General features: G+C 42.5%; 1 long non-coding RNA gene across 1 annotated transcript; it reads left to right on the top strand.

The window, feature by feature from the left end:
* Positions 1-24,061: 24,061 nt before the first annotated feature.
* Positions 24,062-45,789, top strand: LOC132244607 (uncharacterized). Its single transcript, XR_009456213.1, has 2 exons — positions 24,062-24,266; positions 41,291-45,789. It is a non-coding gene; the product is annotated as an uncharacterized LOC132244607 (long non-coding RNA).
* Positions 45,790-59,401: the final 13,612 nt, after the last annotated feature.

The raw sequence follows: 59,401 nt of genomic DNA, 5'->3' as shown, positions 1-59,401 counted from the left end.
AATTTGCATGTGCTCCTGGAACATCAATTTTGTTGTAGCCCCAATTTAAACGCTAGAAATGAAAATCTTACTTAAAAGCACTTGCACTTTAGAAATCCAAAGTTGGCTTACAATGCCAAAAGCATGCCACGGCCAGAAGCTGCACGATCTAGTATGTCAGTCACTTCCCTTAGACCTGGGTTCAATTCAAAGTTCAAACATTGACCTGCTGTGTGCATCCGACCGTAGGTAATTCACTTCCTTCTTATGTACTCGCTCTTCTCAATGCAGACAATAAGACTGAAAAATCTCTTCTGCAAGAAGATCGAAGAGAAACATATAGGCAAGTACTGAGGCCTATGCAAATGTGATACTGAAACCTTTATATGGGGAATAGTAACTGAAGGCAGAAAGCTGTAATGGTTATGAGTAGATTTACCCTCTAAGCTCTGTTCAAAAGTTGTTAGTAATATTCCAAACTGACAGTCTTTGATATTACTTGCAATGTTTTCTGAATTAATGTTTTATTACTAATAAACTGAAAGTTGACTGAGGGCTACTAGCAGCCCGTTTTCAGCACATTACAGCGGTAGTCCTGGGATTGAACTTGAGATAATGCTTTGTGAAAAGTCCTGAAAAGACAAAAAGTTAGGCAATGCTAGGCTGAGGTTTAAGGGAGGAGGGGAATGAAATAGAGTTATGCATTATAGTACCTGAGCACACCGAGATCCTTATGTTTAAAAAGTCAGCTTAATTGTTGAAGTTTCAGGTGTTTTTCTTGTATTTTTAATCCTTTCCCCAAACACTCCCAGAGATGATTAATTAAACCAAAGAAAATTAATAGGACTTGCACATCAAAATCCTTAGGCAGTTTTGAGAATCCCAGTAGTCCCTTAAAAAAGTTTCTTGCACCTCGATAAGTATTTGCACCTTTTTGGCCTGGGAAGCAAAAGGATGATGCTTACAGTTTAGACAGCTTTTCAAACAGCATTTTTTAAAGGGACCGCCTTTGTTTTCCAGTTCAAACTTTCAAACTTGAAGACTATTTCGTTTCTGACCTTTCACTGATACGTTAGCATCATGGAAAGTTCTGTGACTAACAAGTTCAGAGAAGGCAACTCGTGCTCTCTGAGCTGTATTGGTTGAAATACAAGCTACTCAGATCACCCAGCTCAATTTATAACTCTTTGGCATTTTGCAAATATATGTTAAATCATCAGAGCCAGTATATTGCAATGTGTCACGTGATAAGAATGAGTAATGCACTCAGGCTCGTGGTTCTTGAGCAGCAGTAAAATCCTGACCATCGTACTCAGACTGACACAATGAAGAGTTGTTGGAAATTTTTCATGGCTACACTGAGAATCAGCACCAAGAAAGCATTTGAGGCACGGTTCCCTAGTAGCTAAGGGACTGTAGGGGGCGGAGACGGTGGGGGATACAAGCAGGTTTCCCACTCAACATCAAGCTAGTCTGCTTTTCTCCATTCTTTCAATTATAAGGGAAGGGGTTGGGGACCCTACTTTATCCCCTCTCCTTTCCCTGAAGGAGAAGGTAAGAGGAGGGATTGTTATGCTCAGGTGTTACAGGCTCAGGACACACATTTTTGGTACCCAGCTATGCCATAGATCTTCCTGTATGATCAATGAGCCAGTCATGAGTCTAGCAGTGATTTTCAACCTGTGGTCCATGGATCCCTGGGGGACTACAGGCAACTCCTGCTTAACGCTGTTTTGCTTAGTGCTATTTCACTATAATGCTCATTTTAAATTGATACCTGATTTCACTTAGTGCTCAGCAAGTTTTGCTATAATGCTTGCAGTTGCCTTCTTGGGTTATTAAAAACATTTGTGGTTGCCATCTTGGGTCATCAGATACTTTTGATTTTGCTTAACACTTGTTTTTTCAGGAACCAATTAAGAGTACTAAGTGGGGGTTGCCTGTAGGTCTCAGGGGTCTGCAAAACATGACTACAATCAATCAAAAATATATGAATACTCACACTTACAATTCAAAGGGGTCTGCACCTCCATTCAAAATTTTTCAGGGGGGTCTTTAAAAGAAAAAAAAAGTTGAAAACCACTGCTCTAAATACATCTTATTCCCTACTAGTGCTCCCCTACTTCAGTACATTTGTATGAATAAATTATAGGAATGTTTGCTCTTTCGGACTTTCCTGCTTTGAAGTACAGGACCAGGGATACCTAACTGATAAACAGTGAGAAGTCAAGATTTTCTTTTCTAGATTAACTCTGAGGTCAGCTTGGACTGGAGATAGTATTAAACAAGAAACTACAACATGTGGGCTTTTCTCCCCTACAGCCGTACAAGGTTCTAGCTATCAAACATCTGTCAAATTCGACTGGAAATTTTTTACACATTTTCACAATAACTGGAGGCACTATTTGTTCTGAACTTCTGAGGCATAGTTGGAAAAGGTGTATTTCAGATTTAGTCATCTTTTACATTTTATTAATAATGTAGATATTTTTAGTCAAGTTAAGGCAACTTATGAATGTCAAGCAGTGAATAACTCTTATTAAAATGGTGCAAGTGCCTTGTTAATTTTATCATGGGACTAATAGTTCATTTAATGTTAGTGCATTAGAGGGGAGAATATTCACCTGGGACTTTATGATTTCTGTTTCATTACAATATTCCATCATCCTTTGTAGGTATGACTTAGTGCTAAATGAAAAACAGGTGTTAGAATGGAATTAGGTCTTTAGATTAAGCAGCCATATGGACTATTAATTGGACTTTGCATTGCCAAACTTTTTAAGATTCATTTTAAATGCTTCTAGTGGCTCTTTAAATACCATTTTTAAATTAAATCCAATCCATTGCTAGTACATGACAGTGAGCAAGCAGGCATGGGATTCCAGTAATGAATTATATGTACTGAATGGGCAGCCACGTGGAACAGTTCTGAGTTAAGAAATCCACATCGTATAGTGTGGCGCGTTCTATCGTGCTGCACAGCAAAATGTTTTTTGAATATAATTCAGTATTAAAAAATAAATATATTTAAAACTGCACCTCTTTTTAGAATTAGGGTGTAATACTAGGCCGCTCACTTGGTAGCATCTCATTTTATTACAACCACTTTTACATTAGAGCAGTGTAATGCAATGTCATGGGCAAAGTATTCATGCTGGTCTTTGCCTTAGTAGCTGGAATGGATGTAGGGGGCCAATAGAGTTACTGAAGAGAATATATATAGAGTGATATATATATACATATATATATATAGAGAGAGAGAGAGAGAGTTTATATAATCTGTAGAGTGCAAACAGAGCTACTCCACAGCTAACAGTTCCACCTCAAGACCAGAGTAGGTTGTGGGGACCTAACATTTAGGCCTGTGTGAATAGGGAAGTATTCAGTTCGGATTCGGTCAATTCGGAGGACATTGATTCGATCTGGAGATTCAGATCACTGTCCGGAATTGATTCGGCTGAATCGGCTTCAAAAGATTCGGCGTTGATTCGGAGAGATTCGGTGATTTGGATCGGTTGGGGAGAGGGGAGCCATGGGGGAAGCCTCCATGGCTGCCCTGCCCGGCCCCATCTCCTGCACAGCCTAAGCCTCCCGGCACTTAAAAAATGCCCCAACAACACCCCCCCCCCAAAAGCCTCACATTCACCAGCTGCAGGAGAACTGGGGGCCTCTGGACACATGGCACTCCCTTCCCCTCCCCCCCCAATGCAGTACAGGGCAGTGGGGGACAACAGGGATTGCCCCCCGCCCCTCCCAGCACCCATGCAGCAGTTGCCCCATGGCTTGGGTGCAGTGCAGCCCAGCAGAGCACTGCACACTGTCTGTGAGCTGGGGCCACTGGGGTTGAGTGCTGCCAGGCTCTGGCTGATGCATGGTGCCATCCCAGCTCCCAGGTAAATTGAACTGGGGGCCAGGGAATCGAACAGAGAGCTCAGGAATTGAACCAGTTCAATTCCCCAGCCCCCTGTTCGATTTCCCAGTTACTGGTTAGACTCCCCAACTCCATGTTCAACACAATATAGGACCATCCTAGCCTATGCAGTCTGAGAGAGAACCCATGCAATGGTTCTCAGCCTGAAGATCTAGGTTCTTCTTTAAATGAAAAAAGATCCTAAGACCTGGAGGCTTGGAATGAGATCTCTGATGAATTAGCCTGAAGAATAAACTTACTTGGAGACCCACCAGTGTTTTGTACGGCCTCTAGTATTATTATTATACTATTTACAAAGCAAAGCAGCTCTTAAAGCTATACCACCCAGATTTCAACTTCCTGTGTCCATGCTTTAGAGGCATAGAGAAAAAAGAAACTAAGCAAATTAATAGAGAAAAACAAAACTAAACACAGTATAAGCAATTCATTTCCTGGTCCTGTTTTACAAGCAAACTTGTAACTTCTGATGAATCACACCAACTGCTGAAGCTTCCTTAGCCTGACGAAGGGTTTTTGAACCCGAAAGCTTGCTTAATAACTATTCTCCAACCATCTGGGCTGCTCTAATAAAAGATATCAAATTCACCCAAGGAACCTTGTCTACCGATGAATCACTCATAATTTTTGTTTGTTTGTTTCTCTTTTCCTGCCTGAAATTTTTTCCAGGCCTTATACAAAGTTTGTTGAAAATATTCCCATTGACTTCAGTGGATTTTGGATTATGCTTAACCAGAGGTGTTTAACATGCTTGTTTTCCCCTTTCATTACCTACATGGTTGTAAAATCCACAACTGTAATTCAATACACATTTAAGAGCATATTTTTTATTGCCATCCTGCTCAAACTAGTCTCTGCATTTCTCAGAAGTGGCTAGGAACCTTAATCTACAGGACAAAAAATATCCAAATTTACTAGATTTCTTGAAAAGTAATAATTCCATTTCTGGAAATAAAATATATATTTGTTCTTATAGGAATCATAGAAAAGGAAGGCTGGGAGCAATCTTACAGCAGTTTTAACGGACTTCCCCGAGTCTCTCCTTCCACACTAAGGCTTTTTGCTTTTATTTTTCCAGCTTTTATTTAATTCCATGATTTCCAGGCTAGGAGCAGCAACAATTCAGAATATGTAGAATAAGGTGCTAAAAAGTGGGCTGTGGTACTTTTTAGCACCTTTATTCTGATACATTTGGCATTGTCAAAGCCCTGAACTTTGAGAGAACATCAATGTGGGAAGCAACGTGCCATCGTGTATTTGTATACCCCTCTATTGAAATTCAGGAAAGCTTAGGAAATTTCTGCTTGACTTGCTCTACTTCATCCCTTCACTTGTCAAGGGACAACCAATCTCTTCAGATGTGTGCAGTTAAGATCATTTAAATTTACCTGTACCGCAATTAAGTAAAATGGTTTGTACGGTGGACTTGTGAAATGCAAGGGTGATGAAGACGGGGGCATCATTCCAAACGGAGAGCATTGGAAATGGACTGCTGCATGAGATGAGAAGATAAATGGCTGACCTCTGAAGATGGCACTCCCTTTGAAGCAAACGCTGTTATGAGAGAGAGACAGACAGAGTGCAGACTGCTGAGAGGGAGAAACTCAATCCATGCTTTGTGCTGGGAATCCCCATGATAGGGTGGCAGCAGTGTTTGGCACCTTGTCCTTTCAATGCTCAGCCCTCTCTGCCTAGCTCCACTTTTTCAAATGCCATAATTGTAAAGGAAGTGGGATGACAGACCTCTTCTTGTCTTTGATGAAGAAGAGTCCCTTCTCCGTAGAAGATATGGGGGTCTTCCTTGACGCTGCTTCTGTCTTTGAGGATGCACGTACTCAGCAGGGTGAGCTACGTGCTCTACGTTCCAGTAAAGAACATTGCTGTGTTCCATTCCTTTGTACCACACTCAGCTCTTCAAATGGTTCTCAATTGCTTTTAATGCTTTGAAACGAGGCACGTGTAATTAGCTATTGGCTGGGCAGAACAAGTCTCAAATACCTGTTGTTTGAAAAAGCCTCTGGTTTCCTGAGAGTGGTGTTCCTCAGGCCAGAGCTAATTGCTCAGTTCACAAGGAAAGCAGCAGGCTAAGCAAGTATGGGCTGGATGAATGAACTGTAAGGTCGATAGAAAACTGGCTGGAGCATCAGGCTCAGAGAGTGTTAATCAATGGCTCGATGTCTAGTTGGCAGCCGGTATCAAGTGGAATGCCCCAGGGGTTGGCCCTGCAGCCAGTTTTGTTCAATGTCTTTATCAATGACCTGGCAGATGGCATAGAGTGCACCCTCAGCAAGCTTACAGATGAAACCAAGCTGGGTAGGAGTACTAGCTTTGCTGTAGAGTAGGGCTAGGATTCAGAGTAACCTAGACAAATTGGAGGATTAGGCCAAAAGGAATCTCACAAGGTTCAACAAGGACAAGTGCAAAGTCCTGCGCTTAGGATGGAACAATCTCTTGCATTGGGACAGGCTGGGGCAGACTGGCTGGGCAGCAGCTCTGCAGAAAAGGACCTTGGGGTTACAGTGGACAATAAGCTGAACATGAGCCAACAGTGTGGTCTTTTTGCAAAGTAGGCTAACGTCATGCTGGGCTGCATTGGTAGGTGTTGCCAGCATGTCAAGGGAAGTGATTATTTTCCTCTATTCAGCACTGCTGAGGCCACATCTAGAGTACTGTGTTCAGTTTTGGGCTCCCTGCTACAGAAAGGACGTGGACAAATTGGAGAGAGTCCTGTGGGGGGCACCAAAAGTGGTTCGAGGGCTGGGGCACAAGACTTATGAGGAGAGACTGAGGGAACTGGGCTTATTTAGTCTAGAGAAGAGAAGACTGAGAGGGGATTTAATAGCAGCCTTCATCTACCTGAAGGGGGGGGGGGTCCAAGGATGATGGAACTACACTATTTTAAGTGGTGGCAGATAACAGAACAAAGAGCAACAGTCTCAAGTTGCCACAAGGGAAGTTTAGGTTAGATATTAGGAAGAATGTTCTCACTAGGATGGTAGTAAAACACTGGAACAGGTTACCCAGAGAGGTGGTGGACTCTCCATCCTTGGAGGTTTTTTAGACCCGGCTAGACAAAGCTTTGGCTGGGATGATCTTTTGGGGGATGGTCCTTCTTTGAGCAAAGGGTTGGCCTAGATGACCTCCTGAGGTCCCTTCCAAACCTGATTTTCAATGATTCTTTGATATTAAATTATGACCTTTCTAAAGGTTCTGTAGCATGTTCTGGGATTCAAATGTCCAGACTTTGGTTTTTCTTTAAAGGCAATTTGACTTTTGTCTTGGGTACCAGGCGGAGGCAGATAAAGTAAATGATAGGGTCTCCATTTAACTTTACAAAGAGTTGCACTTTTAGATATACCTCTCAGTGCCTGCTGCTTGTTGAGGGATTCATTGCTGACTAGAGTCCATGAATCTTGAATAATGTCAGCTTTCAAGTCAAGTTTTATAGTCTTCGAAAAGATAAACCTGCACTGCTCATAGACCTTGCTCAATATGAATTAAAATAGCTGACATTTTAATTAGAATGTGACTTTTGTGAAATAGGTTCATGTGAAGATGTATGGAAGGCATCCTCCATAATATGGTGTGATAACACAGGGATGTTGACTCTATGTCTTCTGTTTGTTAACTGTCCCTGGATAACTATATAGAGGAACAAAGAGATGACATCACCAGGATTAAAAGATGTAGTCTGCAAGTGGCATGCCTCATGTCTACTGGTCTTGTGAAGTAGGCACTATGTCGAGACTTCAGATGCCATTCAACCTTTTTTGCCTTAGTTTCCCATCTGTAAAATGGATATTTCTGTACATTTGGATGGACGGGGCTAGTAGCTATAACTTACTATATATACAGCGCCTAGCATGATAAGGCCCTACCTCTGTAGGTTGACACCGCAACACTATTGCAATGACAGAAATTGATTTTCAAACTGTACCTGAAAGCAATGCTAACTTAAGCATGGGCCAACATCATCATTATTCAACAGAAGAAATATCCATGACGGCAGTACACAAACCCATCCTAGCAGTGAAATGCAAAAGAAGTTGGGTAAAGTATTAGTTTTAGCTTGACTTAGTCATGGAATCCCACCCACATTGCGCTTCCAGCCATGGGCTGTGCAGTGAAGCACATGAAAGAAGGTATGATCTTTATTTCATCCCAAGGGGAGAAGTGACACTTCTGCTCTTATCTACAACCAGCTATATGCATCATGACTGGTTTAATGGTTCAAGCCAAAGGGTAGGATATGTAGAAGAATCAAGCATTGGGGTATTGCCAGTTATATGCAGTGGCTGTGTCACATCCATGACCTCAGCTAACTTTAATTTGCATGGGTTTCAGTGTGAGTGTAACCTGGGTATAATGATGCTAATAAGGGTTAACTAATGTTCCTAAAGCACTTTGTATTTTCATCTGTGGCTGTCAAATGTTGCCGCTAGTACTCTTGGTAGCCACTTTCTGACATTTACTTTGCTTTCTTGCTTTTAGTGTGATCCTGAAGAGCTCTTAAAGCAAAAGAATTTGGTGTAGTAACATGGCTTTGCTGAGCCAATACGTTAGGCCTGGTTCTTGGTCTTTCACTGTCCCCTGTGTGCAACTCCCAATGCTGGAGACATGTCCGGGTTGGGGAGGGATGTGAATGGATGACACTGTTCTCACAGTTTTTCACAGTTAAGCACATAAAAGTTAACATTTACTGGGTCAGGACATAGGTCTATCTTGCCCAGTATCCTGTGTCACACAGTGGTAAAGAGGAGGTGCTGAGAGGGAGAATGAACTGGGTATGGCCAGTAGGGCTGTGTGAAGCTTCAGTCCCTGATTTGATTTGGCCTGATTCGGTGGCTGAATCTCTGAACCCCAATTGAATCAGAGGACCCTTTAATCTCTCTGAATTGAATCAGAACCCTCCAAATTGATCTGGAGATTCGGACATAGACGCAGCTTAAATGTTTTTTCTACATAGCTATAGGTACCAGGCAGCTTGTGAATATAGCAATGCTGGGGCGCATGGCGTGTCCCACAGGAGCGCGGGGGGCTCCCCAGTGCGCTCGGCAGCAGACCTGGAAGTGGACCAGAAGCACTTCTGTTCCACTTCTGGGTCTGCCGGGGAGGCACAGGAGGCCCACCCCTGCACCCTTCTGCATCCAGCGATTGGTGCCTCCTGGGTCTGGGGGGCACCCAGGATCCCCCTGCAGCCGATTGCCCAGCTGGGGAGACGCAGGGATCCCCCCAGTGTGCTCCCCAGCAGACCTGGAAGTGGACCAGAAGTACTTCCAGTCCACTTCCAGGTTTGCCGCCAAGCACATGGAAGGCCCCCTGCACTCCTGTAGGATGCTCCATGTGTCCTAGCATCACAGCAATCACAAGCCATACCTGCTACCTCAAGGTATGTAGAAAAAACATTTAAACCTGTGTCTATGTCCGAATTGCTGATTCTCTGAATCAGCATTGAATCTTCACATTTGGATTCAGCTGAATCGAATCAGGGACAGTGATCCGAGTCAACGAATTGAATCACTGTCTCTGATTCGGGCCAACACCGAATCGAATAGGGCCCACTTTGCACACGCCTAATGACCAGGGTTTTCCCTCAGCTGTTCTTCCCTCCCCTGTAGCCTCCAGCAGGTAAGGTCTAGGAAGTTCTGATTCAGAAGCTGTATCCCTGACTCCTACGCTCAATAGCTACTGATGCCCCTTTCCACCAAGAATTTGTTCGATTCCTTTTTTGAATCTGGTCTATTGGCAGCCTCCACAGCATCTGGTGGCAGTAAATTCCACATGGTAATTATATGCTGTAAAAAAACCTCTTCCTTTTGTTAGTTTAAAACTTACTACCTACTAGTTTGATTTTTGCAACTTCCTAGTTCTTGTGTTGTGAGAGACAGTAAATCATAAATCCCTATTTACTTTCTCTTCACTGTTTGATGAATAGGGTTTTTTTTTCCCCACAGCAGGTCCAGTTGGGAGCAACTCACTGGATTCTTCTAAACTGATTATGGACAAAGCCAATCAGGGAACTTCTAACTAGTCCTGTGATGACTGTCATCTCTGCTTCATTGCAGAGAAATTTGGCAGGGAGAAGCTAGCCCAAGTTTCAGGGACTGTACTCAAGTCTGTTCCAAAACTCCAGTGAGGACAAGGTTTCACCTCAGAAATACATGTTGGTGCTGTGGTATTAGCCCAATTTAAAATGTATTAAATGCTGAACTGAACACTGAGCAAGGTTTAAAACGTGTGAAGCCTGATTCTATTCTCACTTTCCACTGCTGCAACTCACAAGTGACTCGACTGATGTTAGTGGGATTACACCAGTGTGAAACTGGTGCAAACAAGAATGTAATCAATCACACCCACCAGCTATACATATATTTGCACATGCAAATGTGTATTTCACAGCTGTATCACAGCATCTTTGAAACAGAGAAGAATCAAAGTCAAAGTGTCCCCATTTAGAAAAGTACTTGATAAGTGTTTATAGTTTCAAAAGGCAGACAAGGTTTTTTGGGTAAACGTGACATTTTATTAAGCCGACTCAATGTTTCCAACTACTCACTTGGTCTAACACAAGATATCACATTTACCCAAAGAACTTCACCTGCTTATGTCCTTAGACCAACATGCCAACAACCAACACCCCCGAAACATGGAAGATATATAGTTTCAAAATTGTTTCTAAAAGTCCCTGTAGCAAGGTTCTGGTTCAAGGTAACTTGTGATGCTTACTTTTCCATAAATTAAGTATTTTGAATTAATTAAGTACTCATTTTCCATAAATTAAGCATTTTGAATTCATTAAGTACTCATTTTCCATACATTAAGTATTTTGAATTGTGTGTATTTTTACTGTGCATGTTCATTATAAGTCAGTACATAAATCACTGCAAGTGTTTAGGATGTGGAAGTGGTGTAAAAAAAAAAAAAAGGATAATAAAAGAAAGAAGAAAAGTACATGGCCAGCTTTGAACTAATTAGATTCAGTGCAGTCAAGTGCATCATTGTCACAGGTGTATACCATGTGGCTAGATAGAAATATATGTACGTACGTATGTATGTACACACACACACAGTCTTACTTCCTGGCAATTGTGTGTCTTCAATGCTTTTTTCTCAGGTTGCATTTTTAAAGGGTTACTGGTAGAGAAGGAGTTTGAGTAAAACAGAGACTATTCTGGGAGGCAGATTATTGCGGAGGCCAGGCAGAGAGCAATTTGGAGCTCTTTAATTAATCCTGATAGTTCCTATTTACATTCCCCTGGGACAAATACTGTAATTCATTCCATTGAGAGTTTGGTTTCAAGTACTGAGTGCCTAACTTGAAACCATGTTAGGGAAAGCTCTTGCATTCGTCCTCTTAAGAAGAGCAAATCTCTTCCATTTAGAAGTAACCACATATTTAAGAACTGTGGCCAATCTTCATCTTAAATTCAAATAGCTGAAGGGTAGATCCTGATCAGAATTAAATGGCTTCATTATGAATGAATAAGATATAGTTGTAATTATTATGATTTAGTCTTGAAATGGGCTGGCTTGCTTAGGTCCTGTGAAATGAAGTCTTCAGAGATGGCTGTAAAAATCTCTGGGAAAATGAGCATTCTCCAGAAGGGAGGATGATGGTAATGACAAAACAAGCGTTCACAATTATTTTAGTTTTAAACTAAGTTGTCTGTGGACACCAAGTGGAACTTCTCATCTAAATGAACACTGGCCAAGTAGAGCGCTCTGTGTGTGTGTGTGTGTGTGTGTGTGTGTGTGTGTGTTGTCAAATCTAGAAACTATCGCCTTACAATGCCAATATGTGGCAGGGAGAGAAAGTGTTTTTTAGAGCTTGGGAAACTGAGGCGCAGAAAAGTTTAAAGGTTTAGTCAAGGAAATGTAGGGAATCTGTGGCAGAACTAGGTATTGAACCCAGACCTCCTGAATCCCAGCCCAGCGTTTTATTCACAGCCTTCCTATTACAAAATGTATGCTACCTACACTTCTATACTACTCATTGATTTCTCGATCTGTCTTATTGTCCATGAGAATTAAAATATCAAAACCCCAAATGATGGAGGGGGGAGGGTCAACATTTGGGATCTGTTTGCAATGCAAGTTCTGGATCATCTGTCTGCCTGTCTGAGCAGCACAAAAGATAATGATACTGTAAGAAAAGCTGAGATGGGGTGAAGGGGAAGGGTGCCTACACAAGATATATGGAATGGGGAGTGGTCACCTCCCCCCCCGGACATATCACCTGTAATTATATACTCTGCTTTGGAGCTATACACAGCAATATGTCCTGTTCAAAAATAAGTCTGCAGTGAAAGATAGTTTAAAGTGAATTCCACTTGGCTCTGGGACAACCCACTTTGGCTCCCCAGTTCCCACTCTCCTATAGAAACCTGCCTACTAAGAAGAAGCACTTGGAAAAAGTGGTAGATATTATGGCCTGGAGAAGGTCAGGATTAGATTCTTGAACATTTAGCCTGAAACAAAGGTGCAGGTGCCTGGCTTAAGCTACTTTGTTTCAGAACAGCAATGAAGAATAAATGCAAAGCAGGATACCTAAACAGGTCTACAAAGACTACCTAAAGAAGTCTGCAAAGGGAAACAGCATGTCCCAGTAAGATAGGCAGTGTAAAAGGGACATGTCCGGAGAGCCCTTGTGCTCCAGAAATCCTTAGCTTCTGAAATGGATTCTTTGAGGCTGTTTGGGTTAAATGCAGTTTTCAGGAACTCTGTCTTGTACTAGGGGTACAACTAGCTCCCAACTAGCCCTGGGACAGCTCAGAGATGGATACTTTTCCAGAGGCCCAGCACTGAGAAAAGCAATGGCCATAACCAAAGGCCTAAGCCATCATGGCAGTGCCTCAGGACTACCTCAGATTTTAGGATTGGTGGCTATGCTGCAGGTATGAGTTCTTGAACAGTATGGTTTCAATTTGGCATTATGGAAATTTGGCAAAGAAAAACCCAGAGTAAGGTCAGACTTTCCCTTGCAGATGTCACCTTGATCTCTACCACTCAGCTGATTTTGTTCCCGTAGGAATCTGGGAAGTAACCTCTTGTGCATTGATTGCTACAGACATGACCTGTTACCATGTGTCGGTATGACCACAGCTGGGTTGGGCAATACCCTTTCCATAAATGGGATTGAAAAAACACCATAACTGATTGCTTGTTTTTACTTTTATTCTTTAATTATTAGGAACAGCACTCTTAGTGTGTGGCTAAAATTTTAGGGTGAAGTTATATGTTGCATTTTAAATGCCTGTAATATTGTCATAGTGTACCTGTCCACACAGTAGGCCTGTGCGAAGCGGCTAGTATTTGCTTTGGATTTGGTCAATTCGGGGGACAGTGATTTGATTTGGTGATTTGAATCATTGTCCCGAATTGACTCGGCCAAATCCGATTCAGAGATTCAGCTGCTGCTGAATCAGCTGAATCTCCAAATTGGACAGCTGCCCCCCCCCCCCCACCACACACACACACACACACACACACACACACACACACACACACACACACACACACACACACGGCTGCCCGCCTGGCCCCAGCTCTTGGCTCTTTTTTTTAAAGCCCCCACTCACTGGCTTCTGCAGTGGCCTCAGGGTTTCAGGGGGCTCATGGTTGAGCCACCCTCCCCCACAGCACAGGGCAGTGGGGGATCACCCACCCGCCAGGCAGAAGCCAGTGAGTGGGTGTTTTTCATTTTGTTTTTTTAAGAGCCGGGAGCTGGGGCTGGGCAGGGCAGCCAATGGGGGGGGATCGGGGAGGAGCAGGCAGAGGATGGGGCCTGGCAGGGGTCCCTCCATGGTCCCCCCCCCCGCTTCTCTCCCACCCCCTACTTACCGACATAGAGTCTGGGACAAGCACCCTGCAGCAGCATGCGGGGACTGCCCTAATCTCCGAAGCTCCCTGAATCTTTTCCAAATTGGTTGGAGAATTTTTAATTAATTCGGACCTTTTTATTGGTCTCCTGATTCAATTTGGATTCGGAGATTCGGACGATGAATTGGGCTGAATCGCCTCCAAATCGAATTGGCACCCAAAGCTTCGCACAGCCCTACCACGTCGGAAAGCTATTTGACATGTGCTAAGTGCTCTCTGAGGCTCTCAAAGTTATACCACTTCAGATGAGGGTTAACTCTGGGGCATGCTACTTAGCTCATGCTACGGTAACTTCAGTCTGCTCCATGGAGATAAAACAAGCAATTTGCAGTCCTCCAGCATCCCAGGATGCACCACTCCCAGCTCCCCTCTACCTCCCACAAGAAGCAGAGATGCACCTCTACTTGCTAGTCCTCTACTGCCAAGCCAGAGGTGTGCAGGCAAGAAATGGTATTAGCCTTTAATGTGCGACTGTTGACAGCACATTCTGACTTTACCACAGCTTAACATACTCCAGATTTAGAATGCTCTAAGTGTAATGTATAACTTCACCCTTAGGATGTCAAAGTCATAATTATTAAAGGTTGAAATGGGCTTCTGGGTACCTTTTCTGTATTGCACAGAATAATTCCAAGGCAGCGGGAGGAAGGATTAGGTACTACAGATATTGGTAAAAAAGAATACCCGAAGTGCCTAGTGTGTAGGAAACAGAAAAAGGATTGGCAAAGTGTTATCTTTTCTTTAGCTGATGACAAGTCCAGCTATACCAGGTATAAACAATTCTGATAACATCTAATGTCTTTCAACCTCAGCCTGCAGGAAAATTTGTGCAGAAACGTTAAGATTTTTTTTATCTGAACACTTACCTGCTTTTTACAATAAGGAACTCGGAGCTTATAGGATGTGTGGGATTCTTAAAAGGCACTAATTTAAATACTGACAGAAAACCCAGTAGTTTTTTCCAGGAAGAGCAAATAATACTAGCTCTAAAGACACTTAGCTTGCACGACATGTGGTTAAAATAAATTTGTACTACACTTAAACGTTTACAAATCTGTTCTCTAGATGCAGAGCTAAAGACGAACATTAGCTATGAACAGAAAGTATATCTTGTAATGGAAAACAGGTTATTTAACGCACTTGGAATCTGGCTTTATACGCTGACAAATCTTAATATATACCTGATACAGCACCTGAGATACTGTACTTGAGTAATCAAAAGAATCTGCCATCCCAACTAAACTACAACAGAGCTCCTTTATGAGATGGGGAAGAACTTTCCTTATTTGCTCATTTGACTTCATATTTTTTCTTTATAAAAGGGAATAAGGGATCTGATTCCATGGAATATTTAAACACACAGCTGACATTACGAAGCATGTAAATAGCTGTGCTGAATTGAAGGAACCAAGTACGTATGTTGCTGGGTTTGGGACCCAATGCTGCTTACAATATTTTCTGCCTTGGAAGGCCTAATTGAGATTAATCAGACAGGTATACTGTAAGTGAGAAGGGAGGGTCATAATGAGACGGGATTCAGAAATCTACCAAATGACTGGGTTTTGGAGGTTATTTTCTTCAGTGCTTTCAGAGAAATCCCAGATGCATCCAGCAAACAAGATTTGTTGCTCTAGGGTGTGTAGGTGCTGAGTCTTTCTGTTTCAGTCGGACATTTAGGCATCAAGATGAGCATTCTGTCTCTTCCGTCTGTTTTCGAGTGAAGTGTATGGAAAAATCCTATTTTATCCAAGGGTTTTAGTATCCCCTCATCACTTCAATAAAAGTTTTAAGATTTGGCCTAACTAATTCAATTATAAATAAACTGTGAGAAGTATGAGGCCTGCACCCTTTCTTCCACATCCTTTTTTCTCCCAAATTTGAGATGTTATTCATCTTGACCTTCAAGTACCAAGCCTAGACCTCTTGTAGGTTAAATCCAACTGACAAGGCTTTTCATATCTTTTTGCTTATCCCTACAGCTTGGTGTCTGCTTTTCTAAGTATACCTGGTTTCTTACCCAAACCATTCTTTGTTGCCTTAGGCCTTATAAACCCCATTGCATGAAACCCTATGGATTAAAATTTTAATCACAGGGAATTTTATCTCAGCTGAAAAAGGACTACAGGATTTCCCTGCTATTTACAACAATAGCTTTAAACTATGCCCTTAGATGCAAGCAAGAAAGCTAAGGAAGTACAGGTTGGATGATGGTCTGTAAAGTGGATAGAAAACCAATTAGATCATCAGGAGAGGGTAGTAGTCAATGTCTCTGTCTAGTTGGCAGCTGGTAGCAAGTGGAGTGCCCCAGGGATTGGTCCTGGGGTCAGTTTTGTTCAATACTTCCATCAATGATCTGGAAGGTTGGGTAGAGTGCATCCTCAGCAAGTTTGCAAAATACTCCAAGCTGGGGGGAGTAGTAGATACATTGGAGGGTTGGGTTAGGATTCAGAGAGACAAATTGGAGGATTGGACCAAAATAAATCTCATGAGGTTCAATAAGGACAAATACAAAGTTCTGCACTTAGGACAGAATAATCCCATGCACCAGTACAGGCTAGTGACTGACTGGCTAAGTAGCAGTTCTCCAGAAAAGGGCTGGGGGTTACAGTGGAAAATAAGCTGAATATGAGCCAACAGTGTGCCCAAGAAGACTAATGGCATATTGGCCTGCATGAGTAGGAGTGTTGCCAGCAGATCAAAGGAAGTGATTATTCCCTTCTATTCAGCACTGCTGAGGCCACATCTGGAGTACTGTGTCCAGTTTTGGGGCCCCCACTACAGAAAGGATGTGGAAAAATTGGAGATGGTTTAGTGGAGGGCAGCAACAATAGTAAGGGGACTGGGGCACATGACTTATGAGGAGAGGCTGTGGGAACTGGGTTTATTTAGTTTAGAGAAGAGAAGACTGAGGGTGGGGCTTAATGGCAGCCTCCTTCAACTACCTGAAGGGGGGTTGCAAAGAGGATGGAGCTGGACTGTTCTCAGTGGTGGCAGATGACAGAACAAGTTGCAGCAAGGAAAGTTTAGGTTCAATATTAGGATGAAGTTCCCCACTAGGAGGGTAGTAAAACACTGGGAAAGGTTACTGAGGAAGGTGGTGGAATCTCTGTCCTTTGAGGTTTTTAAGACCAGGCTAGACAAAGCCTTGGCTGGGATCCTCTAGTTGGGGATGGTCCTGCTTTGAGCAGGGGGTTGGACTAGATGACCTCCTGAAGTCCTTTCCAGCCCTAATTTTCTATGATTCTATGGATTCTATGATATATGTTTAGAGGGGGTGGGCTTATTAGTAACTTAAGTAAAGATCTTGCTATGTGGTACACAATACTTTAATTCTTCAATAACTCTAAGCTAGAAAAGGAATACTTAGAAGTGCTCTGCAAGCAACATGCAAACTTGCTGTTAATGTAGTATGGCCCTGATTTGCCTTTTAAGACAAGAATCAAAAAAAGGCAGTGGTCCCCTCCTGGCACACTATCATTGCTATAATTAAAAACAAAGAGGGAGAGTCACTGCTGTTTTGTGATTCTTTTCTGGTATTGATTCACTTGGCATGGAGCGCTTGACTGCCTTGCCAGGGCTGTGGTAATGGAGCAGCAGGAAATGGCCTAAGGGCTCTCATTATTCTGTATGAGGGGATGCTTTAGCACATCTCAAAGGAGACCATGGAGAACTTCTTGAGACACCCTTAATTAAATTAAAAAAAGGCATTTTGAGGGCTTCAGAGAGACAGAGACCTTGTGCTAGCCCTGTGCAGGGAATGAATTTCACTTGCATTCAGTAGCGATTATTAAGGGAACATAAAACACGTAGATCTGAGGGGATTTGGAGAATAAGAGAATAAAAAACACTGCAACCTGTGTATTTCAGCCAATCCATTCACTGCTGTATTAGTCTGTGTCTCTGTAGAATGAGGCCTATCAGGGTCATGTAAAACACGTGAGCTTTTTCTTTTTAAATAAACCCCAAGCAATGAATTCCAGCAAAGGCTGTGCATAAAACTCTGGTTCTCCAGGAAGCTCAGGACAGTGTTATGTGGTAAAGCCAAGGGGTCTCAGTGGATGTGGGTTTCTGCAATAATATTTCCTTCCATGGTGGTTGTTTTCTTCCTCTTTTTACCTTAAAATCTCCTTGCTCCAATGCTCATTCTGGGACCCGCTAGCCACTGGCTGCAGATCAACTGCTGGGATGTTTGCAGTGCAGATCAGGGAGCGTCACACCTTCCTTCATCGGTTTTGTAGGCTTTTAGTAGAGCTTCTTCACCCCAAAGCATTTCTTCAAGGTTTTCTCTTCTCCCCAGGGTAGGCCCTATGGTAGGGGCAGGCAATTGTTTCAGCTGGAGGGCCACTTACCGAGTTTTGGCAAGCTGTCGAGGGCTGCATGGCTGGCCCTGCCCCTTGACAGGTGCCTCACTCTGGTCGTCATCTTGTGACCGGAAGTCCTGCCCCCTGACCTTTGCCACCAGAAGTCCCACCTTTTGCCCCTGGAAATACTCCTTTCAACAAGGGGGTTTGCCATCTTGGAACCAGAAAAATACCAAATTATATTCTAAAAAAGCAAACGGTCTACAAAGTTCATTAATTTGATTTCAAAAAATATTTTTGTCCTGATTTACATGTGTTTGTGTAGTGTACACAGAGGTGATTGCACAATAGCTTAAAATGAAGTCTTACTCTTGTATATTGTAGGGGGCTGGGGGAGGGGTTGGGTGTGTGTGGAGGGGGTTGTGGGGGGTTGGTGTGAGGGGTGTGGGTGTGGGGTAAGGGAGCATGTGAATGTGTATGTGGATATGTGGGGTATGGGTGGGTATAGAGTATGTGTTTGGGGGGCAGGTGGCTGAGATATGTGAGGGGGTGTGGGGGTCTGCATGTAAGGCTGTGCAAGGGGGTGTGTGGGTGCATGGCCTGCGGGCTGTATTTTGCCCACCCCTGCCCTATGGTGTTCTCAGACAGAAATCCTGCCCTTGGCACGCTGCTGCTGATTTTCAGCATTTTCACTGGCATCACAGATCCGCTCAGAATTTCACACTAGTCCAGAAGCCCATAGCAAATACAAAATGCTCAAAATATGATATGTAGATGTCATAAGAAGCAGGCACAGTAACTACACAGCTTTCTGTACAATTTTCAGGACAGTTGTATAGGTTTTGAGACTGATTATTTTCCTCACAAATATAATCCCACAGCATTGAGGGCAAATGCATTTATGCATAAACATGGGGCTATTTTAGGATCTAATCCATTTTCTTTTTGAAATGAAGAGCCTGCTGTTGACTTCACTAAGGATTGGACCAGACTATTTACACTATGGTGTCTTGCAAGATGTGGAAAACTCAGGTCCTGATCAGGCTTATGTTTAAACATGCATGTAGTCTCATTAACTTCACTAGAGCAATGCTGATTTCAGTTCAGGATCTGACCCGTTGGGTGTTCACCAGTATTGTTAAGTCACTTAATAAATGTGTTGAGTATCTTGTGTACAAATTAAAATGATAGTGTTTAAACTCTAGTCTTCAAGGGTGAAAATGAATACACAGCATTCAGGGCAGGGGAACATACTAGTGTATAACTTGAGATGGGTGATAATTTGAGGGGACGCAAGAATTACAGCTGCCAGTGACACCCAAGGGATAGAAGTGACTTTCTATGCCTCTGGGAACAAAGCCCACAGTTGTTTGTCTCTCTAAGGCAAAAATGAAATATATCAAAACCACAGCACTGCGAGAGGAGATTTGTGTACTGACAGAATAGAGGGTTGGCTTTTCTCTTTGCCATGACATTCTTACTCTAGAGTACATTAATATTGCTATACATCTATTACACTTTGAGATTAAGACATTGTGAACATGGCACCGTTTAATATCCTGCAAGGAGATATATGTTATGGTAAACTGCAATTGATCTTGTTAATTACAATAATTGATCTTGCGCTAGCTTTGCATCAGTCTTGGAAGTGCTGGGTTTCCAGCTGGATACAATGCTGACTCAGAGAAGCAACCATCTGAAACACTAACTGCATGGAGTTTTATTTAATAGCCAGTTCACCAAAGATTTGAATTGAAGTGAGGAGTATTAAGTTCACTTGGCTGTGCTTAGGAGCGTGCTGAGAAACTAAAGAGATTTGCACAGTACAGGCTGCTTATGTGTTCCTATGTACATTTAAACTATGTTCTAGTGATTCATGAGTAATTATGTTTGAATTATCCAAATTGTAAATTATACTCCGTTAAGAGTTTATCTTCTCTATGTATGAAAATCCTCTACTTTTTGGAGTGCATTAATTCCCTTTAAAATACCCTCATTTATTCATATACAATTTATTTTCATGTCTTCTGCATTGAGCTAATTTCTTCGCATCCACTTTTTTTAACAAAGTTAAGTTGCCCCCTAAATGGCTTTACATCACTTGAAAATGCTGTCTTCTCATCCTTGGTAAATTGGTCAGTACTGTCTTATGCATAGCAACCCTAGAAATACAAATATGCACAGTAGGCCTGTGCAAAGTGGCTAGTATTCGCTTTGGATTTGGATTCGGCTGATTCGGGGGACAGGGATTTGATCTGGTGATTTGAATCACTGTCCCAATTCGATTCGGCTGAATCTGATTCCAAGATTCGGCTGCTGCTGAATCTCCGAATCAGCCAGGCTAGGCCCATCCCCGCCTGCCTTCCCAGCCTGGCAATGGCTGCCTCAAAGGCTGCTGTCAGGTGGGGGGCGATCCCCACTTCCTCACGCTGCATGGGGGGCTCTGCAGGAGCCTTCTGACCCCCCCCCCTTAATCCCCCATCCCCCCCAAGGGTGCCCCACCTGGGCCAGCTCTGGCCCTTTAAGAAAAACAAAAAACTCTGGGACTCACCGCTCCTGCTGATGGGGGGGGGGCAATCCCCACTGCCCCATGCCATGTGGGGGGCTCTGCATGAGCCCCCAAATCCCTAAGGTCACACAAGGAACTGTGAGTCCTGGGGCTTTTCTTGTTTTGTTTTGTTTTTTTCTTAAATGGCTGGAGCTGGCCTGGGCAGGGCTCCCATGGTGGGGCTGGGGGAGTGGTGGGGGGGGTCGGAGGGCATGTGCAGAGCCCCACCATGCAGTGTGGGGCAGTGGGGGCAAAGGGGATCACCCTCCTGCCTGGCAGCACCCGGTGAGCATTGGGGCTTTTTTTCTAAGTACCGAGCTGGGGCGGGCAGGGGCAGTCATGGGGGGGCTGGAAGAGTGGGCAGGGGGTGGGGGGGCAGGCAGGGGTCCCCCCATGGTCCCCTACCCCTTCCCTGCCCTTAGTATTTACCAGTTCAGAGTCAGCTGCAGCTCCCTGCTGCAGCCACCACGGACTGTCCAAACCATCAAATCTTTGGAAAAGATTTGGAGAATTTTGAATCGATTCGGACCTTTAAATTGGTTCCCTGATTCAATTTGGATTCAGAGATTTGGCCACCGAATTGTGCCGAATCTCCTCCAAATTGAATCGCCACCCGAAACTTCACGCGGCCCTAATGCACAGCTCTCCTTTCACCGGTGCAGTTAGCAAGCAAGCAAAACAAAGACCCAAAAGCCCACTCAAAAGTATTTGTAACACTGTCATATTTAAGAGTCCTGCATCTTGGTCCAGAATCCCACTGTGTTAGGTGCCGTATAAACACAAGACAAATAGATCCTGCCCCAAAGAGATTACAGATCTCGATAAGAGAAAATCTTCCGCTGCCTTTAGCAGCCACTGAATCAGACCCAGACCTTTATGAGTAGATATTCACTGTTCCAGATGTGCTTGTTCCAGCTGCCATTGGAAAGGGTCAAAGGTAACATCCCTGCATGTTACTTGCAGAGTTATTTAAAATTTATACCCAAGCTCTCTAAAGATACAAATCTTTTGCTCCAAGCCAAGGAAGAGCTGCAGGTGCTTTGTTATGCAAGACAAATTGTTACCTTCAAAATCAGTTTCTGATGGAAACAAACAGCATGTTTCTGAAGATGGAATAAAATAAAAGAGTAGCTCTTTTAACAAGAAGAATTAAATTTGACTGCAGCTTCAGCACTACCAAGAACTGTTTAATCTAGATAACAAGATGTGTATAGTTTTAACATCCCCATTACAGTCTCTCTCTCATTTTTTTTTACACCAGACTGGGATGCATTAATTTATACAACCAATGGGAGAAATCCTTTGCAAAAGATCTGGAGAAAGGAGAGAGCAAGCGGAGAAGGAAAGAAACATTGCCATGTAATTTCCTTTGTCACTGATTCAGGGAAGTTAGCAGAGGTATAATCAGCAGGTTTTGCACCTTGGGCAGCAGCAGTGGCTGGGCCGGTAGTGGCCACCAATCTTCCATCCCTCCTATGGTGCCTGGGACTGTCGCTCAGCTCTCACACCCCTGGTTATGCAGCTGAAGATTAGTTTTTAAGCCTAGAAACATGTGGAAAGATGAAGCACTGTTGAATGCTTCAATTAACATTTAGCCCAGTGATGTTCAGCCAGGGTCTGGGGCACCCTGGGATGCTGCCAAATCCTTTGAAAGGTGCTCAAAGTGTGATGAGATAAGCATAGACTTGGGCTTGTCCATGCCTGGACAATCCCCCACCCCCAGTGCCTGGGCTCTCTGCAAGAAAGTTGGCACTGTAATATATACATAATTTTTTAATTTTAACTCACAGAAGTTATTGGAGGGGTGCCTTAAGTCCAGAAAAGGTTGAGAACCACTATTTAGACTGATGAAATTACCCAGGTTGATACACAAAGCTCTGACTTGACAAAGTCAATTAAACATGTCCTTAATTTCAAACATGCTTAGATCCATGTATATTCAGCAAGTCACTTATTCTTGCGCTTAAGTGCTTTTTGCTGGGTCCTTGTCCAAGGGGCTGACTTAAGCACCCGAGTCCACTAGATTGAGAGGGTCCTCAATTTTAGTCACTGGACTATTATGAAAGCTCATCTACTTCAAAGACAGGGCTATGAAATATTTTCCAAAGTTGCCTTTTAGAGTGAATCAGAAAATGGTTTATTCCTTGAGGCTATTTTCAACATTCTCAAAAAAAAGAAAAAAAAGGGGGGGGGGGGTCATTCAACCAACATTTTTGGCTCTCTAATAAAATTAAACAATTGTACAGACAAATAGGCTCCCTTTCCATTAAAAGTCTGGCTTGCTGAAAATCTAATTTTCCATCAAAATGGAAACTTTTTGATAAGCCCTAGTGGTCACCATGTTAGTTTCCAAGCCTCAGGATCTGGGTTTTGAACATTACAGAAGAGGGCTCTACATTTGAAAACTGAGCTCACAGGAAAAGTCCAGGCCATTGTTCTAAAGTGCTTGATTTGGAGCCAGACGTAATATTCAATTTTCTTTTTTAAGCTCCAAAAATAAAACTTGAAGGTTAACATTTGCAATTTATTTTCTCACTCAGATTTTTCAGCCAACTGAAATGTAGCTGGTATAAAGAAAGAATATAATGTTTAATATATTAAGCTTGACCTATTCTCTCTTGTTTTTAGCAGCAGGATTACATGATGTGAGCCTCAGCATAGATTTGTTTAGCTTTTGCCTATATCACAGAAAAAATGTGGCAAAAAATGTCATACTAGTCCACCATGAGTGTTTGTCCACACAGCAAGTGGTGGTAATATGTACACAGTAATAAAGATGCATTGATGGAATTGTGTCAGGACACTTTCACGTTGCCTACCTGCACAACATTCAATTAATTTTTAAAATAAAAATGTTATATTTTTTCCACGATATAATAGCAGTAAACACTTCAAATATGTTCATTTGAAAGAACTTTATAATAGCAATAAACACTTGAATATTTTCATTTGAAAGAACTTTACCTGTGTCTTCATGCCTCACGACACAACCCAGGTACAAAGTAATCACCTCTAAAAACATTGCCATGTCTTAGTGGCTATTTTATTGCTTTACATCTTGCATGTATATTAGGAAATGCTGCTGTTTAAATCCCATCCATATTTTCATCATTAATATATTCTGAAATGATTTGACTTAGGAACATGATCTTGTATTAAGAACCCTTTCTATCTAACCAGGGCCTTCCTAGAATAGACTGGAGTTGCTGTTAGTTTACATTAATGCAGTTACTAAGAGCTCCATGCTCTGTGCTTTTATTTTCTATCCCCAGGTTAAATTATATTGCACTGTGCCATAATGACAGTACTAAGTTACCCCTTTTAAAAAACCATCGGAAATAATGGTTCAAATTTATTGCACTAATCATCTGAGCCTCAATGTATCATCCAAGTATTAAGGTTGTTTCCTGTAATCTTACCAGGTTACAGGAACCGTTTGGAACCTAAAACAGAGCGCCTGGATTTTCCTTTCTCATCTTGTAAGCAATTTCAAAATTTCAGACTTCACCCCTGACTTCAGCCATAAAGATCCCAGCTAAAGCAAATGGGAACAGAATGAAATCTCACTTCTACACTGTAAACTCTTTGCTATTTCGGACTGGAAATTGTTGGAACAACAGAAGCTTCAAAGGTTAGTTTTCTGTGGGTTTTTTTTATTTTTTTATAAATCTCTCCAACAACATTGCTACCTCCACACAAACTGAGTTTGGCAGGAGCACAACTCATACCCAAGCTTTTAAATGAATTGCTAAAAAGTCATAAAGGCCAGACAGATCAAAAGGACAAATTGCCGGCTCTGAACGCTATATATTTCATAGACTGTAAACATAGAAAGATTGTGTCACTAGAGACTTATAGATGATGCCTCCTGGTTGATACTTTTGTTCTAGAGGACACAATCCCCTTCTCACCACTATGGATGACACTGCATTGGAATTAATATATTTTTTCAAGTTGATAATTGGTAATCTGTGTGTGCTAGGCCAGCTAGGAGAAGCATTACTATGCAAAGAGCCAGCCTAGGACTTTTGGGGATGGGTTATCAAAATGATTGCCTGGAAAGGCATCCCAAACATTTTATTTAAAAGACCTGTACTTACATAGATTTTTCAGGGTTTTCTTATGACTTAGTCAGCCTCTTGATGCCAAAGTGAAGACCAGCTCCTACTGCTTTTCACTTTAGGGACTGGTTTTTACATAGCCTTCAACACATCAAGCAATTTCACAAGGAAAGAGGAGGGGTAGGCTTCTTTTACTTAATGAAAGGTGAGATTCCCTTTTACAAAAGCTATAGGTTTAATAAAGCACAAATAAATGATCACAACAAAATAAACGTGAACAAGAAGAGTCTCTGCCCAAGAAGGCCTTTGTAGGAGCCTGTTAAATTAGTCATTTAAAAATAAACTACTTGCTGAATTTGGCCCTCTTTGTGTCCATGTGACATTTGTGAGATCATTTAGATTTCAGCAAATGCATCATTTATTGAGACATTAACCAATAGTTACCAGGGCTGTGTGAAACTTCGGTCCCTGATTCGATTTGGCAGAGATTCAGCCGAATCTCCAAATCCAAATCGAGTCAGAGGATCCTTTAATTTCTCCGAATCGAATCTGAACCCTCCAAATTAATTTGGAAAGATTTGGCAATTCAAACACAGACACAGCTTTAAATGTTTTTTCTGCATACCTCTAGGTAGCAGGCGGCTCATGAACACTGCGAAGCTGGGGTGCATGAAGTGTCCCACAGAAGCACGGGAGCTCCCCAGTGTGCTCAGCACCAGACCCAGAAGTGGATCAGAGGCACTTCTGGTCCATTTCTGGGTCTGCAGGGCAGCACCCCTCCCCCCCCCGGCCAGTGACTGGTGCCTCCTGGGTCTGGAGGAGGGGAGCACCCAGGGTCCCCCTGTGGCCTATCGCTGAGCCGAGGGAGGGAGTGTGGGGATGAGGCACCCTGTGTACTCCCTGGCGGGCTTGGAAGTGGACTGGAAGTACTTCTGGTCCACTTCCGGGTTTGCCAAAGAGCACATGGAGGGCCCCTCCGCACTTCTGTGGGATGCTCCATCCATCCCAGCATCACAGCATTCACGAGCTGCGCCTGGTACCTCGAGGTATGTAGAAGAAACATTTAAAGCTGTGTCTATGGCCGAATCGCTGATTCTCCAAATCAGCATTGAATCTTCAGATTGGATTTGGCCAAATCGAATTGGGGATAGTGACCCGAATCAATGAATCAAATCACTGTGCTTGATTCGGGCTAATCTGAATCGAATAGGGCCTGCTTTGCACATCCCTATTAGTTACTACAAACAAACTTCAACCCGCAATTTGTTCATCTTCTCTATTCACTATTTGCAAAATTCAGCTGTTCCTCTTACCTTTATTTAAATAAACCACATAACCCCCCTGAGTACATCACACAAATAGCAGCTTGATCTAAACCTTGTTGAAGCAAATATAGTTAAGTTCAATGGACTTTTGGATTAGGTCCAAAATTGTGCGTACAAAGATAACTAAGAACGTTAACTTTTGCATGTCTCAAACAACAAGAGCATAAATTTGAATATCTCAAGCTATGGTGACATTGCACCTACTTAGTGAGAAGTACTATGTTACTGGCTTTCAAAAATAACGTGTTTGCAATTAGCTGAAAATGCTCATGGACGAATAAAAAATGTGAAATGCTACTGGAATTTAAAATGGTAAAGATGGAGACAGCACTGTTTTGCAAAGAGAGTGTGTTTTGTTTTTTGGGTCAGACTGAGAACTCAGGCTAGGTACAAGCATTCAAAAAGCCCAAGGTGGAATCAGTCTAAGCTAAGCGGTTGTCTGTAAGCAGCATAGTTTAGATGTGTAGTGAACAGAACACACATTCGACCTTTGGTGGGGAAGAGCGGGGAGAAGGGGACAAATCTTAGACTGGGTTCCACCATTTTTAAACCAGTCTTGCGTGTCCCAAAATTCTGCTCCATTATGGGTATACACCAGTTTCTGATCACTTATACTGGTAAAAGGGTAATTTTTTTTTTGTATCTGGCCTCTTTGGGAGAAATGTCAGATGCCAGGAGAAATCTAATGGAGTACCTAGTAAGGACTGGCCCCAAATATGTACTGTAAAATGGACAGTGTTGGAAGTACTGCCTATTCATGTGGCCTGACGCTTCCTATTATTGGTCACTATATTCATTGCTTTCTTATATCTTCAACAAATATTAAGTTTTTTCAAGTTGGGTCTCTGCCTCAGGTTGAGGGCCCACTACTGGGGGGGTGGGGACAGAGGAGTTGAAAAATATCAGCTAAAGCAATTCAGCCTCTCCTGAAAACAGAAGTACTGAAAATGGATTGTTTTGCTGAGATGTGAAACTCAGGAGAGCATTTCTGTGAAAAACTCCAGTGTTGACTCTTGCAGTTTAGCGGGTACATTACCTTTATGCCAGGGATGTGTCCTTTTGTCTGCACAGGAACAGTCAAGTTTTGCCAATTTACAAGCTCTTGAAAAAGTATTTTGTGAATCATCAGTAGACATCATTAGAACTTCATATCTAAAACCTCCACTTGGAGATGCTCCGGCCCAAAACACAGTTAGACTTATATTGCAATGGTAGCTCTAGGCTGTTGTAAGCTAGGTTGCTTCCAGACACGGTAACTGAGAGCAAGAAGCCTGACTCCTATGCTCTCAGTGTCCTTTTATTAGCATGCAGAAGGAGGAAGCTGAATGATTTGAATGCAAAGGTGGACAAGAGCTAGACCCTTAGGGTCAGGGGCAGAAGAGTAAAAGGAGATGAGGAGTATCTGGGATTGGAAGCTGTGCTGGAAACTGGCACTGTCTGGGGGAGACTCTCTGGATCTGCCATTCCAATGTAAATACATAGCAGCATGTGTCATGGAAAATATGATATTCCAGAGTATGTGCTGCTCTCTGGAGAGAGGAAAACAGAACACAAAACATATGATGGATGTTGGTCATACTACTTAATGCTCTTTTGGGAGGTGTTCAGTATTGCAATGAAGATGACAGTATAAAGAATGTTACTAAACCTGGGGAAGAATCCAGAAAATGTTATGGGGCAAAATGCTAAAAAAACCCCCAAAACAAGCAAGTACCACAGATTTGAAAAAGGTGTTGCAGAGAACCCTGGATGGTTCTTGCCACTCACTGGAGGTTTTTAAGACCTGGATAGACAAATCCTTGGCTGGGATGGTGTAGCTGGGGATAATCCTGCTTTGAGCAGGGGGTTGAACTCATTTTCTATGATTCTAAGTGCAAGGTAGACATTGCCTGGGGGAACTCTGTCCAGAAATATTAATAAGGAAGTGAATAGCAATAGAAGGAATAACCCTAGAGGATTTTTTAAACATCCCTCTGTTCATGGCTCCATGAAGAGCAGCCAATATCTAACTGCAGAGGGCTGTGGAACTGAACTGGAATACAAGTGGGATCGCTGAGAGCCCTTGCCCTCCACAGGCCGTAAAAGATCTATTTGCTTTGTGCATAGAGGCATGGGTGTTGGTTAGTAGAAGTGGAGACATAAGTTTTATTCCAAATACTAAGTGCTCCCTTTTTTCATGCTTTGGATGTCCAACTGACATCCAGAGGAAGTAAAATGACATAAAAGGAAGAATGTCTATGGGAGAAATTCCATTTAGATTGAAGCCAAAGGGAGTTTTGCTGTTGATTTCAGTGGTGTCAGGATTTTACCCATGTTGTATTTTAACAGTCTTGGGATATCTTTGCCGTACAGAGGGAGAGAGGTTGTTTATTCCATGGATTGAAATGTCACAGCAAAGCAGAATTTCGGTCAACAATTTTAATGATGTATAATTATTCATAGCTTTTGAAAATGTCACAAGTAGTTCCACTTCACGTGATAACATGTGCTTACCAAACAAATCCCGATGAACAGCCTTGATTCCCAATTCCTAAGTGTAATGTTGGAGGCTCCCGAGTGAAAGGAAAACAGTGTTTGAGATGTGAAAATAAGTGTATGTCAAAGAAGATTAATAATTATTAAGTAAGGAAAAAAAAAGGAGAATTATGCAGATGTCTAGCCTTCCAAGCTGTTATCCAGGGATTTACCTACAGAGCTTTAATTATGCTGATCTTAAAGTGCTGGCTTTGCTGTTTGACTTCCTGAAAAGACAAATACAATACAAAATAGGATAATAATCTCCACCTTGTGAGTTCATTTGAATCAGCTTTTACCATACAAATGCAACAGTACAGAAGCACAGTGTGTCTAACCCAGATTCTTGATCCTAAACAGTCCTTTGTGCAAGTCCAGAAGGACCAACAATGTTCTCTTACATGGAAATTTTGGAATTCCTTGGGTTATTCCCAGATGATGTAAAATAAGGATAACCAGCTCTTGTTATACCCCTTTATCCTTGAGTTGGGGATGTCAGGGTATGACTATAACATGCTAACCAGCCTCTTAACTCCAAGAGGAGCTAGAATTTTCAATCCAAGTAACAGCATCTTTGAGTTTGCCCTGACTTGTAGTAGTGTTAAACTGGCCCAAACTTCTCCAGAAGCAGACATACAGGTACCCTACACCTCATGCAGTGCTCAAAGTGCAGGTTGGCCAGACCTAAGAGTTGAGAACCATATTTTACTTCAGGTAAACCAGAAGCAGTAATGTGGGGAATAGAAAACCCCAAGAGGTGAAGTTCCTCCTGTGGTGGTTCTCCCACTACTTCCATTGGGTAGAGCTGGGATGGGAGATGCAAAAGATCCTGCAAGTCTTGGTGCAATGCCATGGACCTCACTAAGAGTAGGATCTGAGTCTTCTGCTGTTTTGTCCCATATGAGTAATGCCAGATCTATAGGGTTTTCCCAAATGGTCAGCCCATTTACAGTCAGCTTCCATAGCAGAAGAGTGGCTCCACAGAGGCATTCATATAGCTGAAGGTTATTAACACACACACACAAATGAACTAGTTGGTTGGGTGGACAGTGTACGTTTCTTCAGCCCAGAGCTGCTCTTCTCTTCTCTTCTCCTGGTGATGCTTGTTAAATGTTGGCTTTGTGCCCAGGTAACAAGACACAGAACTAGCCACGTGTTCATAAAGTGTAGCTGTGTCCTGGATACCTTCCTGTCCCTGGAGTATTTACACACAATAATTATAGCGGCGACAGGTTTATCTGGACCCTAACTGCATCTCAGACTCCCACAAGTCGCTTCAAAATTTTATGAAGGCAAGGATGTTGCAATGATACAAACAAACTGGCGTCTCTGCAGGCTCCTAGCCAGCACATGTGTGCCAGTAACAAATTACCCAATAGTCTAGTTTTAGCTTTGCTAAATTTTACAAAATGGGTTGTGCCATCTTTGAACAAAATGACTCCTGTCATCCACTATAATAAGAGAGGTTGACAGCAGTCATACTGCTCCAGAGTGATGAGCAGACTAAGAGAAGTACAGCTGAAAATCATCTGCATGACAGCAACGTGTTAACCCTTTCTGGTGAAAAACAGCCAGTCAAAAAATCCAGAGAAGCAGGCAGTGGAGGAAAAAATGTGGGGCCGAAGTGTCACTTTTGAAGAGCTCCATAATTCTGCCCCCTGGGAGTCAAGGATGATGAATTAAATGTCACCAACTGCATGTGATATGCATCCAAAGGTGCCAAAAAAGCTTGCTAAATGATCTAATCACTCCAGGAGGCCAAAGGAGCCTCAGCATCAAACGAGAACCATTCACCGAACCAAGCAGAGATCAACTATTATTAAATGTTAAGGAGAGGAAATTCAATCTTTTGGTTGGCTAAATATTTTGCTTGCTCACTTCAGGGAGTAACAGCACTTTCAAATGACCTGAGTCTGAATGAGAGAACATTTAGGCCTGTTTTACTTAAAGAAAAATAGGTCCACCTTTAGCAACTTTCCTTCTATGCTAATTCATTTCATCTAGAATTGAAAAATGCATTGTACTTCAAGGGATCAGCTGGAATGCTTACTAGGTAATGAACATTTATTAATAGTTTAATGAATATGCATGGAATAAAACATAAGGCTGAAATATGTATACAGTTAAAAAAAAAAAAAGAAAAAAAAGGGCTAACCTCCTTAGATTTCATAATGCGCCGTAAAAACAGGACATTATTAACCAAGGTGTAACTAGGAAGTTTTCACCCTGGACAGTAGTTGGGGCTGGGCTGGTGATGGTGGTGGCTACCAGTGATGTAACTAGGGGCAAACAGGGCAACTGCCCCAGGCACTTTAGGGGGTGGGGGCAAAAATAGTGGCTGCAGCTGTGAGATAGCGATCGCTATCATGTTGCAGCCGGAAATTGTCTGTGTCCCAGGCACCTGGCTGCATCTCTGTGCTACTGGTAGCTGTATTTTGGTGCACCCCTAAGTCTGCGCCTGGAGCTCATGTCCCACTCGCCAGCTTTTTGTTACACTACTGATCATTAAAGCATCAACCGTTACCGACAGCTCCCATGCAACAGTAGTGTTGCAGCTACCCTAGCTATTTCCCTGTCTTGCAGATAGTACTTGCTACCTGTTTTGCTAAAGAGAAGGAGGTGGAAGAAGTTATTGTAGGAGATGAAAATTCTTTGAGGGAAGCAAAAGGAAACAGGAAACTGGCTGTCAGAAAACCTCCAGCTAGAACTCGTGGGGTAGAGAATACAGCTGAGAGCATTGTCAACTGAAAAGCACAATTCTGTGAACAGCAGCTTTTTATTCTGTACCATTGTAACATATGGACTGCCATTACTGCTGGAAAGTTGCAGAAAAAAACTCACTGACACTCAAATGATATTGATAATGGAAGATGGATGCTCCTATTTCAGTAGTTTAGACCACATCCACTTGTGCAGCATTAAATGTAAAAATTGCTCCTATGGTCCAAAAATATGTGTGCGCGCGCTTACATGTGTGGACTACTGCTATTTTGCCACTTCACTGTTGGGTGCATTAGAAAACCAAGTAATACAGAAATAAATAGTATTACATTTTGTTTGTGATGAGAAAGGTTGTAGTCTTAATCTTGTCTGTATTTAGCTTCAGTAGTATATTGTGAGATTAATTGCCTTCTTAATTCCAGACAATATTCCTATCTAGCAAGAGTCCCATGAAGTTCTGCAGTATATGTGTGCACACAATTCTTACTTCATCTTTAAAAAATCTTTATGCAGATCAAGAAATGGGAGCACATGTATAAAGTCTAGTAAAAAAAAAAAAAAATTAAATCTTGTGTTACCTTCCTCATAACCCTAATCTTATTAATATAAAGCAATTTCAGAGATGGAGAAGAGCTGATAACAGCATTGGACTCATGAGATATTTCTGTTTTCCATCCATCAGGCAGGTAATTGTGGGAGTTATGACTTTGTTAGGCAGAAATGCACAGCTCTAAAGAACCGATAACTGAGCTTCTCTGCTGAGCAGACAATAGAGCAGCATCCAGTAATTGAATACATCAATAAGCTTTCACATCTCGTATAACTTCAGTGCGCTGGACAGGCTAGCATTAGACATAATCATATTTTGATCAGGAGAAAATAGAAGTTGGATGAAATAATATCAATTTTATTTACAGGGCAGGGAAGAAGCCATCCAGTCGGTGACAGAAAAATGATTTTTTTTATCTGGCTTTGATCTGGCTCTGGGCTTTGATTTTGTGGCAAATGGGTCTATAACTCATTTACACCAACTGCCAGGACCTTTCAAAGCACAGAACATTAAGCAGAATCCCGCTTGGAGGAATAAATACACAATCAGCATAATAAATGGTGACAAAACAGCCTGAGCTCACTCTTTACAACTCTAAGTTGTGACAGCCTACAGGGAGCGCTTGATATTCTGTACAAATGCAGTTTATTGATTTGCGATCTCCTGAGGCCAAAGAGCACATTTTGTGTGAGGTGTATGAATAAGGGTTTAATTCCAACCCCCCCCCCAAATATTTTTTTTTGCAACCGAAACATGGAGATCGTGGAGACAAGAAGGAAGATTATTAAGAAGAAAAGGGATCATTTCACATCTTTACTGAAACACAGGAGTCTTTTCATGGAAAAGCTGGCAAGTTTGTACAGTCTCACTGAGGTTATCAAAGGAGAGAGGCTGTACAGGGTGGCACAGAGTGGAAATGGGCTCTGTGTAAGGGTTGTAGTGCCTAGACCAAAATAGGATTCAAATTGGCACAGCATCTGGAGAAATTCATTATGCCTACATAAAGCCTAAGTGTTTTGCTGCTGTGCACAGGGAAATAGAGACCTGCTCAGAGATATCCAAATGCTCCACCCTCGGCACAGGATACAAGGCTACTGTCTAGGTCTATTGTTGCTACCAGATCATTGCAAGTGTGAATCTTGGGCCTTGCCCCTAGTGTGCCTCTCTACAATGTCTGGTCCCCAGGATCTTCTACCACTTCATAAAGTGTGTATTACTACCAAACTGTTTGGCTTACTCAGGCCAAGCCCCCGTGTATGGGTCATCTGGTGTGTATGACTGCATCAGCCTTCTTCACTGGAGTATATGCTACCCTTTAAAGTATATCATGTGTTGCTTATAGTGACCCAGTGGATTAAAAGGGACATTTACTATGTCTTCATGTGGACTAATGTGTATTAACTTATCCCAAAAAATCTTTCCCATGCCATGACATCCCCATGCTGGTGAACACTGTTAAGAATCCAGGGGAAAGCCAACCCAGTATTTCTATTCTAATAAGCAACTGGGTTTTTTTTTTGTATTAGCATTGTGTTGGCATTGGTGTTCCCAGTACAGTTATGATCTGGCTAGTGCTTCCTTTTGAATGTAGCCTCTAACTTGACTTTGTACTGAAAAAGGTCTAGGAGGTACAATGGAAACCAAAGTCTGGAAGCTGAAGATTTGGAAACCAGGCACAAAGTGTTAACAGTGACGCTAGAACAGCTTGCCAGGGGGGAAGTAAATTCTTTTGATGGCTTCAACTAGTAGCCTGCTGGATGCCTTTTTGGGAGACATGCTTTAATCAAACACAAGTTACTTGGCTTGGTACAGGGGGGAATGGGTGGAATTCAGTGGCTTATATTATACAAGAGCTCAACCGTGATCTTTAAAAAGGGTTGTCTGCCTTTAGGGCATATTTAATGCTGCAAACAAAATTTCCCAACCGTCTTTGCATTTGCTTTTGAACTAAAAAAGACATACTACCTCAAAATAATGGGGCTGTTAACATCCCTATTTGGGGCCTTTCATATCTCCGCTTCCGAATGTTTTGACGTTTGCTGGTCGTTTTCCCATTACACAGAGAATTTGCTTTGGCAGATATTAAGGGAACTGTTTCAAGCACTTGATCTATTTTAGACGGCAGCTAAGGCTGCTATTGGCTCTTTAGCACCACTCCTAACTTATTTCAATGGGGTGTTTGTGTTCTAAAATACCCGGCATGTTATACGCTGGGTTTTGAATTTGGGAACAATAAAGGGGACATTGCATCAGCATGTTGAATGGTAATGGAGCCAAAGGGATTGCCACCCAGACACTAGAAATAGAAAATGAAGGGCCTGACCCTGTTAATGCATTAGTTACCCAGCAAGCTTCTAAAGCCCTGGCAAGCTAGGGATGCTGTCTGCACAGCTGGCTGACGCACCACAGAAGGTTAGAAAGAGAGAAAATATAAGCATTCTCAGTGCACAGATTTCAGAGAAGCCAGATAGGAGAAGAAGTCTTTTAACAGAAGCTCCTTGCATCTTTCAACCTATAACTACCTAATTTGTGTCTATCTGTTATGGACCAAATAGGACTGACACCTGGCTGCTACTGCATAGGGATGAATGGACTGTCAATCCAGATACCAATTTAAAATAAAACGGTCCCAAATTTGTGTGGCTGCCCTCAGTGGCAACTCCACACATTTGAATCCATCAAGCGGAGTAACCAAACAAAGTCAGTAGACGAGAGAGGGCAAACGAGACCATTTTGAGGAAGGACTCTCAAAGGGAATTTGCCCTCTGAGCTGTTAAAATATTTGCAGCTAATTCAAGCAAGTAAATATTTTCCCTCAAAAATTTTTTTTGGATGTTACAATGATTGTGCAGCAATGAAACTACCCAGCTCCTTTCAATGGAGGAATAAGCGCAAAGAGCACTGAGCTGGCACATCATTACTTAAATCGTAATATATTAGCAGTTATAAACTCCGCGGGACCTGCAGACAACTGTGGTATTGGAAAACAATGAATCAGACATTTTGCAAATACAGTTCTGAGTGGCTAATAAGAACTTCACTTGAGAATCTTATTAGCATGACCACATTATCATCTTGCATGCTCAAAAGTGACGTGATGCATTAAAGTTAGGGGCCCTGGTATTGAGTGTCTTGCAGGGTATTTTAGCATGATAGAAAGCCTTTTCTTTTTGAAGTGTAATCACAATCTTAACCAACTAATGAAAAATCTGGCTTTGAACCCAGTTTGTTCCACGAGGCTTGCAAGATTATATTTATACTTATTTTTATTGTGCTCATTTATCTCCACTGGAATTTTGATGCAGGGGATAACATTTCTCCTTGGAAGACAGTGCATTCATTTTTTCTGCCAGTTTTGTCAGGATCCTCATCTGGTGCACAGATTAATTGGCACTGGGATATTCTGCAGGGAGGGAAAACTGTTTAGAGAACATGACTGCATGCTAACTTCTATGGTAATGGACAAGTAAAAACAATTGCAGTTCATGTAAGCCCTTCTTGAACATCCACATGTGCATTAATGCACTGTAGTTACAGCACATTAAGTTTAGTACCTGTAATAACAGGGTGCCTGTACATGAGAGCGGAGTCTGCTCCGACATGCTGTAATTATGCAGGACAGCAGAGCAGACTCAATTGATTATTACCACACTTCAGCAGCCTTCTGCATCTCATGTACCAGTGTCCCTGGGCTTCCAAATGGCAACAGGGGCACTTGAACTAAAGCTCGTCGAATGCCCCCACTGCCAGTTCAAGCCCCAGCTGCCATTGTGTAGTGCAGGGACGTTGATACACAAGATGCTGCAGCACCTCAATTAGAGCAGCTCCTGGAGCCGCTCTAATTAAAGTGTGCATCCCACCCCAAAGCAAATGTAAAAGTGCCCACCAGTACTAACACAGTGCACAGTAACCGCGTTGAATAACTACTGTGCAGTAGCACCAGTGCATGCCTTGTTAGTGATGCTAATGCGCAGTAGACTAATTCTACTGCACATTAGCATAGCTTTTGCCGTGATGTGCTAATGCGCAGTAGAATTAATCTACTGCGCATTTAGCATCTTGTGTAGACACGCCCACACTGAACTCCCACAAGCTCACACTCCTGGTATGGTGATAACAAATGAAAGGGTTATTCAAGGATGGACTGCATCCAAAAATTGGCATCCTTTGCCTTCATGACACCATCTTCTGTGACTTCCGGGTGGGTGTTTCACAGTGTCCAAGCCCTTGAGACAGGTGTGGATGAAAAGTGGACCCATATTGCAGGGGGAGCAAGACTAAGGATGGGTCCCACTATTGTACAGCAAAGGTTCCCTTATTTAGTTGGAAGAGTCATTCGTGAGCTCTACATTTCTGAGAAGGTGTAGAAGAGAAAAAACGTCTCTCTATTCAAGCCATAGACACAGTGCCTGTTTCCCTTTAAGCAGATGTGGAGTCAAGTAGCGACGCCATGCACTGGTTCTAAGAAAGTCACTGGAAGTTGTGCAAGTGGTTAAAGCAGAGTATGGACTTCTGTATTCGATGTATAGAGCTCCTGAGCCATTTTGTAGCCGGCACTAAATTCCAATAATTTAAATAACAGGTCAGCTTTAATGTCATGTTAAATACACTACATAGAGAAATTTTTAAATGCCTATTTTTAATTAAATAATTAAGTTTCCAGACTTAGCAAAAGAAAAACTATTTGTAACTGGAGCAAAATGGTTCTCTTTTCTTGATTTTTGTTTTGTTTTGTTTTTTGGAAGGCAAATAACTTTTTAAAAACCATTTAAGCCATTTTTATAATTCAACAAAACTGCTTTCTGCCCTAACGTCTTATGCGCTCAGTTTAAAATGGTTTGAAATTAAACCCTAAAATTGGACTTTGTAATGGGGAATAAATCTTAAGAACAGTGGCACTAATAAAGCATTTAAAAATTCAGTTTGAAAATTACACAGCCGTGAAAATAATTAATTGTTTTAGTGACCGCATTAATATTGCTATCATGCTATACATTATACTCGTGTTTATTTTCTGTCTGCTTTGACCATTTATTTTATGAAGGTACAGGCCTTTCATCTTGCTTTGACCTGTCCAAAAATATAAATTATCACAGTATTAAAAAAGCTTTTTGAATCATCATCAGTCCTTTCAGAGGTTTAGTCTGTCTGATCAATTTTCTTTTATTGACTTCTCTGTATTTGGGATGGCTCTTCATATTTTTGTGAGTGACTAATCTTGAATAATCTTGGGATTCATTAATTTGACTGAGATCTTAATCTCATTCTCTAAAAACCACATGTGTATTTAAAATACTGTTTCAATTTGGTCTGCAAATGATCTCCAAGTGTTTCAGATTGTGAGATAATCCGTAATTAACTGGGCATTTTGCTGACTTTCTGCTTTGTCATTAGTTTGTTTTTGTAAATCAAAGTACATAAAGATCCTCGTTAAATACAAAGAAATACAAACACAATCTGTAACATTCCTTTACTGCTTTGCTTATTACTCATTACTACAACTGTGTTGTTCACTGTTTTTTCTCTTCATTGTAGCACCCAGAAAAATCATGCTTTGCTTTGACAGTACATGAATGATCTTTATTGGCTTCAGGAGAAAGAGGGTTGTTTTTTTTTAAATTATTGCTATTTTAGCAGAAAGGAGGTTTAATGAGACTTGGATTGGGTGAAGGATTATTGGAAAGAATAAATTTTGCTTTGAGTAGTTACAGATTTTGGGGGGAAACAATTTTCATGCAGTGGCTAGTTTCATAGTTTCATAGATGTTAGGGTCAGAAGGGACCTATAAGATCATCGAGTCCGACCCCCTGCCATGGGCAGGAAAGAGTGCTAGGGTCAGATGACCCCAGCCAGGTGTCTGTCCAATCTCCTTTTAAATACCTGCAAGGAAGGGGACAGCACCACCTCCCTTGGAAGCATATTCCATATTTTGGCAACCCTCACTGTAAAAATTTTTTTCCTGATGTCCAGTCTGAATTTGCTGTCTTCCAGTTTGTGGCCATTATTTCTAGTTACCCCAACGGGCACCCTGGTAAACATTGTATCCCCTATTTCTTGGTGTTCCCATTGCCTGTAGGTGTTATAGGGTTTTGGCCACTTTTTGGTCAGTGCCTTGCCTTGTAGAGATGTCAGGGTGAGATTGGGTTTTGGTGCCACCTAGATGGTTCAGGCGCTGCTCCTAGTCGCCTGCCATGTCTTTGATGTTTGTTGATGGAGAGGAAGTTCCCTGTAGTTGGCACAAAAGGGGTCTTGACCCTGGTCTTTCTTTGTGGGGCTTCAACCTTGCCTTTACCCCACTCTTACCACATCCATGTCCTGGGCAAACACTGCTCTCTGCAGGTCTTCCCCTGGATGAGCTCATCTCATCCACGATGCCCTCCTCAAACATGGGCCAGGTCTTCCTGGCCATCAATCTTTCCCATGTCAGTCCCTCATCTTCAGGCTAGCTCTTGGGCAACTAAACCTGCCCTGGCTGGGGCTAACTGTAACTAAGGAAAACTTAAATGAAAAGTGTTTGGCATTTGCCAACGGGCTCCTAGGATTCCATCTCCCTGGACCCACTAGGTCACTTGGGGGTGGGGGAAAATGACTCCCACGCAGGGCTCTGTAGCTTCCTGTGTCTCCCTCTTTGCTGTGCTGCCTGAGGGTGCTGACAGTCCCTTGTCACCAATCCCCACCACAGTACCTGCGCTCCCTGGTGTGGCTGCGGCTCTGTTCCTGGGTGTCCCAGGGAACTGTTTCCTTCCAGTGGAGCTCCCCGGCATACCTCCAATCCTGGGGCTTGGCTTGTGCTTCTCACTCCATCTGCCAGGGGCCTCTGGCAGATGCTCAATCTCTCTTCTCTGCATTTGGGGCTGTTGCTCACTGGCTCCACAGCCGGTGTCTTCTGGCCGGTGTTCTGCTCCACACTCTGTGGCCCCACAGGTATATCTCCGGCTGCTTTTTGAGCAGCCTGCCCCTCTCTGGAACCATGTCCCCTGAGCTCGCTGATTCGCAGTCTCAGGCTGAGCCTGCATCAGCATCTCTCCCCAGCTGCTGTTCCTCTTCACCCCTGCAGTAAGTATTGGGGCACATTGGATGGGGGTTTGGGACGTGTTGGGGGGGGGGGGGCTTTTGCCTCCCCTCTCACACACCTCTTGTGGAGGCTGAAGAGATTCAGGTCTCCCAAATTGGTCCACATAGGGGTTTTTTTGTAGGCCTTTAACCAGAGAAGTGGCCCTCCTCTCACCCCACTCTAGGCCATCCACATCCTTCCTGAAGTGCAGTGCCCAAAACTGGATGTAGTACTCCATCTGCGGCCTAACCAATGCCAGATAGAGGAGAAGTATCACCTCCCTGGACCTGTTTGTGATGCACCTACTTATGCAAGAAAGGGTGTGGTTAGCTTTGCTTATTACCTCATCACACTGGTGACTCATGCTTATTTTGGAGCCAATTACGACTCTGAGATCCCTTTCCGCAGCTGTGCTACTTAGAGTGGTACCTCCCAGGCTGTAGGAGTGTTGATAATTCTTCCTTTCTGGTGCAACACATGACATTTATTCTTGTTAAGCTGCATCATATTCTGTTTGGCCCATTTCCCCAGCCTGTTGAAATCAGCCTGGATTTGCTCCCTGCTCTCTAGTTTGTTTACCTCCCCCTATAGCTTGGTATCATCAGCAAACTTGGACAGGATGCTTTCTACTCTCTCGTCCATATCACTAATAAAGATATTGAATAATACCAGTCCCAGGAATAAGCCTTGGGGGACTCAGCTGCTGACATTTCTCCAGGTAGAGACTGACCTGTCCACCACCACTCTCTGGGTGCATCCCATAAGCCAATTTTTTACCCACTGGACTGTGTAATAATCTACATTGCAACTGTTTAGTTTACTTATAAGAATTGGGTGCGACACTGTGTCAAAGGCCTTTTTAAAATTTAAGTAAATAACATCTACCTCTATTCCTTCATCCAAGCATTTTGTGACCTGGTCATAAAATGAAGCCAGGTTAGTCAGGCAGGATCTGCCTGCTATGAACCCATGCTGATTGCCCCTTAGCATTATTTTACCGGCTGGTCCCCCACAAATGTGATCCTTAACAATTTTCTCAAAGGTCTTGCCAAGGATAGAAGTGAGGCTAACCAGCCTATAGTTACCCAGTTCCTCCTTCCTCCCCTTCTTGAAAATAGGGACCACACAGGCCCTTTTCCAATCATCCAGGACCTGTCCTGAGCACCACGAGTACTCAAACAGTTGCCAGTGGCTCCGCTATGACACCAGTTAATTCCCTAAGTACCCTAGGATAAAGATCATCAGGGCCTGTTGACTTAAATACATTCAACCCCCCAGGTGTCCCTTTACTAGGTCAGCATGAACAGTTGGTGGGTTGGTATCTATCCTGGGCTTACTTAAAATCCCAATGGGATGTGTATATGTATTCATGTCCAGGGACATGGATGCAAAGATATTGTTTAGAAGCTCTGCTTTGGTCATCCTATCTGTTACCAGTTGCCCTAGTTCATCCTGAAGGGTCCTACAATTTTTTAGACATCTTTTTAAAAAGATCTCTTGGCCATCTATTCTAAGGCACTTTAAGCAGTTAAAATGCCTAGTGGGTGCCTTGTGTGATATTGCCAATGGCACATCAGGTTAGACAACTACACTTCCAAAAGTGATCAGGATTCTTTGTTTCCATTTTGAGGCACCTTAAAAAAAAAGTCCAGTGTGGAGTCGGCTCAGCTCTGTCTCAGAAATGGACCTTTTTAAGAGCTGCCAAAGATGGAGGCACTGTCAAGCCATTAGTCACCGATGAAAGAAATCTGGGTAAAGAGAACTGAAAATCATTCCCTTATGTACTTATAGGTAGAAGAAATACTTATCCTCATTCCCTACTAAATAGGGACAGAAATATATAGGCAGAGCAGAAGAGTTATAGTCCTGATGAACAAATCAGGAATAGTTCAGGTAAATAGTATTGCCCTCCACATACGAGTCGACCAGCTCAGATTTTTAGGAAAATAACTCATAAGTTAAAATCGACCATCTTGGAATAATTGTATTCCCATATGGCTGAACAAGCTGCTGTGCATGGCATGGCAGATGAGGGCAAGATTACTTCTGGATGCCTGCTCCATCAATTGATCTGCAGTTGCATTTGATTCTAAGGTAGATACAATAGGTGTCTAACGGCTATTAAAGTGACCCACATGTACATCGTGAGTTGGCCATCCTTGTTGGGACTTCAGCACCAGGATGCAGTTATGCATTTATGATCTAGATACTGCTGACCAGAGGGACATCATAGACATTGATGATGACTGGAAAATGACAGTGCTGAAACACTGGTGACTCCAGAACAAATATAAGTAGCATGGGCATACTTAGAATGTGCAAAAACAGCACAGCAGGTCAAACCTCATCATTATGCACCTGACCTGTGCTAGCTAGTTTATTTAATTATTATCTTCAATTAACCTCCTGCCTTGTTCCATTTGACTTTAGATGCAACCAGCACAAACCATTGCCTCCATGTGGAACTTCTACTCTTGGTCATTGGAAGCATCAATAAAACCATATGGGTTTTTTTTTTAAAGCAAGCTGGAGGACATACAAAAATAACCTGGAATACAACACTGATCACCCCACAGCATCACATCCCATTTGAAGAAGGGTACAGATGTTTCAGGAACAGTCCACAGCTATCTCCAAAATGGCTACCACCAAACATACATTGCGTATGCCATAACATAGGACTGTTGCACTACTACACCAGTATGAGTTGTTGGGTGTTCCTAACACAGCAGATCAATCAAGCTGATCAATTTAATGCTGCCTGATGCTCCTGCTTGGAAAAAAAATAAGCAAAAGAATATCAATGTTTTATCAGGAAATGCTGGAGTCTAATCCCTTGTCTTGCTGTGACCCAACAGGTACCAGATCCAGCTTGTCCACCACAGATATTTGTCTAGAAAGACATCTATCTCAGTACCAAAGCTTGGTGGTACTCTGCCTTGAATACTAGGTCTATGATGCTAAACTGATTGAATAGTGCAAGCAGGCACAACCAAAACAGACTCCAGCATAGTCCATTTGTTCAACCCTTCTGTTGCCTGTGAATCGAGTGTAATTCCAAATGGGAAGCAGCTGGAATATGAACCATATCCAATTTAATTTGGTGTGATGCTGAATTGAGCTTTGACCTTTCACACTTAGAGAACAGCTGTCAAAGTTAACAGACAATAACCTCAGTAAACTAGCTGACTCCGTGTGGGGTGCATACACTCGCACACTATGAACATCCATGCTTACCAGCTGCTACCTAACTACATGATGTTGTGTCATTTATCACATACAATATCCTTGCAGATGCAATTGCACTGCATTGAGCATCTTGTCAAAAACTCTCCATCAAGCTTGTCAGCCCTGAGCAGCATAGCACAAGCTCAGATAAGTCATGAGGATGCATATTAAACTAATGAACCTTGTGACAGTCCAGGTCTGCCCTTTTTCCATATGTTTCTCCAACCCACACACAGTTCACTTGTCATTGGGATGATCCTTGTGGCCCAACATATTGTGCTAGGACAACATATAGTTAAGCTAGCAAAAGGATTGGTCTTCAGCAAGGGCAGAAAAAGAGTTGATCCAACTGCCCACTGTTGTAGTTTTGCCCTTCCACACAAGTTTGCCCTCTTGAAATAGGTTCAGGATTGGCCAAGTTCACCAGTCTGCACTAAGCGGGGAGCCAGAATAACATCCCACAATATGGATGCGAACATTTACAGATAACAATGCGCATGGTTGATGACAGCCTTCTACTGAGACTTAAGGTCAGTTTGACCCTGTTGAATGCTGCCAAAGGAGCCATTATTTGTCTCGACAAGAGGAATATTGGCTAAGTAGGTAGATTTGCAAACTGAGTGTGTCCAATACTACTTTCTAATCAAGGCATCTAGCTTGTTTCATATCATATGCAAAACTGCATTCCATTTTGTATTTATTACTTTTCAGTGATACAGAGGTAGTTCAACACACGTTCAGTTAAACTACTGGATCTATACACATATATGGAAAGTAAACACCTGTCCATTACTTTTAATTACTTTTTTCAGAAGTGGAAGAGGAAAATGAAGCATTCAACCATTTTGGCCTTAATGTTAATTATTTTCAATAAAGAATAGTACCACCTGTCTACTGTAGCAGAAAACATATGTTCAGTACAATAGCAGGAACACCAAGTGCAGCATGGCTCATTTTCAAAACCCAAATGATTAATCTTTTTTGTAACAAATGCTTAGGAAATATTACTTCGGTTTTAAAGGAAAACAGCCACTATCTCATGGAAAATGAGTTCTGTATATGCCATTACTCCCTGAACTCTAAACTGCGCAGTGGGAATATCTACATGAGATGCTAGGTCACTCTAGTGACGAGCTATGGTGATATAGCATCAGTGGGCACTGACCATGATGGCGATGCTATATCTCCATAGCAATGAGCTCTATGTCACTGTAGCTCATTGCTATGTTAACGTAGCGTGTAAAAATAATGATGTGCTTCTGGGACTGCGCAATACTACTACTGAGCAGTCATTTAGTACTTGCTTAGCAGTACCAAATGTGCAGTCCCAGGCCCACGTAGGTGTGCCCGCTGTGTATGATGTGCATTGTACACTATTCCAATACTTTATGTAGTATTTTCATCTTTTCCATATGGGGAAACTGCACAGACTCTCCTACCTCCATCAATGCAAAAAAAAAAATCTATTTAGATGCTGCTTTTACTGTTGCTTCACTGTTTACTACAAGTGAAAACGTGGCCCTAGTAAAGTAAACATGAAGCACTGCGATGAACTTAAATGGGTTTAGATTTTCTCCCTGTTTCAACATCTTTCTAAGTCTCTTTAATGAATTTTCCAGTGTATTCAAGCTCAGAATCTGTATTTAGGTATGTTTATGATTAGATTCCACCCAGCAGAGAAATTAAGTGATTATGCCACATTATCTATGGAAGTGCGATTTGTACCTTCATCTCTCACTTGTGAAGCATTTTCAGCACTGCTCCCTCCTGAGCAGGGATTGAGACACCATGGAAAATCAGACTAAGTATTTTGCATAGTAGATCTTTCCTTGAAAAAAATGAAACATGGGCTATAAGTGAGATGAACAATACAACTGGTAACATCTCTCCAAAAATGCTACTGGTTTGAAAGCACAATCACAATGTAACTAATCCGGACAGGATGAACTGCAAATATTAAAATTAGTACAACCTTTTCAATTTGCATTCACTTGCACCCTCTTTTAGAGTCTGCAGTTTACAAAACGCCGTGCATAGCGTGTGGGGCTGAGTATCTGCAAATTCTGTTGCTGCTACCCACCACCCTACCATATCAAGTCCCCTAGTGGTTTCCAAATTATTTGGAAAGCAAACACAAATGGAACAGAAAGTTAGATGAATGAAAACTTTCCTTCTGAATTTCCATGAGTACTCAGGGAAATATTTCTGTTCCATATTCATTTTTGAACTTAGAAAAAAAAAGGCAAATGGATAGTATGACATTATTTTGGTACCTATCACACTACTGCTATTTGTCATTAAAAAGAAAAAATTGGGGTGTGGTATGATGTTGTTCAGTCGTTAGAATTCATTTCTGCCCGCTTTGCATTTAAGTTAATATCAGTTGTTTGATAGAGATACCTGTTTTCTGCTACTTTCCATTACTAGTCTTGAGGAAAAAACATTTGAATTAAAAAATTACTTAACAAAGACATCTGTCAGGGGTAATCCATTCTTTGGACACTGATCTAGCACTGGTAGTGATGTGATTCTAATGTAGTCTTACTGCTGCATTTACAAATCTATCAATTTGTCAGCAGACTTTTTGATTAAAGGAATTGTCTATTTTTGCTAATGGGTTCATGGACTTGCTCCAAATGCATTTAAATAAGTGTATTTCCTCTTGGATTTGAGTTCTTCATTTATTCTTTTCCTTACAGTTGGTTTTCATTGCTCTTTCCAACCATCAAACAATATATTCTATTGGTCTCAGGGGACACGATGGATGCATGTCAGGGATCCAGATTGGGTCCCTGGTTGTCAGGTTGGTCCCTATACAAATAGGTAATTTAGGAGCTGGTTCCAGGAGAACTCCTTTAGGAGGTTCACCATTTCTGTTATGGCCTTAGCAGTCCAGCAGTCTTTTGATACTTCTGCTTAGTCACCTGATGTCCCCTGTTGTTCCTGCCCCTGGTCATCTATTCATTCTGTCCCTGATGGGATGACCTTTATCCACTAAACTTTTTTTGTGTCTTTTGGCTGACTCGTTTTTCTTGTTCCTGAAATATTCCCTGCTTTCTATTTGCAGTCTTCCCAGCAAATTCTCTGTAGATGTTGGTGCAGAGGGTATCTGAAAGGTATATGTGAAAGTGAGCTCCTTTTGCCTCTCAGAAGATAACTTGGCACATTGTCTATTGTGTGGCTTCCCACAACTACTGTTAAATGTCCCCTGCTTGCACCAGAGACTTAACTTATATTAGCCAAATAGGAAATCTGATGGGCAGTGATTTCTCATCTATGGATTTGCCGGGTTCTTTGCAGTTTCTCCGCTATGGGCTAGTTCATGACATAGACTGCTTGGAGCATTACTCATTCATTCTGAATACAAGTATTTGCATAATTTTAAAGGAAAAACAATATACATTGTAATAGAAACACAATAGTTTTTTTCCCAGAAGCACGTACTTCACACAGTGTTGATGTTTCTTTTAAATTCTACTCCTTATGTGTCTGGTACTATAGATAAGTATTACAGATAGCTGATGGGGTTTTGTATAGGAACTGGGTAGGGAGAGGACTGAGCTGTCTGGACACAAATTCCTCAGTAACCACAAATCAGGAGATGGCTTCTTTGTGGAGGTAAAGTCAAGGAGGAGAAACCACATGGAGAAAAATAAAAATGTATTTATTTATACGTTTTAAAAAATAAACATAATGTAGTAGTGGTTTGTCCAGCACTTCTTTAACATCTCCAGATCCTTTTTAGTTTATACTCATGTAAATAACATTTATAAATTGTCCTCTGTGTTTTTAACTTCTCTTGCTCTCTGCAGTCTTCTGTATAGTGGTATTTTCCAGTGTCTGAATCAATATTTTTCAGTGATCAAGTGCTTTTACTATGAAAAGGCTTTTAGTACTGTTATGAAGCAGTCAATAATCATGGCTGACCTTTAAAAACTCTCAGGCCTTTATTCTACCCACTTGAAAAAGTGAGTCTATAATCTACTTGTGTGTTTTTAAGTGTGCTTTAAAGTGAGTATGTAAACAACAACAAAGACCTGGGCTTTTAATAGAGCCTCTTGTGTTGCAGACAGGTTTAATTTGAGTATTACATTATTATCTTCCACAGAAAAATCCTGTGCTAGTCAGCAGAGAGGGTCAAAGTTAAAAGAGAAGTCACACTGAAAATAATGCATGCATTCATGTCATTGAATGACTTGAATTCCCTGAGCACACTTTTTCTTTGCTTGAAAACCTGTTTTGACAGAACATTTTTGACCACCTCCAAATGTTATGTGAATTAAGGAGATCCAGCTTCACTTCAGGTAGTGTGCAAATTGCAGCATTTTTTTTATGTAGCATTTCTCAGTCTGAGGGTCCTTTAGGCCACAGAAGGGAAAATGTGCCCGATCTAATTTCGTGGCCCAAGTGGTGGTTCAGTATGCAGCTTTCAAGTAGAAAGTAGAAGGGCTGAAGGAAGAAAAGACCACGGGGTAAATGAAAACTTGAGACAGGTATTAGCACCTAAAGAAAGAAAGACAGGCAGAAGAGCTGCTTCTGGTGACAGGATCTAGATGCCTGGCTGAGGTACAAGAGGAAGACGCCTGTGTGTCATTCATTACCGCTCATGTGCAGAAAAGGAGGATGTGTGTACACTCCATACAGAAACAACTTACACTAGAAAAATATGAGGCAAGATTTTTGGGGGGTGATATCTTTTAATGGGCCAGCTACATGGTTGGGATCAATTTAGACAAGCTTTTGAATGCATGCATTCTTCTCCAGGTCTGAGCCAGGTCCCAAGAATGCCTTGCATTTGAAAACATATATAGCTCTACTCGTGCAGTTGGTCCAATAAAAGATATCACCCCCAAAAAATCCAGGCCTCTTGCATAATTCCTGGACCATCACAGCTACAACACCACTCCAGAGCTGATAGGAAAACGCCTGATTCTAGGAAAAGTCTTGCTTTCTGCTTTTCCTTCTTTCAGCACGAATTCTGCCATTGCTGAGCTAGTGAGCAATTAATGCCAAAAGGAGCTAGAGAAGGGCCAAAGATTTCAGCCAAGCAGACATATTGAGAGAGAAAATCATCACCACTTCCCAGTTTCATGGTCCAACTCCACCACGTGTAATCTGTCTCCTTTCTGCAACAGAACTATGGGCTAGTCCGGTCCCCTGGAAAAGGGCTCTCTTTAGCTCTCAGTAGGGACCTACCAAATTCATGGCGGGAGTGGGCCATGCAACGGCTCCTTTAATCTTGAAGGTTCCTCTGTGTGATCCCCTCCCCACCCCACCGTTGATTGGTGGAGGGACCCTGCTGCTCACCACTCATTTCTGATCAGTGGGGAGGCAAAAACCACAGTTTTAAATATGGTGCTGTTTTTTCTGCTCACTACGGATTGACGAAGGGACTCGGGCATCCCTGCTGTTTGTTGCTGACTGGCCGGGAGGCAAAAACCGCATCCTATTTAAAACCATGGGTTTTGCCTCCTGACTGATCAGGATTGAGCAGCAAGCAGTGGTGGGGGGAGTGCACGGGGGAACCTGCAAAATCAAAGGAGCCACCACGCATCCTACTTCTGCCGATTATGCAGGTTCCCGCGTGCATGCTCCCCACCCCCACCACTCACTGCTCACTCCTGATCAGCGGGAAGGCAAAAACTGTGGTTTTAAATATGGTGTTTTTTGCCTTCCGGCCAGTCAGCAACAAACAGTGGGGCTGCCAGGGCTCCTTGGCCAATCAGCAGCAAGCAGCAAAAATGGCACCATATTTAAAACTGAGGTTTTTGCCTCCCCACTGATCAGGAACGAGCAGCGAACAGTGGGGCCCCTCCACCACTCAATGGTGGGGGGGCACCCAGGGGAACCTTCACGATTAAAGGAGTCGCTGCACAGCCCACTCGTGCCATGAATTAGGTAGGCCCCTAGCTCTCATCTGTTACCTTACTTGGTTTGCAAACTTGGCTCTGCCTTATATATTGCTTTACCAAGGCCAAAGCTACACATGTTTTGTTTTCTTATATGGAAACACATATGTTGCACACACATGTGGCAACAAAAGAAATCCTTGTGGAAAGCATCCTCCAGAAATAGCATTTGTTGAAATTAAATGAAGTATAAACCACTGTGCTGCAAATGGCCATTCATGAACCTCATACGCAGTGTCAGGATGGTGATCTTGCCCTTAAAAAGTCTTGAAGAAGACTCCACAGCTTTTCCTTCCTTAGTTTTTTTTTGTGTGTCTAGATGACTCCTTTGATGCGAAGACTCCTTCTCCAGAATCAACAACATCTATCAATGTCTAACATTCAGGAAAGTGACATAGTTCAGGAATATTTCATAGTAGCCAGTACAGAAATGAAAGGGGATCTTTGTGCTAAGTGCTGGTAGCAGGTATTTTATTACCCATGTCTCCCTCTGCAAAATCAAATTCATGTTTTGCTTAGGATAGAGAAGTATCTTATTGCAGTAAGTCTATTGATTGATGACTACTACACTGTCATCTACAAGTGATGACTCTGCTGCAGATATATTGGCTGGGTTTGCTTTCAGGATGTAATTAAAGACAAAATAAAATATTACTGGAGATATTACCAAGGCTATGACATTTTCCACACTATCCTTTCAAAGCTGTGATAATTAATTGATGCCTCATTATTAGATTATTGTGAAAGATGGACTAGAGTATGAATTTCAGCTAAACCTACAGTATCATCAACCAACACACACTAGTTTAACGGTTCATAAACCAGCTGTTTAATTACCTTAACATGACAGATAACTTAAAAAAAATAAGCTACACTCTTCACTTCTGCCAAAAGGTTATTGCCAAATATAAGCTTTCTTGGTAGAGTCCTATTTTTAATGGCAGTTCTCCTAAAAAATGATGTTTTTTCACATTTTGTTGCAGACAGGCTGCTTGTTCTGAAGTCAAAATTTAGCATTAGCACTCTGTGCAGCAACCTGGAAACAAAAAAGGTTCTGCATTCAGACTTGATGTACTTCTTCTCCAGCTGCTTTTATTTGTAAGTTCAAGTCACAATTTTATAACTGATTTATCTGTATAAATCACTGAAAAAAATAGTTACACGAATTAAAGAAAGGCATCTTTAAAGGGTTTCCTATGGTGACTGTTGCTAAGGAAACCTCCCTCTTCCAATAGCTCTTGGGATGCTGTTAGCATCTGAAATATATGTGTTTTAAGCTCATACACTCAATAGACCAAAATTGGAGGTGACAGGTAAGGGGGTATAAGTCATGTTGTGTCCCACTTATAAAGACAGGAATGAGCTATAGTGAAAACAAAGGGATTCTTCATTCAGGACACTGGATACACAGATGCTTAAGCTCCATAGCTTTTCTAACTTCCTGACTGAGAAATGCTGCCTGCATTGTACTTTGTAAAGTCTGTGTACTGGCCCAGATCATGGGTGGCTACACTACTATTTACATCAGCATGTGGCTGTAGAGGAACCTAAGTAGGTGCAAGCCAACGTGCTGAATGTCACTTAAAAATGCCCAGCGAGATGTAGTAAAGATGCCTAAACTGCTGCAGTTGATGCAGACACTGTTAATGTTTAAGTGAAGGGTGCGGCTGGAATTTTTATGTGCTATTTTACCTAGGTGCTTTTCAGGTATGATCTACCTCTCTGTCCTAGGTACAACATCATCCTAGGTTCAAAAGTGTTCCATGAGCTATTGAACTAGGTCCCCATTATCATAGTATCTGAACACCTCATGGTCTGTAGTGCAGGGTTGCCAAACTCAACTTGCCCCGTGGGCCAAATGAACAGCATTGGGATGGATGAACCACCCAGGGCTGACCCTGTGGCCTGGATCAGGCCCACAGACCTCCCTCCCACCCCATGCCAGATCCAATGCTTATGGCACTCACTCTAGTTCCAGGACTGGCCAGAATGGGTGTTGCTTGCAGTGCACATCCCAGACTGGTTGGAGTAGGCACCATGTGCAGCTTGTATCTTGGCCTGGCCAGAGTGACCACTACAGGCGCTGGATCCAGCATGCAGGTGGAGGGGGGAGGAAGGAGAAGGCCCAAACTGGCCCAGCATGGAAGCCAGTGTAGAGTACTGCGTGTGGCATGTGGGTCAACTCAAGACCGTGGACCAGCACCGGGGGTTTTAGATGTGGTCCTAAGGGCCAGATCTGACCTACAGGCCTTGCCTTTGTCACTCCTGCTGTATTGTATTTATCCTCAAAGTGCATTGATGAGCAGGGCAGTTGTACACTGTGAGATAGAGACGAAGGGCTTAATTTTAAGGTATTATATATCAGTTGATTTAGAAACATGCCTAATGGGGTTTTCAAAGTACATTGGTACTTAACTTTCAGGGAGTTAATGAACTTTTGCCAATCACACTGCAGTGTCTATTGGTAGCCTGTTCTTTAAAAAATCTGGTCCTGAGTGATATATCCATACTTCCACAGGAAATCAATGGCAGAGCAGGGAAATGACACTGAATCTCACTAGTTCCTAAGAACTAGAGATCTCGAGATCAGGGCTGTCCAAGTGGCAGCCCATATTTGCAGTCCTCAGGCTCCTGCCCAGCTGTTGCTCTTCTCATTGATCTAGGATTTCTGAGGTCCCACTTCATTCTCTGGCTTTTGCTGGGCAGTACAGAGGACAGTGCAGTGTGACCCAGGGAGCTGAGGATGAGCCTGAGGACATGCACAGGATGCAGCAATGGGAGTGGGAGTGCAGATTCATGGTATATTATGTTGGAGTTCTCGCACTGTGTGTGGCCTGGGGAGCAGGAAGCTGTGGCTCACCTTGACCCTGGCCACTTAGACATTGGACTGCCCTACTTTAGGTCATTAACATGCTGGTCAACTTTCAAGAGGGGGAGTTGAAGGGACCAGTTTGGCCTCCCAGAAGAGGTCTGCCCAGCAAGTCAGATCCCAGACAGAAGTGGAGTGGAAAACAAGTATGAACTTAAAGAAAATGCCAAACTAGGGGGGAAATGAGAGCTTTTCCTGAGAAAACAGTGATGCTTGTGATGTACAGCCTCACTTTCCCTTTAGGACTTGCAGTTTTGTTCCTCTTCCCAGAGGCGTAGCAGTGGGCTGTCTATAGTTGCTGCAGTCACTAGAGCAGTAGTGGTTGCAGTTGCTATTTATGCAACCCCTCTAAGTGGCCATCCTGGTCACCAGTCACACATTATGACACTACTTTTATTTCGCCCCAGCTTCCACATACTCTCTGTGTCTAAAATTCAAAACACAGCCCACCTCCGTCTGCACACTGTACTCGCTCATTTACCTTTGTTCCCCGAAGACCAATGTTCTACTTGCAAGTAAATGGAAAATAAATGCATGGGAAGAAAAAGGACTATGTCAGGAACAGTCATCTGGGAAGAGAAACATTTAACTCTATAATGCATGCCTCCTTCTCTTAGAGGGAGTCTGGACCCTGAATTTTACAGGAAATGTGCTGCTTGGTAACATAGCATGCGTCCCCATGAGCAGGACATGCATTTTTCCAGAGACAAACAGCAGCAGCACAAAATATGCTGCTGCTGCTGCTGCTTGTCCCTGGGAAATGTCCAGGCAAGTGTGCTCTGATGCATAGGCAGCAAAAGGCTTGGGATAACATGGCTTGGTTCCCCCAAATGTGGGGCAGTGGTGGCAGTACAGAGGGCTGCAGGGCAGCCCAGCCATGGCTTCTGGGTGGCTGCAGCAGCAGGGGGAGGGGCACGCACAGACTCAGACATGGAGCTGCAGCCCACATACAGCCAGGATCACAGCCTGGCAGCTGTGGAGCACTGCCCAGCATGGCAGGAAAGTCTGTGAATGGGAAGAGACATGGTGGGGGCCAGATTGAGGCCCACACAGTAAGGGAGGGAGTGGGGTAGAGGCAGGGGCAGGGGCAGAGGTGAATGGGGTCCTAGGGTGCATGGTGGGATGGTTGGAGCCTAGGAGGCTTGTCCAGGGGCATGCAGGGGGGAGGAGGGTTCCTGCCACTGCGCACACCCTGGAGGAGGCACAGGGGGCACATGTCTCCTGGATTTGACTATGGGGTGGAGGTGGGCTGGGATCTGCGCCCTGCTGCTGCTGCCCCGAAAGCCATGCAATGCCATGTGCCTGCCACTGCCAGGCTGCACTGTCCCTTGCATCACACAGTTCCTGAGGCAGCAGCAGTGGGGTGCAGAGCTGAGCCTGCAGTGGTAGCCCGCCTCCACCCCACACAAATCCAGGGGGGCACATTCCCCCTGGGCCTCCACCAGGGTGTGCACAGTGGTGGGAGTCCCCCTCGCACCCTTGGACAACCTATCTGTTCTCAGACCAGCCCACCACTCACCCTGGAACCCCATTCACCCCTGCCCCACATCCTCCCTCACTGTGGGGGCCTCGATCTGGCCTCCCTATGCCCCTTCCCTCTCCCCAGCCCCTTCCCCTCCAGAGGCTTACCAGTGTGTGTGAGCGTGTGTGGTGAGGGGTATGTGTATGTGTGTGGGTAGATGGTGGGGAAGGTGTGCTTAATCCTCCCCAAATAATATTTTATCCCTCCACCTATACTTTGATGTACAGCATATTGCCCCAGGTGGGGTAGGGGAGGCTGGGGCTAGCACCTGGGCTGACCCCAGCATCCTTACCTGGGGTCTTGAGGGCTGTTTATTGTGCAGCATGTGCGATGTGCAGCATACTGCACATCTGCACTCATCGTAGGAACTTCAGCAGTGTAAAAGGTAATGTCCCAAAGAGATCCACTTGAAAACAGCTGTTTGATACTTTTGAAGCACTGATTGGGATGTGGCTGTCACAGGAAGACGTCCCCAAAAAAGGCTTTATTATACAAAGGCATATGCTATGAGACGGTCCAGAACCGGTACAGACGTGGTTTATTGATCGCTGGTAAGTTTCGCTATTGCCAAGATAAAAAGCAACCTTCCCTACAAGTGACGGCACCTCCAATTCTTGAGAAAATGCTTTCTGCCATTGATTCCCCCTGCAATATCTGAGCTGTTACCTTAGAGATAGCTTTGTGTCGAAGTGTGAAAACCACCACCAGAATCTATTTGAATCTTGAGCAGGAGAGTTGCTGAGTGTACGCTGCTGCTCTCCCAAGGATGAGCTTGACTAAAAGCTCCCTTTGAACATCATCACGAAGTGTGCGTTTATTTTTTCTTGTTTCATTTTCTTTTTAGTGTCAGTTCAGATTAAACAGACACAAACAAAAAAATACCTTGTGTCAGTTTAGAAGAGCTCAGCACATTTTCAGATGTCTTCTCTGCAGACTATGGACTGCGTATTATCATATGAAACGTAAATTTTAGGGAGTCACTGACTAATTCGAGCTGCCTTCTAAGGCTCAGCAATGGGTTCTGGGTTTCGTAAAAGCCAAGATTGTTTATCTCTGATTTACAAAAGGCAAGTAATACAAGCAAACAGCAGATTTGTGTGGCCATGCAAATTAGATGCAAAATTGTCCAGGCATTTTCCACGTGAATTGTACCTGCACCCTTAACACTTTGGCCTTTACTTTTATGGAAGAAATGTAGATTATACTTTCTTTTATTAATTCTCTGAATAAATCAGTGCATTTTTAATCTTCCAGGAGCGGTTTATTTTGTTCCCAGCATTCTGTTGCAATGGTATATCTCAAGCAGGGAAAAGCCAAAGATAAGTCACCGGGCATGTTTGCTGACTGAGGAAAAATTGTTTCCTAGGCAACCTAATCTTTTCACACATTCATGGCTTCAGCAGCCTAACGGTGGCACACTCTCCCAGGCAGAACGGACTGAAAGTCAAAACTTCCATGCCGCAGAAAATTCTTGACATTTTTCCTCCTAGTATCAGAATGAAACCTAAAGTTCCTAAATTTCCCCTGGAAAGAAAACGCCCCAAAAAATTCATATTGGAACAATTAAAATGGTTTATTTGTCCAAAAAGAAATAGAGCAGATGGCTGCCCTGATTTGGGGGTGTTTCTTGGACTGCTCAGGAAGTCCCCTGCAGGAGAAAGGAAAGCCAGAAGCCCCAAGAGCTCTTTTTGAAGCTGGAAGCATATAAGGTGCCAGCCTCCCTCTTGCAGAACCAGGAAACTAGACCACCAGAGTCTCCACACTGCCAGGACTTCCAGGGCCCTGACTCCACAGCTCTGGTTTCAGTGTAGTTTGCACAGCAAGGCTGCCCTGAAACTATAGATGCCCTTGGATCTCTAGCTGCAGGCAGTTTGAAGAGCTGTGTTGGCAGTGACTGATTTGGGAAGCATGTTTGGGTGAAACAGAAGGAAATCAGACAGCATCCTGACAGCAGCATGCCTTCTAGAAGGGCCTGTGTCACAGAAATGCATTGAAACCAAACTGTTTTTCCATGGAACTTTTTTGGCTCAGGTTGCCAAACTTTTTATTTCCCCTTGAAACAAGTGTTTCTCCAAAATTCCCAACCAGCCAGAGGCATTTTCAGTGCAGAAGACAACTCAGGAAAATCCATCTTAGGTTCAGTGGCAATCATCATGGAATCAGAGCAGATATGCACCTTTACAGCACAAGCTTTCATGAAGCCAAGTTCACTTCATCAGTTGCATGAATTGTCATGGATCCATAGTAATGCTGATCAAGAATGGACTTTAGGCCCCAGTTTTCTATCCGTGATGTCAATGGCAACATTCCCATTAACTTAGAAAAATTGGACTGGGCCAGAACTGGTGGTTTTCAGTCTGCATCTCACAAATGTGGATTTATTAAAGAGGAATATTGGTAATTGAAACATTAAGCATCCAGCCCCCTCTTCTCTGGAAGCAGATTAAAGGAACACAGATTAATATAGCATGTAACATGTCTTAAGAACTCACTAGTCAGTTATCCACCTTTTTAAGAGCAAGAATGAAATAAAATTTAATTTTACATAGTTTGTTTAAAGTGAATAAATGAGAAGACAGTGGGTGATTGGTTCATGTATACTTCACAAAAACTTTTGATAAGGAGCAAGCCTAACTATCTAACTTTAATTGCATTCAAATAAAGAATTTTTTCCATAGCTATTGAATAATAAAGCATTGCTTTTATTCTTCTGTGTTTAAAAAAAGCATTTCATAGTAGCTTGGGAGATAAGATATAAAAGACTTGATTCATATTTACTTGGGGGGGGGTTAATTAAAATAGTTAAAAACCTTGATTCTAAGAGCATGTTTGTCCATAATTTTATAACAATGTGGATGAACAGGTTAATGCTGCCTGGCTGAAAAGCACAGCAACTTGTGCAACTAGAAGCAGTTATTTTATATATAGAGAGAGAGAAAGAGAGAGAGAGAGAGAGGGTATTGATGATTTGTGCTATGAAGTTTGGAATTCTCCAAAGAATAACTCTACGCAGAAAGTTTAGTATTAAATCCTCTTGGGAGCCACAATTATTGCTAACAAGATGTCAAAAGCTGACACCTTTAAAACTGGGTTACACGCAAAAAGCAAGAAATTTCCATACCACTGAGGAAAGTAAACAGGATGTTGGGGATTTGTACCATTTATTTTAATGAACCACTTCATCTTGCTCCAGTGTGGAAGCATGCTTTCTTCATTCAGCTTAACTATATTTTTTTGGTTTTGAAGTATCTGACTATGAAAGGTATTTTACACAGACCATTTGTGATAGGTTAATAATCCCCTGCAATGGAAAAGAGAACAAAAATCCCGGTTAAAATAAATAAATAAATAAATAAATAAATAAGAACAATGACTTAAGATAAAGCTGATATGCATACAGTCCTCCCCAAGGCAACAGTGTTTCATATTTTAAGGTCAGCTATTGAACTAACCAAGCACCGCTTCTCCCTGTAATTGTTTTATTGTGTAATTTGTTTTATAGCGCCAACAAGCCTGCTAATCAGAGAGTCCAACTGTGTTAGGGACTGTACATTTTCAAAGGAAAAGATAGTCCTTTGTCCTGAAAAGCTTTTTGTCTAAATAAAAAGCAATATAAACAAATGCAGGAAACAGAAACAGAAACTGTATTGAGTGTAAGGTAGACACAGTTCTTTGGGTGAATCTGATATCTTTTATTAGACCAACTTAAATAGTTGAAAACCAATATTTAAGCAAGCTTTTGGGTTCAAAAACCCTTTGTCAGGCAGAGGAAGTTTCAGCAGTTGGTGTGTGCTCTTCCTGGATGGAATGAAAAGTAAAGAAGCCAGGGGCTGGGCTGGTCTGCATACAAGATGGCAGTCAGGAAGATATTCCAAGATATTCCATCCAGGAAGAGCACACTTCAACTGCTGAAACTTCCTTAGCCTGATGAAGGGTTTTTGAACCCAAAAGCTTGCTCAAAAATTGTTTTCTAACCATTTAAGTTGGTCTAATAAAAGATATCAGATTCACCCAAAGAACCTTGTCTGCCTATGTCCTTAGACCAACACAGCTACAACCTACACCCCCATTGAGCGTAATTCATTTGTTAGAGTTTAACTGGGTATCAAAACCAGTTTCTGAGTCTCAGTGAAAAATAGAACAAATCAGAACTGAATCAATCATGCTTGTTTGCTGCTGAAAATGCAGTGGGTTGTTTATAAATTGCTAATAATAGTTTTTTTAAAAAATGCATAAGTACATATATTTTTATTCTCAAAGTTTTAATGCTATATTAGGGCCACTTGTTGAAATATTGGCCAGCATATCAAATAGACATAGGTGGAATTAAAATACAGAATGATTATATCCGGTGCTCTCTTGTGTGTGCACAGATTCACAGAAACAGCTGCTTACAGACTGTGGCCCCAGTCCTGTCAACATTTACACGGCACGCACTCAGCTTTCCAAGTCATAATAAAGACAATGGAATTAGTGCAAGGGTCTGAGCAAAAATACACTGTGGTTCCTGTTAACAGTCTTTGTAGGGTTGTTTGTTTTTGCTTAGCTTTACAATATAGTTAAAAACATGATCAAAGCTAAATAAATATTGATATCTTATCTCTGATCCTGGTTATGAGGATAAAGAGATACATCAGCTGAAACCTGCTTTTCGAAGAAGGATGTCACTGCACTCTACCTTTGACGTCTCATGGCATTCTACAATATTTCTTTCCAAAAGCTGTCAGCTACTTCACAGCAATATGCAAGGCAGTGGGAGGAATCTGCTAGGAAGATATTTCCCTAATGCACATAATTAAATTCAATTTCAATCAGAATGTTACAGTAAGTATATGATTTGCTAAGACTCAATCAGAACCGCAGATGCATACAGCACAAGAGTAAAACATCTGTGGCATCAAGGCAATAGAGATGGGCTGTTGTGAAATAACCACTGTCTTCAAGTAATTACCTGCTGCCTTTCATATCCAGCAACAAAGGCAGCCCTTCCTTAAATCCAATGCCTGCAAGGTCAGTGTCTCTTATTTCAGTTATCAATTTAAGGATGGGGGGGGGGGCATAAATTCTCATAACACTATTGATTTCAATTGGCTCAAATCAAGGATGCATTTTGGATCACTATGCTTTAAAAAAGCAGAAATGATTATGGCTATCACAATGTCTCCTGTTCAGTGTGCCTAGAGGTGAAGTCAGTTCCTGCCACCGTAATCGTTTGAATATGAATGGGTACAGCTGCATCTGGACAGACCCAAGGGCAAACTTACACCTGATGCAAACAACTTTTGACCTTTGTTAATAATATCATTATCCTTTCTTGAACATATGTTTCATTCTGGTCTGATAAGATGCCCTAGCTATTAAGATAGTACCTCATCACCATTAGGCAAACATATTCTCCATAACTCAATTCACAGACCTCTTTAAAAAAATGATGCTGTTCATGCTTCCTTTTCTTTAATTCCCTTCTGGCACTCTCTCATGTGTTTATCCTCTTCTACAGATGGTCTCCACTTCTGTTTAGCAAGCTGCGACCTCCAGCCACTTGAGCTTCTCTTGATTTGCAGCTGGTGCAAGTAAAATCAAAAGCAGGTCCTTACAAGGGAAATGAAAAACACAAATAACAATGTTTAATGTAGTAACGTCTTGCCCAGGTTAATAAGATGTTCTCACTGACAAGCAGTTTGAAGCAGTTATTGTTGCGTGCAGTGGATGTTCAACTATGGTAGAAATTAAAAATAAATAAAATCCGTTTCAACATCATTTTTTTTTTTTGAAAGTCACGTTTCTGAGCACTTGGGAAGGGAGGTATTTTGATTCAGCTGCATCTGTTGATTCTTCACAGGTTTCTGCATTGCATGAAAATGTAGAAACTACTGTTTAAGAATTATAGAACCAAAGAAGAATCAAGTAAGAGCAAGCCCACAGCATGTCACTCTGTGGAACTGTCTGCACTGCTGATCATCATGAAATGTACTTTTGTCTTGCTGACTGTGTCTTTGACAGCTGAGGTGTAAGCATGCCTTGTAACAGAAGGAAGCTTTGGAAGGGCAGATTCACAGAGGTTTATCTCCCTCTACCACTTACTGATTCAAATAGTACCAGTGCAGTAGGTACAGCTACCATTTATTTTTCCCTTGAGGTCTGTCATCTGGTTTTGATCCTGGTTCCATACCTGTTGTTAACTTTACACATACTAGTTATCTCAGATCAAGGATAAATGTTAAGTGTCTGCGTGTTTCCCACATCAGGCTCCAGATTCATTTTAGGGAGGTCTAATAGTCTCTCACTGTGGTCTTTGTTGGAGGTTGTTTGAATTTCTTGTTTGCCTTCTTCCTTGATGCAGCCTTTCTTGGGCCAAACCTTTTGCCTTCACCTTTCATAGGATGGAGTCCTGCCATCCACTCGGTCTCATAGTGTCCCCCCTGTGTACCATCCAGGATGACGTAGTAGCCCTGGCTGAGTTAGGTGCCCTCAAGTCCTCCTCCTCCTGGCAGCTGTGACTAGTTGTGAATACCAAAATAACTTGGGTAACGACCCAAATGAACTTTCTGTAGCTGATATATTCACAGCAGAAACAGAGCAGGGCATACAAGAAAAACAATTTTTGCACTATGAAAGGTCTATGTCCATGACTATCTTATCTATAGTCCTAGGCCTAGTTTGATCTCAGCTGTCCAGCCACTGAATCTGAGCATCCTTTTACTCCTCAGCAGTCTCTGCTTCCACCTTCCCACTGCTCTTAAAGGACTCTAAAACCAGCAGGAGGCCTTTGTTTTCTCCTGTGTCACATAAGCCTCCATCAACTGGTTCTGGCAAGTCTACAGGCCATTGGAGGGGCACTTCAGGGCAGCTGGCTCTCCAGTGACTCTTGAAGTATTTGCCAGGTGATGCAAATATCAGTATTTGTACTTCCTACACATATCCTGTAAACCTACTAGTAAATTAATAATATGCTACCCAGTCATGATATAGCATTAAAATATTACCATACTTTCTTGCATACATCATACACC

This window comes from Alligator mississippiensis, chromosome 13 (assembly GCF_030867095.1).
Source record: "Alligator mississippiensis isolate rAllMis1 chromosome 13, rAllMis1, whole genome shotgun sequence".
Classification (NCBI taxonomy): domain Eukaryota; kingdom Metazoa; phylum Chordata; order Crocodylia; family Alligatoridae; genus Alligator; species Alligator mississippiensis.
The sequence above is the reverse complement of the archived record's forward strand: the minus strand, read 5'-3'. Positions and strand labels throughout refer to the sequence as shown.